The sequence below is a fragment of the Accipiter gentilis genome, chromosome 24, assembly GCF_929443795.1.
Source record: "Accipiter gentilis chromosome 24, bAccGen1.1, whole genome shotgun sequence".
Classification (NCBI taxonomy): Eukaryota; Metazoa; Chordata; class Aves; order Accipitriformes; family Accipitridae; genus Astur; species Astur gentilis.
This window is the reverse complement of record NC_064903.1, coordinates 5506379-5578467: the sequence shown is the minus strand read 5'-3', so window position 1 is coordinate 5578467 and position 72089 is coordinate 5506379. Positions and strand designations below refer to the sequence as shown.

The 72089-nt window shown below is 39.9% G+C and overlaps 1 protein-coding gene across 6 annotated transcripts; it reads right to left on the bottom strand.

Moving 5' to 3' along the window:
* Nucleotides 1–34050: 34050 nt before the first annotated feature.
* Nucleotides 34051–70806, bottom strand: SMARCA1 (SWI/SNF related, matrix associated, actin dependent regulator of chromatin, subfamily a, member 1). 6 transcript variants are annotated; one of them, XM_049827318.1, is made up of 24 exons: nt 70663–70804; nt 66333–66419; nt 63542–63708; nt 62486–62586; nt 62264–62364; nt 61796–61975; nt 59400–59555; nt 59014–59145; nt 58151–58219; nt 57285–57394; nt 56366–56592; nt 55688–55809; nt 55139–55291; nt 53560–53692; nt 52378–52526; nt 51635–51754; nt 50324–50434; nt 50003–50116; nt 47458–47580; nt 45765–45897; nt 44667–44785; nt 44261–44473; nt 38964–39074; nt 34051–38223 (listed from the first exon to the last, which is right to left on the bottom strand). In XM_049827318.1, exons 1-24 carry the CDS (start codon nt 70750–70752, stop codon nt 38152–38154), a joined length of 3093 nt encoding a protein of 1030 aa, XP_049683275.1. In that variant the 5' UTR covers nt 70753–70804; the 3' UTR covers nt 34051–38151. The 6 variants fall into 6 exon arrangements, with proteins under 6 accessions (XP_049683275.1, XP_049683276.1, XP_049683281.1 ...); XM_049827319.1 differs by lacking the exon at nt 70663–70804 and adding an exon at nt 69599–70323; XM_049827324.1 differs by lacking the exon at nt 70663–70804 and adding an exon at nt 67038–69571.
* Nucleotides 70807–72089: the final 1283 nt, after the last annotated feature.

Sequence of the window (72089 nt, the reverse complement as noted above, 5' to 3'; positions counted from 1 at the left end):
AATCAAGTTAAGGTAGAGTTTGCTATTAGGAACTATTGCTTTCAAGTTGCTTCTGTTGGTGTATTTATTAATTTGGGGCTTTTAAAACATTTTCTGTACAAAACAAGAGATTGATTTTAGACTTTTGGACTATACTCTGTCCTACTTGACTCACTATTTCCACTGAGCTGCACGAGGCTAAACTTGAGAGAGCTCCAGATTGAAGCAGTCTGTTCAAAATGCCAAGCATGCTTTTGACAATCAATACCAACAATAATGCACAAACAAGGACTCTGCATTTGTAACTAAAAGCCATTATGTACTTCTAACTTGCATCCTCCTGCCCAGGACCCCAAGGGAACAGCCCTGCCACCAGTAACACCACAACGCAGAGCAGCCCTGTCCATACCCCTTTCCCTAAGGCTCACTCTCTGTATCAGAGACAGGTAAATATTGTCCCCTCACACCACTGAGTGAAAATTCCCAAAAGAGGAGCCCCTGAATTATCAACCAGGCATTTGTATGGCTGAAATACCAAGAAGCCAAAACCAGGGTCATGAACCAACCATTCCACCTTCTTCCTCATTATAAATTGGTTGCAAGCATTTCTACTTGCTCTAATAGTATGAAGTTGGAACTCATGAGTGAGCAGAGCAATTCCCGCTGCAGCTGGATAAACCCTCCCTTCCCAATCTGTTACAGCTGTAACAAGATATACGTGGAGAAATAATGTTGATCAAGGTGGAATAATATTTAGAGCAGAATGTCAGGTTCAGCCACAAATAGATTTGCTTGTGGAAGCAGCTGCTCCATCCATTAGAATTTTCTAATAAACTGTTATGAAGATTGACACCTTGGAAGTAATTAAGTATTAGGTATTTTTAGGTAATTACTGCAGCAATAACATAAGACGTGCTCATTTTCAGAATGAGGAATTATCTGTAGCTCCCGTTGCTGTGCTCCTTTTAATAATTCATAATAGTTTTGACACCAGTGATTATTTTTGATTACTCCAGCTTTGCAACTTTCCAAACAAACTAACAGGAGTAAAAGAAACTGTTTAAAGTTGGGGGGAAATCCCATCAGTTTAAATTTAGCAGGCTATATGGACTTCTTGGGGAAAGAACACAGAAGGCAGGATGACAATGCACTGATGAACAGCAAGAGATCCATACGGAGAGCAAATACCTGTAAGACAAGATCCTGTGTAGAAGGGCAGGAAAAACATTACAGCAACAAAAGCAGCCATCAGAAAATGATTTCTTGTTAACGGGCGTGCTCCCACATTTGTTAGGGTACTCAGACGTTGACTCTAATGAGGAAGGCATATTTTCACACAGTTAGCGCTAACAGCTCTTGAACCACGGCCCAAACAAAGCTCCCCACCTCCTCCCTTCCACTGACGCCTCAACTCGGAGCTCGGCCTTGTTCCCCAAGTCTCTTGAAGGGCACAAAGTTCATCCTGGACGTCCCCTCACCAGGCTGCATCTGCAGAGTGAGCCATTAGGCAAACCAGCCTCGACCCACGCTTATTCGCACGGACAGTCGTCAGCAGCGGTCTCGTTTGGAGCCGCATGATTAACAACTGCACGCAGAGCCACGCTCGGGCTCACGCTGCTTCCAAACAGCATTTTATCTGGGAATTGCAAAAAAAATACAAACGCAAAACTTCACACAGATACGCTTGTGTTGTGGGTTTGTGTGGTGCAGGGGTTTTTTTGGTAGCTGGGGAGGGGGCCGCAGGGCCGGCTCCTGTGAGAAGCTGCTCGAAGCTCCCCCGGCTCGAGGCCGGCCCCGCCGCTGGCCCAGGCCGAGCCCCTCAGCAATGGCGGTAGCGCCTCTGGGAGAAGAGATTTCCGAAGGGGAACGCCCCGTGAGGGAGTCAGGGGAGTGGGACGTGAGAGGAACCCCTCTGCAGGTACCGAGGTCAGTGAGGAGGAGGGGATGGCCCCACAGCTCGCAGTGAGGCGGCAGACTGTCCCCCCCAGCCCATGGAGGGGAGCGGAGGCTGCCCAAAATGGCCGGGACTCCGTGGGTGAGGCAGTCTGTGAGGGAAGGACTGCACCCTGTCTGTGGAAGGGAGCCACGCTGGAGGAGTCTGTGAGGAACTGCGGCCCGCGGGAAGGACCCACGCTGGAGAACTGAGGAGGAGGAGTCCTCCTCCCCCTGAGGAGGAAGGAGCAGCAGAGCCAAGGTGCGAGGAAGCGACCCCGGATCCCGTCCCCCAGCGACAACGGAGGGAGTTGGTGGAGAGAAGCAGGAGCGGAGCTGAGGCGGGAAGGCAGGAGTGCTTCCCGGGGGGAAGCTGTTCTCAGGTTGGGTTTTACTTCCTAATAGCCTTGTTCCGAGTTGGTTGGCAGTCAATTAAATTGATTTTGTTTCTTCCCCAAGTACAGCCTGTCTCTTGCCCATGACAATAAGTGGGAAGTGATCCCTCCCAGTCCTTATCTCGACCCACGAGCATTTCTTTGTATTTTCTCCTCATCCCACTGTCGCCGCAGGGGGGAGGGAGGGAGGGAGCGAGCAGCTGCATGGTGTTTGTTAGCAGCTAGGCTTCAACCACGACAGAAGTTTTGAGAATTAAAAAGTAAATAAAGATCAACACTCATCCATTAGACAAGAAGTCCAAAGTCTAAAAAAATGCTACTGAATGAAAAAAAAAAATCTAAGGAAAAAAAAAAGAAGTGGTCTTATTGAATAAATTTGCTTCAGTAGTTTTTAAACTACCTTTGAGTGGCTTTGGCCTTATTTTCAGTAAAATCTGGAGGTTTGCTTTGTATTATACCTTAAATGTAAAGTTATAAATGCACTTCCAGTTCAAGCGCATTTAAGAAAAACTTTTCAAAAATGGGAAATTCACTGAAACTAACCATTTTCCCATAAACAGGCTTGGCTTTGACAGGAAAATGTCAGCATAAAACATATCCATCAGCTCCATTCTGAACTGTGGGGCTCTCTAATGACAGGGTATTCCTAATTTGGCTTTCTCCAAACATTTCCGTAGTGCCTGGCCACCCAGGGACGCCCAGACATCCTTTTTCAGCAGCACGGTCAGTTCATCGGTGTTGCTCACAGTCAGGATTTACAGCCACTGCCCCACTCTGCCCCCCTGGCAGGGCTGCTCATCAGGAAAGCTCAGACTCCTTCTCTGCAAAGAGGGGAGTATTTGTGCTTGGGATAGGCAGATAGAGTTAGATTAATTCCCACTTTGTCTTCATTTGCTCCCATCACACCACAGACAGAAATATCTAGCCTGTACACAGCCTCTGCCCAAGCCCATTAACATTTGGTTACAATAGGCACCAAAGGAGAGAATAACAGCTCCTCATTTACTTTAAAGTGTTTCCTGGTTTGTTTTTAAAATGCACCATCTGTGCTTCCACCATGATGTGTTAATGAAACACAGCTCTTGTTTTTTTTAAGGCACAAAAGTGATTTTAAATGCACACGTAGCTGGGAAGCTGAACTCGGCAGTCGCAGCTGCGAGTGTACGTACGCTCGTGGGAAGCTGGAGTAGTGCAAGGTGATGGTGTATCCGACTGCCACTCTTCCGCTGGGAACAGCTCATCGCCACGGCTGCCAGAAGCTTTCTGGAGAAGGCTGTGCAAAACACACCAGCAACATCCAGCCTCTCGTACAATTAAGATGTAACGAGGCCGAGGAGATTTTAGTATCCATAGATTTCAAGTAATGGTTGGATTCAAACAGCTGGAATTGAGACACACTCTTACAGATGGTTCTTATGTTTGTTTTAACCAACAGACTTTGGGATAAACGTTTCTTGAGGATCCCGAGGCTCTAATAAAGTTGCATTTCCCCTCAACTCTATTTTTATTTGCATTTCTACATGAGAGACATTGGCATCTGCAAGACAAGACAGAAAGGCTTACAAAGTGGATCAAAGTGTAGGATTAGGGCACAAGTTGACTCTTCAGATAAACATACAAAACCTGCAACTAAACTGTGCTTTGGAGAGGAATTTGAAATTTTATTAAATCTCTGTTTGGTGCTCTCTGCCAGTGTGTACTCTAGACAGAAACCCAAGATGTTTACCCTGCTTAAGCGAGCAGTAGAAGTACTTAAATTCCAGACAAATTCCCTCAGACCAAAGCCTCGCAAATGCATCTCCACAGGACATAACCCAGATTATGCTAACAAAGCGGTAGATTAACTTCTTTTTCCTCAAACGGTAATGCTGTTAAGAATAACAGTATTTAAAAATACAAAGCCAAATGACACTGTCTTGGCTAGCAAAAGCCCATCAGTGTTGTGCAAAGATTACTCTTATTAAATAGTAATATCTCCATCTGCTCAGAAATTCCTTTCTTCTGGGGGAGCCAAAGAAGGAAGGAAAGGAGGAAGAAGAGACAGTGGGGCACAGGCTTTAACATTTGCCTTTAAAGGCATCGTTCTTTCTGGCTTAAGTGACATAGGTGTGTCTCTTAAGAGATGAAAATCTGAACCTTATGTCAGCAGTCTGCCCTCTCCCAAGGAACAGTGCCATGAATTCCAATGGGTTTTACCCATAAGGTGAAGTGGTACCAGTTATCATGGCACAAAGGTAAATAATATTGTTTCGTGTCCAGATGAAAAACTAAATAAACTGAAAAAACAAAATGTGGGATGCTGCCCACAAAGTTTTATTCCACATTAAACATGAAACAAACCTACTATAAATGGGGAAGAAAGAAAAAAAGCTTGAATTATGCCTCAAGAGGCTTTGGCCATATGTGGTGCAGTATTCAGAAATTTCTTATTAGGCTGCTATGGCACTGTTCCATTTGTTAAATTATTTTATGTTAGTGAGAATGATTACGTTTCTTGTGCAGTTATTGGGACCCGAAAGGCACCTTTATTTACCTCATTTATCATATACAGCAGCATTCAGCTGAAGTGTAGAGGTAAACAATTTTAAATAGCAATACTCTTGCTAGAACGCAGTCATCTTGACCACAGGAGCTTTGGAAAAATGCAGATTTAAACTGTTCACATTACTGTTTTATCTGCATTTAAGTCTGAATTACTAACTTATCACTAGCTCAGCAATAAAGAAACATGGAGAGAAGATATTAAATATTTATGCCTACAGTACCTTACAAGTTTTCATCAAAATATTAATTGTAAAACAAAAGCACAACTGTTCCAGCTACCAGGAGTGGGAAAGGCAATACTTAAAGCCAACCTGACAGTGCCATGGCCAATTTAGTTTGGAGTGCTTAAAGAATTGTTAGCTCAAATTAAATTTGGGGAAGAAAATACTTGTCAGTCGCTCTGAAATCAGAATCCGCTAGAACTGTTAAATTTTTTGCAAGTTACAGGATAAAAATATGTCCCAGGTTTATCTCCCTCCCTTGACTCCCCAGTGTTATGTTGAATTACGATCACAGGTTGCCTCAAAATTCACCCCCAGTGATATCCACTTGGTGCAGGCTGCACTCACAGGACTGGGTGTACATCAAACGTCTAGGTGCACAAAATCCAGGTCGAAGCACCCGGCACAGTCTCCAGCTGTGTCCCAGGCAGGACGAGGGGCATCCAGCACGGACCTCCGCTCACTCTCCTGGTAGATGCTGCTGGAGGCGGCGGTGCGGTCCGTGGGGCTGACATGCCTGCGGAGCTGGGCAGCAGCACAGCCAGCGGCCCGTGCTGATTGATAGTCATCCCTATGGATGAATTAACAATCCATAAAAATGACAAGAACCCAACCTCTCCTTGCATTTCATCTCTCTAACCGTCACAGTTACCCTTTACACTATGCTGGGGCAAATTACCACTTTTCTTGTCCTTCCCGTCCTGCTGGTCTATGTGGCATCTCCTGTTTACTTCCCAGGCCACGTCTGGCTCCCATCCTTTCTGTTTTCTGCACCTTTTGATGTCTTGGGCCCGAACTAGAGAATTACTGCAGAACTGCTCACTCCTGTGCTGAGACTGACTAAAAGCACACTTAGGATAAAGGGCCTGGGAAGGGGGAATGTTCTAGCACCACTTCTAGAAACATCAGTTCTGAAGGTCTACAACCCCTGTAAATCCATGGTGTTACAGCTTACGTCTCTCATACCTTCCCTTGCTGGTACCCTGCGATACTCCGCTGGTGTTACTGCATTTACCTTCAGTTTATCCAGTGGAGTAAAACCTCAGTTTACTCAGGCACCAAGGGACCTGACTCACCAGAGGTCACTGGGACACCTGAGCACCAAGTCTGTCACCCCAAACTCCGACCCATGCTCACAGCAGCTACTCCCCCTTCACAGTGCCCAGCTCAAAGCCCCAGGCTGCAATCACCCTCTAATTTTGGAAAAAAACAGCTCATCGCCCAGCCTTACGGCTCTCTGGCAACTTCCGAGTCACCACAGCTGAAACGAGGCACCCGTGCAGCTTCTAAACTGTGTATCGTCTACGGAGAAAGTGCTTCCCCATGGATGCACCAACAGACTCACACCAACAGTCTGGGGAAAGGTTGAGGGGGTCACCCTCACTGTGCCAAGGACTCTACTGAGTCAGCCCTGTTATTCAGTCAGAGGCATCACAACCTGTTGTCCATATGAGATACATCCAGCCAGAACTTTCCCCCAAGTATAAAAATGACTGGCTCTGAAGAGAAACTCCAGGGGAATCACAAATCTTCCAGGAGACCTCTTTTTCCCATGCTGCTGCAGCAAGCTCGGCTAAAGGACACGCGACAAGCCATCAGCAAAACATCACTCAGACCCTTTTAAATGTCAGCAAAACTCAGCATTGAAAATAGATTTCTTGGTTACTAACAAGTAAACATTACAGAAAATGCTAAAAAAGTTAAATAACCTTTAGCATTATATTAGTTTGGAAATAAATATACTAAACCATGTTTGGGGCATATATTAGAGAGGTTATTCTGTGACAAGGAACGTTTATTAACTCCGGGGTAACGGGTCATTCTTTGGAAATTATGTACGGATTTAGGCATCTGAAACAATGGTAACGCCCCAGAGAGAAACCAAAAAAGTCACACGCAAAGCCCACGTAGTTTGAGAGATTTTTGTTAGCTACTGCTTTATAATGACTTTTGTGCCCAAGAAAGAGAGGCAGCAGAGACCAGGGTAGTGGGGAGAAAGCACAAGGAAACCTGAATGCATCCTGGATGAACACCAACAGCTACTTAGAGGCTTTTTCAGATTTGCTAAAAAGGACTTAAAAAATGCAAAGGCGAGCGAGAAAATGTCTGTCTCCCACTGTTCAGCTCCTGCCATGCTTAATAAAATGGAACTTTATGCATTCTTTTTAAATAAAAAAGTGCATCAAAAATAAATGAGTCCTTTCATCAAATCCTACTAATGGAAACAACCCACACGACTCCGTATTTGACCAACTGCTCACATCAGAAGGGGTAGCAGTTGACTGCCAGGCAGTACACTCTGTGTTATTCTCTACTTCTGGCCCCTGAATTTTACAAATCTTTGTCAGCTGTGAAATCTTCAAACTTCACCCCAGTTTCGCACACGGAACAGCAGAGACCCAAAGGCCGTGGGTGCAATTTTGGAGTCATCACCCATCAGGCAGCTTGTCTCTCCTGCTGTAAGATCTTGAAAGGGTAAGAAAGCAGGGTTGTACTTGTAATAAGGACATTTTCATAAACCCCATCCTCCACTGACAAAACAAGATGCAGTGGAAATCCAGAGAAAGGACTACCTAAAACCAGTGATCCATTATCTATGATTGCTCCTATTAAAGAACGTGTGCAGAAGGGAGGAAGCCATTTTCTTTCTAGATGCACTCCTCCAGTACTTTGGAATGAGATTTCCTTACAATTACTTTATAATCATGTGAATATTCTGAACAATTAGTCCCATTTAATCATTCTGTACGTCTTTCTGTTCATCCTCCACTAACAATTCTGACCCCCATTGTCCAGTTTCACTCAAATAACACAAAGGGTTTGAACGCAAGTGGCTGTGAAGAGACAGACCCTGACAGCTTCATCAAGGGAAAGGGGGGTACCATGGACTTTGTCTTTCAGGCACCAGAAAATTCATACAAGGGAGACATTAGCGATATCCAAACTGCAGGAAAAAGTCTTCAAGATTACACATACACAGGGGAAATTCAAGCATAAAATACAAATTCACAGAAAACATGGCTTTGTGAATACTGCTCTTTATGGAAAATACTAGTTACAGCAGTGAAAGCCCCATTTTAGACCCAGTTAAGAAATCCCCGAGTGCTTTGCTGATTTGGTTTATCTTGGTTCGGGGCAGATCTGGACAAGCCCAACTTTGCTCAGCGTAAAGACATGAGATTGGTGTACTGCAACAGGTCAGCACACACGGGGATACAGGCAAGTACCTTCTAGTGTCAGCCAGGTCCAAGGCTTTGTGGCAGACTTGAAAGCAAGGAGCAGAAGCAAACAGCAAATTAATTCACTGTGACTCTGCAGCTTCACACGCGTTCACAGACGTACTGACACATGAGCCCAAGTCTCCGCAGCCTGGCCTGGGAGTGATGATTATAGCAAAGCAGGTACCACTTCATACCAGCCACAGCAGGGACTGCAGCTCTTCATCATGCCATTTTCTTAAAGGTAGCCTGTTCAATCAGAGAATGTCTTTTACAGTAAGTCTCAATTATTTTTTACAAGAAATAAAGGCTTAGCGCAATCTGAAAGAAATAAAGCTGGTCTTTGCTGAAAGAGCTTATTATAAAGGCGACCTGTGTGGGTGAGGAGGGCAGAAAGGGAGAGATCCCAGCCAAAATGGGCTGAAGAGAAAAATCAAAGAATAGTTGGGATAAATGAAGTGCAACCTCTACTTCACAGAGATTAAATTATTAATTATTCCTGAAGAAAGCCTTATGTTTACCTCACATATGTTCAATGCCTTAACAACAGCCACCATCAGTGCTGTATTATAGCAGCACAGCACACACTTGGCTGGAGCTCAGGCTTATTGCATTACAGTGGATTTTAAATACTGTTGCTCCTCAAAGGCAATGATATGGGGTCAAGAACGTAATACCTGTTGCAGAGAAATCTAATTCCAAAGCTGGTAAAGTCTCTTCCCACCCCAAAATGGCTTTAGGTATTGAAATGAATCCCATATTACAGCTCAGCTTTAGTCAAAGTAGAAATTCTGACAGATTTATTACTACCTTATCAGGTGACTTCATGGTTTCAAAAAATTACATATATTCTTCTAAAATCCATTTATCCCGACAGAATTCAATAGTTACATGAAGTATGCTTATTTAATTGAAATTTGCTCCTAGCATGTGACTCTAGGGCTCTCTCCATCTGCAGCACCCCACTGACGCGTGCATCCTTTCATTCCTGCCGCCTATCTTCCACATTCACAGGCCCACTTAAAATCATGTTCAGGCACTTTCCTTTATGCCTTTACATTCTCAGAAAATTGCTTTTTAACTTGGGTCAGCTTCAATTTTAACTTTATTTTTTAGGAGATGTTTTTAATCTGCAGCAGCCCAGCATTTATATACCTCATTTTGCAGTGCTACTCTTGAAGAAATGAAGGAAGTGACCACGGCCTCATCACCCCAAAGCAGCCAGCTACCTTCATCGAACATGCTGTGAGGCTCCGGGGGAGACAAGGCAAATAGGCTGTAATTTCAGCTCCGGCCCTCCTCAGCTGCCAGCAAGAGACAAGAAAAACTGCTTGGTAACACTGGATTTTAGGACGTGCCCTCCAGCACGCACACATCCATAGGCCCATTGGACCAGTTACAATCTCAAAGCATTTTACTTCTACGAACTTGCTGATTAATGAAGAAAGCTAAAAGCCCTTCCAAGAGCTAAGGACAGCCCTGGAGAAGGGTAAGCAGAAATCATCACTCAGCTAAAAGCTTTCAGTTGCACTAGTACATATCTGAAATACCTTGTTCAATTCAGGTCACCTCGAAACAAGCTGACGAGATGCCACGGGAGTCTCGGCTGGGCGGGGAGTCCGCAAGGCAGCCTTCCTTACGCCATCCCCCTCCAGCTGCAGGCGAGGTGACATCGGGGCTCTGGGAGCACCCACAGACAGCACGGGGGGGGAAGAGAAGGGTCTGGCAGAAAGGAGACCAGAAAGGAAAACTTAAGAGATCTGGACGGAAGTTTCAAGCCACTGTAACTACTGCCTTGTCACCCCATTATCTTACTTGAAAGGTTTGCCGTAAGATGCATCGGTATTTACAGTACACTTCTTGGCAAGGGGTATAGCAGGACCATTACAGAAAGAATAACGCTCGATTTGGAATAGCTACCTGCCGTCCCCACTCCTCTTAGCACAATACACCAGCAGAGAGCACGTCCACCTTTTAGCAGAATATATTTAACATGGCTTGCTCTGTGCTAGAGACAGAGAAGAACGGAGTCTAGAAGTGGGAACAGGAGAGCAGCTGCGGTTCCCAATCACCTACTCCAACTATAATATACTTCCAATAAACATTTCATATCAGGATCCAACAGCCAGTGCTCCTCTTTGTTTCAGATTCATAACAAGCCGGTATTTATTGCAAAGAAATAACACAGAATAAGCAGGGATACTAAGAAACCAGTGTAGCATACAAATGAAGGAAGACTCCAAACATAAAACAAAGCTTTGACTAAAAGCACATTACAAAAGAAAATCCTGACAGTTGTACAAATGATTGAACATAAGCGATTCAAGGATGTAGGCTACAGACTGAACTTCTAAAAGTTAACTGGGAAGCTTTTTAAATACATGTTGTACTGTTTTCGGTTCCCAGAATATATTACTAATGTAGAGGAGCTGATGCTTCATATTTCTCTTTGTCCACTTCCAATCACAGTGCCAAGTACACTTATCTGAAGGACATTATTTTAATGAAGTCATTTATGCCCTTAAAAATTAATATGTCAGAGCAGTTAAAGTCTAGTGACTGTAACCAAACCAAATAATGTATAATGGAGAAATGTAATGAGGAAAAAAATACAGCCTGAAGTCAAGGTTAAGTAGCTAACCTTAGGAAAAAAGTGAGAGGGAAAAGAAAAGCCAACACCAATTATACGTCCCCTTGACGTGCCATAAAGGATACCGTTACATTGTCATCACCCCACTGTATACAGTCGTGAATTGAGACTTTTAACTATCACTGTACTGTACACTGGAGGCACCAGGAGTTTTATCTTCATCTGAGGAGACAAAAATGATGCTCTTGTGGTCTAGTAACACTTGACTTAAGAGAAGCCCCTTCAGCAGCACAGTACTGGAGCTTCTCAGAGAGCCATGAATAAAACTGTCCTTTTTGTAGTAAAGAGTTTCATGCAAGCTCAATACACTGGAAAAATATGATGAAACATTCACTTTTCCTGTTCTTTAAGCTAAGTCATACAGAAACTGTGCTTTAATTCCATCAGCACATGAAAATATTTCATTCGTCGTTTGCATAAAGCCATAACAGACTGTTATTGCAGCAGCTCCTTAAATTAGAACAGCTCCAAGACAGGGCTTCCTGTCTTTAAGTAATTCAGCTTTTCCCACATTCAGGTAAAACTGAACCAGGAATATCCCGCCAGCCCTAAAATGCCAACAACACGAGCAGCAAGAATACAAAGTGCACATGTTGATATGCTGCTACTTCATCTCCTTTCTTGCCATTAAATTTTCTACATCCAATGCCATCATTTGAATAATTATTAACAGAAGTAGAGTTAGTCCCCTGTGATATGAATGGAGGTTCCTCCTTGCAAGCCCCAGCAGATGCACCGCCTATTAATTCACTGCCCTCCTTAGGTAGTGGAAGAGGATTTCTAACTAAACATGTAGGAAGTCTAAATACATGAAGAGTTGGAAATCTGGATATCTGTCCAGATTTCCTGATATCCAACATCCCCCATCCCACTCTCAACAAACTGACAATACTTTTCTCTCCTGAAGAAAAAGACCATGTGCACTGAAACCCGAGCATCCGTCAGAAACCTAATAGCACAGCAGTTCGCTTAAGCTACTGCTCACATAGGGGTTGATTTCTTCATTATTAGCTGCAAATGTTTTCGGACAAGAAAAGCATAGTCACATTCGCAGAACCCATCACAGATATTTACGTGTTCTTCCTCTTGGCCCATGGAATTTACTGGTTTGATCAACTTCCTTCCCCTTTCAAAGCAGCTTAGCAGTCTCAGAGGTGCATCTCCAAACCGGGTTAATGTACCTCCAGAACATTCATAAGGTAAAGAAATGTAATTTAATTTGTGATTGCATAAACGAGTCGCAGAAGCCTCCCAAGAAGCCTGAGTTTTCATTTCTTTCATAGTAGACATTTAATTATACGATAATTACTTACAGCTTGCAGCTCAGCTTCTACTTTTATGAAATATAAATTGCACTTCACTCAAAAGTGCAGGATGAGCATTTAAAAGGCTTCATTAAGTAGGTTTTAAGATTTTCCTGATGACTTTCTTTAAGCCGTGGAATGAAAAGCAGATGTACCTGTAAACTGAAACTTGCTTCACAGAAGAACAAAGTAGAATTGCTAATGTAATACCAGGATGGATGAGCCTTTACAAGAAAAAAATATTAACTTTTAACAAATACATTTTTTTAAATAACAAACAAAATATTTCTGTCAAGCTGCATGATAAAAGGGAGCAGGAGGGAAGAAGCAGTATTCCCAGCTCTCAGATATGAACAACAAGGCTCTCTATTCCAAATTTCCAGTGCACGGAAACCTGAGGTTGTGTCAGACCCACACTGTCATTAAAGCAGATTGACCAAAAAATTCACCTCATTTGTAGCTTCCTAATAGCCTAGAAAACAGGAATTACAAAAGCAGAAAGATGAAGACAAGAAAAATAACTTCACCTGAATTTACGCATTGTAAGTCTGTGACTGGTTTGACCTCTGTCTTGATTTCGGACCATTAGGAGATGACGACCCTGGTACTTCTGCTCTGTCCCAACTTCACAGTACTGCAAGCTCAGACCTAGAAGAAAGTCATGAGGACACAAAAATCACCAGAGGCAGAGGTCCTGGCTGCTACAAAACCCCGTGCAGGTGTTACCTGGTGGCCATACCAATGCCACACAGTGATGGCAGAAAGCTGCCGTTTGCTGTAAATCCTGAAGGAAACCATTCCTCAGGCAGGCCAGCAGTCTGCTGCTGCAGGGCTGCGGTTCCTTCCATCCCAGGCAGGAGTGGTGAGCTGAGAGAGGTGCTAAGATGTGAACTCTACCTTTTGAACCTCCAACAGGTAAGGTTTTCTTATTTTAGTTTAACAGTTAGGTAAGCCCATACTATTAACTACATCTGGATTCATTAAACAGGAATATACCAAATGAGATAATAAAACTAACATACACAACCTGCCTGTAAATTCCGAGAAGAATTTGTTCCTGGAGAAAAGAGAGTGCATAGAACTGCACAAGTCCTCTCTGCAATTGCATCAGGGTGCCATAGGAAAAGCAATCGAGTACAGTTGTTAGAATTTGTCTGTTATTTCCAAAGATTGTAAATAAAAAAATAAAATAAAATAAAAAAGGATTAAAAAAAAAAAAAACAGAAGTCTAAGCCACCTTTTGAAGGAAAGGCAATAAAACATTTGCTAGGAACATAAGTTATTCCAAAGTGAACACGGAAGAATTTGTAAAATTCACTAGCAAAGCCCTACCCACCAACAGCTGAATTTTAGTCTTCTGCGGTACCATGACCAACAGATGACCTGCACTCACAGCAGCACACTGCCAGTCCGAACCTGGTCCGTACCTTCTCCTGGCTCAGTACAAACACAACAGAGTGAGAAATCCCTTCTAGCACTTTACAGTTGTTTCCACCAGCTAGAAAAATAAATCCCAAATGAATGTGGACATAGACAGAACTTCTTAACTGAAATGAATCACATTCTGGCATCAAATGTCACTAGTAGCTGTTAATGGCATTAGGCACAGGGACAGAAATTTGCATAGGAATTATTATATGGTGCATCCCCCTCCCTACAATAATGATGATCTCCCAATGACTTTTGCAGGAGCTTTTAATTGATCTGTTTGAAAGGAGATCTAGATAGCACAACTGTTCAACTGAGATGCCAGAGTGAAAACAGAGTGTTGGCTTCAGCTGACTTGGGAGATCTATAAATATGTACACTATTTCATAGCAGCTAAGTGTGTTAAGTAGTTCTGATATGTTAAACTTAATATTTAATACCCTGTCAAAGCAGTTCTGCACTTTTGTGTATTCTATATTTAAGACTGAACAATTGCTTAAAACATGTTGTCCAGCATCTTACTCTCCCCAGCAAACCTAAAAGCGGAGCTCGAGTGACAGTCTACTGCAGAGAAGTATGGCGCAGCTATTGTCTGCCACCCTCCAAGGCAGTGCCACAGTGGAGGAGATAAAAGTCTCTTTGAAACAGAGGAACACAAAACTAGGGACTTGCTTAGACCTGGGCATGCTTAAGAAAGCTAATCAGGTCTAAAACCACAAATTCAAAGGCTTGGTTAAACTGCATTAAGTCCTTGTGTGGACGCTCTCCCTCAGAACTAAAGTACCCTTAAATTCAATTGAGGTTTATTAATTTCCAAGGGAAAACTAAGCTTACCGAAATTTTAGTCACTTAAATTCTGAAGAAAAAAGTCTACCCAGAATTTGATCATTTGATTTAAAAGCTACTTTGGAATGATTTTCTTAAGGGCTTCCATCTACAGCACCATTTGCAGACTGCAGCATCTTTACAGAGACTGCAGCACTGAGCACTCACATTACCTCAGAGTCACCTCTGTGCAGTAAGTGAATTCAGTTTATTATGTTTGTCCTTCCTCCGGAGAGGATAAACCCCAAAAAGAGACTTTTAAAGGTGACTGTGGGCAAGCAGCCCCACAGCTGCTGACCTCTACACACAGGCTGGGAAAAGCACTCCTAATCACTGCCGTCTGGAGTCAGCCATGTTCCAGTGGAAAATACGAGAGCCAACACCCCACAGCAAGGTGTGCCTTGTCTGGAACAAGCAGAGAAGTTCATCTTTATTTTATATAGTTTACAAAAGGGCATAAAATGCCACGCCATTTCATTCTGAACAGCTTCTTCCATTATCTACTGCAGCACGTAGCACTTAGCTGCTAAATAACAGCAAAGGAAGGAAATTAAGAAGTATAGAGGAGAGAAAGGAGTTGTATTTCCAGCTGAGACATGAAGTGAATCAAGAGACAGCGAAAGGCTGCTTTATGTAGGATTGAACATCTCTTCTGTACCCTTAATCATACCAACGCAGTCTGCTGGGGTCAGGCTCTCGTATACCCTCATATTGATCAGTAACGTCTCAACCTGTGGAAATCAGCTTAACGCTGAAACAAAAGCTACCTGCTGGGCTGCAGCATAGAAAAATTTAGAAATACTTTGTGAGCACATAAGCTGCGCTGAAGAGCGGTGGCCCTCTGGGCTGCCCGGCAGCCTGGAAGGGCCTTTCCCACAGGGAAAGGGCCACCAAGAGCTATTGTGGGACCTGACACGTTGTCGGCCGCACACATGGCCTTGAAAGGGCACAAAGACTTGGAAGGGTGCTGGCGTGGAGCCCCGCATCTCTGCAAACTCCCTGGGCACGGCAGCAAGGCCAAGCACTGGTGCCCGAGGAGGGACCCCACAGCCGCAGGCACCCCAGGGCCAGAGCTAAAGCCTAAGAAAACAAACACGTCATGGGCAAGGGCCTCTCCAAAACCACATCTTGCTCCTCTGGCGAAGCAAACGCCCATACGAGTACTTTGTCCTCTAGACAACATCGTCCTCCACCCAGTCTCACATCCCCCCTCGCTTGTGTCTTCCACAGCTGCTTTTCTGGAACTTGTCTCACGTCCAGAGGGAAGAGGTGGGTCCGGGGACAGCGGGACATCACTGCCTTCTCTGTCCTGGCCGCTCTGCGCTACTCCTGTTTCCATCACAGCCCATGAGTATACAATAAACCTGATCCTTCACCAGAAAGATCATTCAATGAAACACTTGAAGACAGTGGGGAGGTTAAGGAGAAGGTCTGATCACGCAGCCCCATAAGAATAAAAGGTTTCTCTTGATCTCAGCTGCTGCAGTTCCATTAAATCTGGCTGAAATCTTGCATCTGCAACAACTGCACAATTAAGACTATAGGAGATAAAGTTGTAATTTAAATCTATAATTAAAACAAAACTTCTAAAGAGCAATCTTTTATTCTTCCCAATCTGTACTTCTAACTTTGTATGAGTTCGAGGCATTTTTAAAGCCCATTGCAAGGCGTAACGCCACCCCGTTCCCAGGAAGTTAAGCGGCAGGGCCTCAGACAACATCTGCGATCAGCCAGGTGCACTTTGTGCTTCACTGAAGAATGTCCCATTTTTCATAGTTGGATACTGCTGGGGAACCTCATTAGAAACCAAATTACTACCTGCATCAGGTTTACACTAATGTATTGACATCTACAGCACTTGTTAAATGAACCGTAAATCCAATACACTAAAGTCATTTTCAACTGAATCAAATCAGGTTTCAGTCAAAAGAATTACAATTGTTATATACTTAATGCTTGGCACTTTCCTGGTGTCTCCAGCTAGATCATTTCAGACACAGAGAGAAAATTGTAAACCTATGAAACAGTGCAAGCTAAATTGGACACACTCCAAGCATACTAAACATGGTGCTAGGAGTTTAAGGATGATAATTGGCTCTAATTGACTAGTTGGTAAAGCTATCCAGGCATCCACAGGCACGCTCCTTACTAATCTGTTTTCAACATGCTATTTTCTTCTCCTTACTTAATTTATACTTTCTTATTATAAACCACATTGTTTGCCTTTCCTAGAATCTTTGCTTTTTCAATCTTTAACTCTTTGTTCCCTTCAGAAGTAATGGCTTTATCAGAACACGGGCCCAGCTGCGATACATAAGGAAAAGGCAGAGCAGCAGCACTGTGCACAGCCTTCCTCGGAGCGCTTCGGTCTCGACAGAAATCAAAATGCCTTCCAGACCTGGCGATGCAAATTCACACTCATGTGTTGTCTCTTCCCCTCACAGCCAGACTGGTCTTCTTTTAATACTGATTTAGAAAACCTTGACTCATGTGTGAGGACAGCATTAACCCCTTATTCCCTTTTCACTCCAAGGACAGAAGATTTCTCAGGAAATCCAGCACTACCATCCAGTGCCTGGTTGTGGCCACATGCACAGTACCAAAGGGGACACCAGCAGAGGGGACAAAGCCACCTTCCCTCTGCCCCGCTCCTCCAGCCTACCCCCACAGCTTGTTTAAACAAAGACATTTGAAAGACTCAATTCAAATTCAGCACGGCTATGAATGTGAACTAGCAGATTTGTCCGGCTAGATTTTCCTCCAGCCTCATACAGACACTTTCCCTAAGTGGCCTTAGTCCTGCTTAATTCGTTTCCCAGAAATAGAAAAAACAGCAAAATGGAAATTAAAAAGGAACTATGTATGAGCCAGCTCCTCTATCAGCATAAATCCATCCTGGTACCAGTGAATTACACAGACACTTGGTGTCTGAGGAACCAGCTCCCGATCAAGAGTTTATAGAGACTAAATTAATTTACTAGGCCAGACTCTAAAATAACCTTCTCTGGTCCCTTGCTATCTAAATCCCAGGCAGGTTATCTATGCATGTATTCCTCCTCCCCTTTGCTTGGAGGAGTGTGGTCTCTACGGTATTCTCCAGCAATAAAGAGGTGCCCCTTGGAAGAAGTAGCCACACAGAAGAATAAAAGGCCACATTAAATTTATGCGGCCTGGAAGCAGTTCTGCTGATCAGCCAGAAATCAACTGGTGACCTTCCATTATGTGAAGAAATAACCTCACTAGAAAGGGTGGAAACTACTTGCTTCCATTCATGCACAGAGCTGGATTCTCTGGAGAGCTGAGGCTGTCCAGTTGGATAGTGCTCTTATGCCTCTGGCAACTTTCCATCCCCGTTTACCATTTTCCACAGTGCCTGTGTCGGTTTTGGCAGCCCACTGTGCTGTTCCCGGAGGACTCTAGCAGAAAGTCATCCCGCCAGTGTATTCAAGGACGCTTTTTCAATACACTGTTACTCATCTGACATGTTTGTAGGCTGATGGTGAAAATGTGGATCACCCACACAGTGCATCCCATTTCTCTGTTGTTGCTCGAATGCTGGATCTGTCCCTAGAGTGGGGCTCCTGAACCTCCCAGGTCCCCTGAACTGACCAAAACCGGAGCACAGGGGCTGGCCTTCAACCAGGGAAAGCTGATACAGCTCAGCAGAAGGCACTGGGCCATTTGCTTACTACGTTTGCTATCAAGCGCAGGGTCAGCAACTCATTGTGGAAAAATATGGAAAATGCTGGTAAATTCAGGTAAACCACAGCCCCAAGCAAAGTGAAGATGGTTAGAGTGCAAGATCACACTCACCTTGGAACAGATTCGTTTTCAACTGTTGCTTCCTTCCGATTCTCAAATTCCTTTTTGTCCCCCTCAGTTTTCCAGCATATTATTAGTGCCTTCCTCCCCTGCAAACACACATCACGCACACAAATTTTACACAGGTGTGACTCCTTTATGTTGCTTCCCCAGACTGCTCACAGTTTGCAGCAGTGTCCGTCAGGAGGCGGATGGGAATGACATGCCGCTGCGCAAGCGGCATCAATTCACTGCAGCCATCTCATCAGGGAGGTGGTACGTGCGAAGGCTGCGCCTTCCTCACCGCATCGGAGCTCCTGATAAACAAAGGGCATCAGTCCACAGTCAACCCTCCTACACTTTATCTATGGTGATTTTACCCCCACCCCAAAAATAAGAGAGCAGACACTGATTTGCCAGCTGTAAGGTTGCTTGGCACCCTACAGAGCCAGCGACAGTGGTGCACCTAACCAGATATTTAACAAAACATTAGTGGGATAACCAGCACTGTGGCTAACGCGGAAGTTATGAACTGGAGATCTCTGTTATAAATACATAAGCTGCTGTAGCACGAGAAAGGATAAAGTCTGGGATTTCACTGTGGCCGTCATCTGTGAACCTGGACCTGTCTCACACGTTCTCCAGGGAATTAGGGGACTACATGACTACATGGGGCCCCACTTTACAGTGGGGACAAACAAGCTGCAGGGCAAGTGGGGAACAGAGTTCAAAGAAAGCCTCATCCATCGGGTAAGGGGAAAGGGTTCCAAACCACGTACCATTCTGATCCAGTTACAAAAGCTCAGAACAGAGCACAGCTATATAAGACTTTAAAAACTAGCAGCAGATCCAAAAACCAAAGCCAATTTTAAAACGAGTTGTAAAGGAAACACATGAAATCCCTAACATAGTGACAAGTCAGAAAGGTTGTTTCAGTGCAGAGCTCTCCAAATATAACACAACACACAAGCTGGTTAATGCTGTCCTGGAACAGTCAGGATAGTCTTCTTGTAGCACAGTGCCTGTGCCCAACCGTGGTGCAAACCAGCCAGAGCCAACCCATCAAGTCACATAATCAGTGCAGAAGGATCAAAACACCTTCTTCAAACTTCTTTGATGGAGGCTTCTGCCTGTTAAATTAGCTGCTGTGCTTCAATTTATTATTTTTGATGACAGTCTTTTGTCTTCATCGAAACTAATTATGCCTAAATCAATGGTAATGGTAGATTTGGCATTGATTATCCCTGTAGATGCTCTCAACTTAAATTGTCCTTTTGCATACAGGTAATTCCCTTGGCTATCTTCTGCCAGAGCATCGACACCTGAGTATTTAACTAATGACTTTTATGCACATGTCATCACTGGCATTTGATAGAAACTACAGGAATACAAACAGCTTCTCTATCCTGTGTTGCCCAGAGACATCAGAAGATGGGCTCCCTTAGCTGTGAGCCGCTGTCTAATATTCCACTCAGACAAGTGCATTGAAACTGGGCAGTGTTCACAAGATCAGGTTCCTCAGCCACAGACCCTGTATCAGACTAGGTGTCCAAGCAGATCACTTGTGGAGTCTTACCAGTATAAGACCAAATCTACTGATGTAATAAACTGATGTATCTACATTTACCTTACTGGAGTGCCAGCAGTTCAAAAAAGCTGGAAAATGTCAGGCTTTTTGGCATAATAAATAGACTTTTGCAGTTTTGCAGCTGCCTCTTCTTGTTCCACCTCTCCAGTCTTCCCTGGCCCGACCTGAAAGGGGATACTAGATTCTGAAGCAGCAGCAAAGCCCACAGTGATTGGAATAACTGTTGGGTCCACCTGCTGGCATAACTACCAGAAGCTTCAAAAATGTAAAGAGGTGTGTGGCATTTATGGGCATAACTGTTTTCTGTCTGCTCCACCTCTAAATTAGAACAAAAAAAAAGAAAAGGTTGCCTATTGGAAGCTAAAGGTTCTTACATTATCAGAGGGAATTACTGTTGTCCACGTTTTTACTTATATAACATTCATCTAGGTGAAATGTACTCACTTGACTTTTCATAGAGAAAAGCATAACCAAATAGATGCAAAAAAAATTTTTCTGACATTTGAAACTCAGAATGTAAAAATAGTCTCAAATAGTCACACTACCTTTGAAAATTGTGTTTACTTCTGGAGACAAACAGGATTAGTCTCAGCGATAGATTAATTTGCTTTTTGATACAGAAAAAGTGCTCTGCAGGAAGAACACAAACACTCTGCAGGCTCCAGAGGATTGCAGCAGTGCATTTCACCTCCAGGTCACTGGTTCAAATTCCGTCTGGGGGTAAGGACTGAAATTTTTTTAATGTCTAATGGTTGTTCAATGGTCCATGTGAAGTGAGTTTTGTGGTTGTGCCTTCACACCAAGTAACACCACTGAGTGTCTTTGTGGTGGGGCCAAGGACCGGGCAAGTATAGTGAGCCACAAACCCTAACGCTTCCTGAGAGTTTCCTTTCCATAAAGGAAAGTCGGCTCTTGAGCTGGCTGTAATACAGTTGGTCAGAAACAAAACAGAGGATTTCATGGCATCAGGGCTTATCAGCTCATTGCTTGTCACCAGAACTAGATTTGTTCTAAGTCAATGTTCAAGGCAGCATTTATAACCCAACAGCACGTTAAAAACTAAGATCTGATTCCATGGCGAATAGGCCATTTCCCTCTAAAAGTTTCTCCTTTTTGACTATTTGCAGATATTTGGCTATCTCCAAAGAAATATGTACAGTCCCAAAGCCTAAGAGACTGCAGTTTTGGAGCATTTCCAGATGCACCAAACGAAACACATTGCACCTGGAAAGGTCAGCTGTGGGCAGATGGAAATAAGCGATATGCCATTTTTCCTTTATGTAGTCCCACACCACCAGTAACACTGCCCAGAGGCCTCATTCTGTACCTGATACGCATATTAAGTTACTCTTACTCCTGTGAGATAACACACTTACTGTATTTTAAAGGCAGCAGGCTACTTGAGATTTTCCAAGTTGGAAAACTGTTTTTAAGGCCAGGACTTGAGACACTTTGTCTTAAGAAGAAGACTACTGCTCTCACGAAGGCTGCTCTGAGGATTTTAGCAAAATCACAGCACTAATAAAAGTACTGCAGCCAGATACCGAGAACAGCCGTGCTGAATGCGGTGCTCTGCAGGGAAGGGAAGACTCTGGAGAGGGAGTCCGGAGAGGCTGCTGCATGCTCCCAGCTTCGGGGCCTCCTAAACCTAAGCTGCAGATACCAATGTCATCCTCAAAGAGCCAAGAGCCGCTCCACAAAATGCTCTCCTACAAAATGCATCCTCTCAGGAGAGCTCCAGCCATACCTCTTCCCCCAGTCTATGCACACGACATGGGAGAGGGGAAGAGAAAGGCAACATTGCACTTTGCCTGCAACGAGCAGAGGAAGCAAAAAATGAGCTCACACGTTTGCCAGATCTTGCCATAATGCTATATAAAACAAACAGCAGATGGGGAAAAGGGTTTTGCCCCAGCTACTCATCCATAACAATTTATAGCACCTGATTTGGCAGCATTAACCTGTACACACAAAATGTATCCGTTCTTATTATTCACTGTAAACGTGTCATAAGCATGGAAATATGCTCAGCAAGGCTATTGGGGCTGGTACTGAAATTGTAAACAGCCCATTAAGTAGAAGCCATAAATACTCCAAAGCGCTGTACATCTTGGTCAGTTAAAAAGCACTGGACAGGCATTAAACCTGAAAAAATACTTGGTTCCACCTAAATCCCCTTCTTGCAATCCAACCTAACTCTGCACTGCAAGAAATTAAGAGGGAAAACCAACCAGGTAAAATCCACACAAGGGCAGCAAATACACCAGCACTTCAGTAACTACCGGCTTCTAGAGCAAACACCAACAGTCAGCATGAAAAACAGGCTCCAGTAAAAGAGACGGATGAAACACAAGCAGGGGGTACCTATGAGCACATATCCTCGTTCACAACAAAGGTGTATCCAAGTCAGTTCAGGGAGTAGAAATACTAAACAGAAGACTCCACTGGTGGTAACTGGTGATTTTGCATTGGAACACAGAACTATGTAGGAGGCAGAAACAAAGACAAGCCAGCAAGAGAGGGGGAAAAGAGGAAGAAAGCCCAACATATATAGAAATATCACCAGATGATCCTGAGCAAGGAGCTAAAAAGAGAGCAAGAGCTTTTGGAGAGCTTCTGGGCTGCCAGGAGGCTCAGCGCAGCACTCCAAAACCCTGCATTCCTTGTCCCACTTGACATTTGAATGGCTATAAACCCATAAAACCTCAACTTCCTTGGCTGTCAAAAGGTGCAAGAACATAGCTCATATCTCAGAGGTATTGTGCTCAGGATAGGTGCGAAAGAGAACTGCAAACCTGCTATGAATGTGAACGGCGCAGCTGATCCCTCCCGTACGCATCCGCAGCACTAACGAGGACACCTGACTGCCAGCTCCGCATTTCTGGGAACTGATGGACCTCCAAACAGCCATAGCGGCCACACAAAGCCCCATAAAAAACAGAGACAGGAATCTTCAACGAGGTCACGTCCGTGCCCCGCGTTATGCCAAGTGCTTCAGACCTACGTCCAGCTTTAAGCGACTCCCTTTAAGGGCAGATACACTGGGGCCTTTCCGTCTTCATTAACTGCATGTATTTTCCAGTCACAGAAAAGCTACGTTGCCTAACAATTTCTTTCTTTAAAGTAATCCTTTTACTATCACAGAAGTAATAGCGAAGAGAGTCCAGAAGTCTTGATAGCACATCAAATCAAGCCTAGTAGATCAGGAAAACACCTGTGCTGGGGATGTTCAGAGTGGGCTAATCTTCATCCCTGGGCAGCCTCTTCTGCATCAGCGCACAGCTGGCACGGCCACGGTGGTCCTGGGGCACTGATGCTGGTGCAAGTACCACTGTTGCCACACCAAAACCAACTCTTCTCATCAATCCCAGATTCATAATAGGGACGCTACAGAATCTAAGACTTTATAGAGATATGCACTGCTTTTAACTCCTGCATAACCAGTGAAAAGTTAGTTTACCTGGATTTGAAGTTGAGTAATAGGCTTAAGTTTCAGCCTATCAGACTGACCTCAAGCTGAGTAACCGAGATACAACACTCTCCGGGCAATTTTAGCCTGACTTAAGCACATCTTTGGTTTTGTGAGGTTGAGATGTATGGTGAATCTGCCACATGGAACTGAGAAGTAAATTTTTCATTTCAAGGCTCCCCATCTGATAATAAATAGCTTCTCTAAGGATTTGGTATCTCGTTCATAAGAATATTTTTGCTAACAAGAAGGCACAAGCATGAAATGCAGCTGCCCCTGTGTAGCCCAGTCCATGGACCAGTGCAGACACTGGGACAGGATGGCGATCCGTGCCTTACCACCCCAGAGGAAATGCCTGAACTGATTTTTGTAGGGCTGAAACTCAGCTGTGCTCCATGGTAATTCACACTGCTATCAAGGATAGAAACCACATGCTTCTTTCTTTACCAAAGACCACAAAACCTCATTTACTCCCCTGATTGCATTAGCCAATATGAAACAAAGTAATTTTTAATAAAGTGTGCCATGGCAGAGAAAAATTGATACAATCACAGAGCCGGTATAATAGGATTTAATTCTGCTTCAGATGTGCTAGTTTTAATAAAAAAGGATTGAGCAAATCTAAAACAAATTACACTGAAAGGTCAGGCTTATTGCTTGTACAGTTATGTTAACTCTTCCACAGACATTTTTACAGACTGTATTTATGAGACCTTTTGATTTTCAGAAGAGGTATAAAATACATCTGCAATTTTCCCATTATTTGCAGCAGTGTTTCTTCTACAAGTGTCATTTCTCAGCACTTCAATACAGATTTCTTTAACTGACATTTATAAAAAAATGACGAGTTATTTATGGGGCAGTTTTGTTAAATTAGTGAAACTGTAATTCCCAATGGAAAGTTAAACCCAACTAGAAAAAAAATTTAAGGGAACGATGATTCCCATTTGTGTGCCAGTGACGCTCGTGATTTCTTATTCATTAATCATTCCACTGGCATGTCATTTATTCAATGGGAAGCAAATCAATTACTTATTTTTATATGTAGCTAAGGCCCCGATACTGTGAACTACTCAGAACAGACATGAATTGGAAAGAACTGTAAACACTGAATCTTATTACATGGTTCTTATTAATATTACAGCAGCACCTAGAGACCCTGGCCAAGATCGTAGCCCACTTCGCTTAGTACTACTGTAACACAGAGGTAAGTATCCATCCTAACCCTAAAGGAAATACGCAGCATAAACAGACCTTAGCGGAGGAGAGAAAGAGCAGAGAGTCTGCAAAGGAAGGAGCTTGTTGTGGTCACGGAGGAGAGCTAGAAACGCATGGCAGCGTCCCAGTGCGCAGTCCTCCGCTGCCGTCCAGAGGACTGAGCTGCTGCTCGCCAGCCTTGCCTGGGCACAAAGACCGTACAAATCCTGCAGGCACAACCAGGGACCTTGCAAGCACTCCAGCAAGTTGCAATTACACTGATTCCAGTCTTACCAAGTTTCTTGCCATTGCCATGACCGCACAAAGTCTATTGCATGTGAACACAGGTGTTCTCTGTTGTTTCTGTGTTTTTTCACCCAACTCGGGTGTATGTGAGACCTCACACTTGGAAAAGAAACTATCAGTTCTACATCAGTCTTGAGATAGTATCGAGACACAACAAGCTCAATTCTCTACAGCCATCACCAGAGAAATTCTGCTGATCAAAGAAATTCCTTTGATCAAAGGAACTATTGGAAAGAACAAAGTCCAATCTACTCTTGGTATCTGTCTGTATCCACACTTTCAGGGAAAACAGGTACAAGTCCATCAGCAGTGAGCACAGGCAAATTCGGCTGGGCTGTGTCATATTTAAAAGTAAAATTAAATCTTGGATTCACTGTCAAGTTCTGCTCAATACTCTCGAGTCAGTCAGAAGTAGCTCCAGTGGCAGGAGACTGCATGAAACCACCACCGGCAGCTGTAGGATAATAAAGACTTGCCACAGTGGCCAAGGACTTCCCCAGGGGTTCTGGGGTTTTAAGAATCACTTTAATTCCAAAACACTGATTTTTACTTCATTCTGATAAAATCAACAAGAAATGATTGCCAGCCATTACTATTGAAGAGCAGAAGTGGCACCTGCTTTTTTGCACAGCACAGACAATTCAACCAGAAATCTGACTGCCTGTCCTGGTTTCGGCTGGGATAGAGTTAATTTTCTTTCTAGTAGCTGGTACAGTGCTATGTTTTGGGTTCAGTATGAGAAGAATGTTGATAGCACTGATGGTTTCAGTTGTTGCTAAGTAGTGTTCAGACTATAGTCAAGGATTTTTCAGCTTCTCGTGCCCAGCCAGCAAGAAGGCTGGAGGGGCACAAGAAGTTGGGAGGGGACACAGCCAGGACACCTGACCCAAACTGGCCAAGGGGGTATTCCATATCACGTGACGTCATGCCCAGTATATAAACTGGGGGACTTGGCCAGGGGAGGGGGGTAGCAGATCACTGCTCGGGAACTAACTGGGCATTGGTCAGCAAGTGGTGAACAACTGCATTGCGCATCACTTGGTTTGTATATTCCAATTATTTTATTATTATTACTGTCATTTTATTATTATTATCATTCTTATTTTCTTCCTTTCTGTTCTATTAAACTGTCTTTATCTCAACCACAAGTTTTACCTTTTTTTTCCCCCGATTCTCTCCCCCATCCCACTAGTGGGGGGGGGGGGGGGGACGGACCGGGGGAGTGAGCGGCTGCGTGGTACTTTGTTGCTGGCTGGGGTTAAACCACAACACTGCCCCATGGCAGCTATTGTTTGAAATTAGAAAGACACAGCTTTGTGCTGTGGGCTACAATAATTCAGTTTCTATGGGTCGGCAGTGGAGATTCTGCAAAACACACATATCAGAGCTACAGAGGCATAAACATTAGCTTCTTTGCATAGTGTGAGTTATATGAATATGCAAAAGAAAGGCATCCTGGGAACACCTATGAAGCCCCTTGACAAACTCTGCTTAATTTTAATCAGCATTTCTGCTTTTGACAGCAAAAAAAAAAAATGTTGAGGTAGAGCGGTACCCAGAGTACAAAGCTCTGTGTTCAAATACAGATGACGGACAGAACACATGTGCTAAAAGAGCAGTGCTTGCCATACAGAAGAATTGTTTAGCTCTTGGGGCTTTCTGAAATAGGGTCAAGGAACCAGTCCACATCCTGGCCAAGGGCAGTAGACACTGCACAGAAGGAACAAAAGACAGTCCCAGCCACAAAAACAGCACAGTGAAGGAGATGAAAGAGGTCAAGTAGTACCGAAAGCCTCCTAGAGAAGGCCAACAGTCCCTTTGGAAAGAACACCAAATGGCTCTGAGTGAACAGATAAATGTCATAGTTTCACTGCAGTCAAACTGCAGAAAAAACCAATAACATACAAGAAAAGTTAAGAGTGGTCTTTTTCTTTTGACGACTGTTGGGTGACTAGTAAACTGGAAGAGGATGTTGTTTTTATTTTTCCATTTGGAAAATATAGCAAACCTTAGAGATACCTGCTCAACTTTGCTTCAACAGGTAGAACATCTACCAAGCTTTTATAGATCAATTCACATACACTTTTTCTTCTGATACCACTGACTCTTTGACAAGATACCTGTTTCTATTTCTGTCTATGTTAGATAGAGACACAAACGACAGTCTTTGCACAGGCCCTACTACATACAACCTGCAGTTATGGCTGCTGTGATTGATGTGAATCCTCTGCTCTCCAATAGGAACGTGGTCCCCACCTGACAAAACTGACTGTCTTATTTTGTCTTTTATTTTAATAGGTTTCCTGCCAGCTGGGCTCTGCCTCCATTTGATCAAGTGTACTATGTCCTCAATCAACTCTTCTCCTTGGTTTGTTTGGGGTTTTTTTTCCCCCCTATATTTTTAAAAGCAGCAGCCCAAATCCATGAAAGCAGTAAAAATACTGTATTTTCTCAAGTTTTATTACTATAGCTAATTCCCAATGAGAACAATAATTTCTATAGCAACCCTCAAATGAAGGTCTCAAAGCTCTTTAAATCAAAAAAAAATTATATATGTAGACAAGCTGGCAATGCGCTGATCTCCGCTTGTAGGCACCTTTCTTCATGCAAAAACAACACAGAAAAAACAGGTACATAATCCACTAACACAGTCCTAGCAAAGCTGTACTTCAAAACAAACTCATCCTGCTGCACTAATTACAAAGCAGCCTCTCCTCAGCTCTCCTGCACCTTGGTACACACAGGCAGGCTCTGAATGACAGATCTCTCACATGGCTTCGTCTAGTCCAGACCACAAACACCTAGTTTTGAGCAAGGAATACCACACCCACTCAAAACTCTTGGAATAACTTAAGAGTGCAATGGTTTAACTGCAATCCAGGAAAAAGATAGGACTAATTTCTATGTGGTGTGTTAATAGGTGTCATTAGCTCTGTATTACTTTTACTTTCCTCTGCTGCTGATGACTTTCTGACTATGTCAAGACAGGCTACATTCAACAGTGAATTGAGCCCTTTGTGCAGAGAAGATGCTGATTTCTGAAAAGCGATGCAGTCAGTCTACAGATAATATTAAAAGACAGATACACAGAGCGAGCTAAAGGTAAATATTAAGTAGATCAGGTGGACTTTAAGCCACTTGAATACCACGGTACATAATTTTCCAAAGAGTTTTCTATCTCAGAAAACAGCCATGCAGAAGATGCTATTTACCAATTCATTTTTTTTCCACCTACTGTAACTCAGTAGCATTGTGCTCCTGTTTACAGTGAATTATTGCCCATAATCCCCGTTTTCTGCCTCTGCACCTAAGATTAAGGTAAGCCTCAAACACTCCTTACCTTGCACACGAAGTACACAAATGCTCATGGGGCTCTGCAAACAGTAAAAATGAAATGGTGGGCAACATGCAGCAAAGCATCTGATGCAGAACTATGGGGATCAGTAGAAAATAGTCAGCAACACCCTGCTTTAGGTAACGTCTGACTCTAGAGAGTCCTTAGTAGACACCTTGAGCACACGTATTATCAGAGAATTAGAATCAACATTGTTAAACACCACGGCAATTAGTCAATACATAAAGACCATTAGGGTTGGAGGTAGCTCTGCAGTAGGAAAATAATTATCAATGCACCGAATGCCATAAACCACCTTACAGCAATCAAATCGATGTCTGTGTTCTACCTCCTGCCAGAGATTCGGTCTCCTCATAAAACCATTATACCTGCCTTTCCAATTCAAATCAGCTCTATTATTTAAATGAAACACTATCAAAAGAGAACAAGCTCTGCCACAGTGGACAGGACTTGGTGCTTTTAATATCAGAAAAAATAATTATGCAACCGTGTTCTGTTTTCCAGTTGGTTTTGGCTGATTTCTTACTCAACCATCAAGCCACTATTTGTAAGGATCCATGGAAAGAAATAGCAATGCTCACCTGTTGGCATATGAGGGTCATTCCCTCCACCTGGTAGGGGCTCCAGGTGATGGCAAGGATACCCTCATACTTCTGATGGGCAGTTGGCTGCTCTCCAACACCATCAGAAGAAAGGCATCTGCACTTCAGAGTGAGGTCACTAGCTTACCTTAAACAGTCTCCACCACTACTCGACTTTCCCAGTCTCACAGCTATGGCATTTATAGGGATTGTGGAAAGAGTGATCTCCTTCAGCCAACATCAAGTCGAGATATCATTGTCCATAAGGTGAGCGAGAGCCTGAAATCGGCTCTGAACTACTGAATCAGCACAGCATGGTCATGGCTCTACCAGCACCTGTAATTGAGCAAATTTACACAAAAGGCACAAAACCACAATTAAAAGGAATGTACGCAAGGTAACTTCCCACTTCTCAACCAGTCCCACAGAAGATGGAATGGGCATCAGGACCTGTGATCAGACAGCAAACCCTTACACCCCAGCTTTCTAAATAAACTTCTAAAATTACCTGTCAGTCAGCATTTTAAGAAAAATCTATCAGCATCCAAGAAATAAATAGACTAACATTATTCTTGTGTTTCTGATTCTGCCTCAGGTTCACTACAAAGTAACTTGCAGCTCAATAAACTTTGACATGTTTTCATGTTATAAAAACAAAGACAAAAAACTTATTTATTCACTTTTTACCTCATACATCCCAAATCAATAGTTGCACCTATTGATCGATGACATAAATTCAAAACATTAATTTACATTGAGTACCGGAACCTAATAAGAAGGCAACAACTGAATTTGTTGAAATCGATTTCCCTTTTGTTTCCAACAGAAAAATCTTCAGGCCTGTAGAATAGTAAGATGCAGTGCACAGAGCAGTTAATTATCAATGAGTATCACAAAAAGCTAAAATTAAATTTCTTTTTGAATATGGAAAGAAAATGTTGATTCTCCAGGGCTGACGTTTAAGCAAAAGAAATTTCTTGTACCTCTTCCACATGTGCATTCTAGCAAATGAGTCACGGAAAGGTGAATTTCAGCACATACTAAAATCACATTGTAACATAAATAAGTAAAATTATTTCAGAGATATGTTCCTACAGAAGCTATAAGGTAATGCTGAAATTTTGTTCTGAAAGGGTAGTATTTATTTATTTAAAACTCCAGCAACATTCACCGAAGCAAAATCCTGTGGCACAAAGCGATGCCACTTTTTGTCGTGCAGAGGCACCTGCCTTCAAGCAGCAATTGAATACACGCGAATCACAGCGCAGGTCTTGCAGACTGGCTCTGAGCTGCTCTGAGTATTGCACCGAGTGCCACGTCAGCCAATAACTTAGTTTAAACTTTGAGAGAGACCTTTTAAGTCGAACACAACGCAATTTTTGGACAGCAAGGCCTAGTCAAATCCCCTCTCGTGTGGTAACTAGCCAGCCAGCCAGCCAAGCGCTTTGCGGGTAGTTTGGTAAGGACTGGCAGACTCTTGAGGAGACAGCTGGATTACAGCCCCGTCGAGACAAAAATCTATGCAATTGCGGAGAGCACCCCAGCGCTGCCACACCACCAGCCTTGTCCACTCTTGAAGGCAGCAGCTCCATCCTCAGGTTTCCTCCTTTCAGATCCACCGACAACAGCTGGGGTCTGAATGGGTAAAAGGCACGAGAGCCCTGTAAAGGCGGAAAGCCGGAGAGCAGAAGAGCCGAACGCTGCCTTCACAAGCTACGCTCTGTCCTGAGGCACACGCACAGCTCCAGTGCCTTCAGTGGTAACTCCACTCACTCGGCAGCAAATTACAGTGGCTTTACTTTAAATTTCAGTTTACTGCCAATAAAAATAGATAGATTTAGCCATCAGCCTCCAGTTAATCACACACAGAGTTTCCCAGCCCACCTCTCACCCCAACCTGGCACGGGCAACTATTTCCAAGATTCAACCTTTTCCCTCTGCGTTTCAAGTGTCAGAAGAAGAGCCTGCTGCGAGAGCAGCGTTTGCACAATAACAGGGAATTGTGCCAAGACACCCAATCTGTTAATTTGGACAGGTTTCTAAGGAGCCTCCTCATGAAAATATCCATGATGTCAACTGACCCAGCAGGATTTGAAATAAGGCCTGGAAGCAAAGACTTCCTCTCAACCAAGAGCCACATTTTTAAGGAGCGCATCGCACATTACCTGTGCATCTTCCTGCTCCTCGCAGGGACCTGAGCACCCTTCTAACCAAATACCAACCAATATTTAAAGCAGGTTACAGTCACAACTTGCAACTTCTTGTCTCTTCTCTGTCTTCCAGCCTCGTAAGCCCAGTTCAGCATGCAGCGGCACAGCTCGGTACCAAGCTCCAAGGCCTGGCCCAGCGCGGTGCCCAGAGCTCAGGCAGACTCCGCAGAGGAGAGCGATGCATCCCTCCGAGGAGGATTTACGGCCCCCAGCCGGAGACCTGCGTAACCCATGGTGGCCTCACATGGGCTGCGGGGCGGGAGGGAAGACCAGACGAGCGATAGCCTCCTTTGTGCTGGGGTACAATGTACTGAATGAAAATACTAATCCACATATTTGAAATCCTACAGTGCACTACCACGGTTTCCAAACCTGTGAATGGCCTCGTTTAGCTCCAGGACCAGGCACGAGGATCACCTCAAGACAGAGGAGGCAGTCACCAGCCCAGAGGACTTCTCCTGCCACCCAGAGCAGGAACTAGGCAGGCACAAGCCACATCAGCTTGAGCTTCTTTGAGAGGAGCTGACTGGAAGAGATGGGAGATGGTGCAGAGTAGGCAGGGGAACGCAGGCACGTTCATACCGACAGGCAGGCTAAAGTGTCGGGGCTCTTGAAGCAGACATCATCCCGCACCTTCATCCAGGTTACACCATGCTCAGCTGAAACAGCCTTCGAAGTCAAACACAAACACCCAGAAAACATCGTTGGAAATACCCAACTGTTCAGTGGCATCACCTAAATCGGGTAACGTGTGCTCTAGTTGAATCAAAGATATTAATACATGTACCAATGCGTTGAGTTAGGCCCCCAATTACTTGATAGTAAAGTACTCAACTAGGAAAGTCTCGGTATGCAAAAGGCGTCTCAATCTCTAACAAGCAGCTATTCTTTTCACAAGAGGACAAAAGCACTTAACTCACAGTATGTATTCAGATATTTTGACTAAATAAAAGCTAAGACACTATCAGTGAAGAGCTGAAAATTAACTATTTTATGATGCTGTTATCATGCCTATTACTATGGAAAATGAGTTCATTTAACAAAGCATTAGTCAATGAAAATATATTTCGGGCAGAAAAAAAAAGAGCAATTAGCAAAGTTGTCAACATTTTATCCATACATACATAAAGGAAACAATTATTGACACATATAAATATGAAAAGAAAGTTTATGGTTTACCAATATGACTATTTACTATATTGCTAACTTTACTATAAGATAATATTTTATAGACAGTTCCTCAAGGTGAATGATGATTAAAATTTGTAACAGCCAATTTCTTCAAGAACCCTAAACTGTCATGAGTTACTACTTGAAAAAATTCCTATATTATATCTATTTAGAAGTGAGGACTGACTGCTAACAGTATGGATTTATCCTTGGACATTTGTAAGAGTTGCACGAAATTCATAAACCACCAGTGTGCAACACTGTTTGCGCTGTCTTCACAAAATCGCAACTACGAATTTATAAGTCTAAGGACTATCATCCTCAAGATTATTTTAATAATTTGAAATACTCAGCAGTAATTTGAAATACTCAGCAGTACTGAGTTATACTCAGTGTAGCACTTTTTTTTTTCCTTTTCCTGAGCAAAAATGACAAAATAAAAGGCGAAAACAAACAAACAAAAAACCCAAAAAAAAAAAAAAAAACCACAAAAAACCTGAAGGAATAAAGACATGAGAATCAAGGTATCTAGAAATTCAGAAGGCCATCTTAAGAAAACGTGAAAGCAATAGTTCTAAGGAAAGACAAAGAGCAGAAGCCTTGTTGGACTCTAAACCCTCACTGTGAAGTGGTCTCTTGAGGAGTATCTACCTGTTAAGCTAGAGAAAGAAGACACATAATGAATGCCATTTACCAAACTGCTGAGTGGAATTTAAGATTTTGTGGCCTTCAGCAGTGTCCACCTAATTAATAAATAAGAAGATAAATGGAGATGACTTTTCAGCCTGTTTCCTTATGGCAAGAAACTGCCATGTAGAAATAAAAAGGTCCGTTCCCTGAAAAAGGTGTCTATAGCCTGACCTTCCCAAAACCACTAAGTGCATACAGCGAGAACGATCATTACATGACAATACCACACTCTGCTGCAAACTCCACAGCTACCGAGTAGCTCTGCAGAGAGGATCACTGTTCCCATTAAAAGTCCTGAAGTTTGAACAGAGCATCTTCTCCAGAAGAGTTCACGGGTGCTGCTTCCAGGAAAATCTTGAAAACAGTAGATTTTAGTGCTGGTAGACTGCCACGGAAAATAAATAAGAAGTAGAAACTAGCTCTGGGCTCATGCTCGGCCTGGCACCAAGCAAAGCTACCTGGAAGAACTCCAGTTCTTGTAGCAAACCCAACAATTGTTTTGGCATGCTGCTGAGGACAACATAAGGCAATCCACATCTCTAACCCCAGCTCCTTCTTCCTGGTCTAGATGCCTCACCTGAAAAAGAGTGAGGTCTATCAAAAGTCACTGTGAAGCAGACAGAATTGCTGCCAGCCAATGCCAGGATAAACTGGTCTTCCAGAGCTCCTTACTGTCTCTCCTGTTTTTTCTACGGGGTCATCCTGAGAAAAAAGTGGAAAATCAACCATTCATTTAGAGCACGCACCTGTCCAAGCAGAATATCTAATATGTCTACTAGTGATCAACAGCTGCAATGACAAAAATCCTGGTCCCTACCATTCTATGTCTCCTAGACTTAAGCTCCAAAGTATTTCATTTCAGTAACACACCAGAGGTATGGAGTAACAGAAAAACAGTAATATACTTTAATACAGGATCAACATACATTGTATCATACTCTACTAAGAGACAACACAGGCAAGGCTGTCACAAAAATACAAGCACTACTATTATTTTATTTGAGGTTACAGGAAAGTAGAAAGTTTGAAAGCAGATGTGGAACAGCCACACACACCCCCCTTACATTCAGCTACCAATAGCCTGAAGGTTATGAGAGGTACAAGAGGAACAAAACCAAATCAAACTACTTTGAACAGTATCCAAGTGCATGGGGCCATCTGTACCAAAAGCATAATTACCAGAAGAATCAGGTTCATATTAATTTTTATTTTCATATATGTACAACTTAAGAAACGAATCTCAATTTGAAAAAGTTCAGAAGTTATCTTTCAACAACACAATGTAGACATATCTTTGAGGCAGCAAATATTACTCCTATTAAGGCTCTTATGAAAGGATGGATATCATGCAAATGCAATTAAAGAGTACATTACATTTCAAAATATGCAAACCAAGTTCAACTTTAACTCTTTCAGAAAAAGAACATATCAAACATTATAACTGACTCACCAAAGCATTTACATACATGCTTGAAGCTAGGTACACAGACTAGATAAACTTAAGTAAAACGTAACAGCTGTCAAGCTATCTTAACCAGATCAGAACTATGGTCAGTGATCAATCCCTTCCAACATCAGAAGTGCCAGTGCCTGCACCAACCGTGTCATTTTACATTTCACATAAGCCGCTGCTGACTGCAAAATTCCATATGCTTTTTCAACCTATAAGGCCCACATTTTTTAGCTTTGGCATTAATTTGTGATCACTGAAAGTACTTAGTCCCTCCACTGAACCTGGGGAAGAGGCATGCACAGAGCGCCTGTATCACAGCAGTGCACAGCAAGAACTGCAGGCACTGCAGGAGCTGCATAACGGCAGTTACTTCCATCAGGCATTTAGAAAGATTCTGAATAATTTCTATATACTGTACCACTTGCTTATGATCTCAAAGAGCAAAAGCTGGATTTTTGGTTTTAAACCATAACCAGCATTAGCACTAAATCAAACAAGCAATGCTAATCTACAAGAAAAAATTCTTACAAAGTATTTTAATATAGTAATGCTACTTGTGCAAACAGTATCTAAAGATGGTCTAATACTACCAGCAGGGAGAAAGCTTCATTCCTTCTCTATGTCATTATAATACATTGAAATTAAATACAATGAAGATGGTCAGCTGTGTGACTTTTTATTGTCATCACTAACATAACTAAAAAAACAAAAGGACTGATAATTTGAAAGCAATGAATATGTGAAAAAGAACACAACAACTGTTGTGACCTCTCCCACGGTGTTACATGCACTGCCTAATGTATAAAAGGAGCTAGATGACTACTTTTTCTTTCATCAAGCCTAATGCTAACACAATCAAATTTTAGTTGCCTACTCAAAAGGAAACAATAAATTATTTTCAAAATTTTATATCTTCTAATTTTTTTGGCGACTATCAAGTTGCCTAAAGGCCCAGATTTTTCAGAAGTTTTGTATCACATTACATTCAGTGCTTATAAATTTCTTACAAACAGTATTCCTCACCTAAGAAAACAGTAGTTAAAAGTAGGAAGATTGCTTTATTTCAGTCCATCTAATTTTGAGTCACAGCAGCATATCATTTAGATACTGCTAGGCACATACTGTGTGTATATCTGCAACTAGAAGAATGAAAAAGGAAAAGAAAGATCCATTTTACTTTAATCCTGACCAGCAGCTGTTAGCAATTTTCTTTAGTTATCACTGTGGGACGTGATGGATGGGAAGACTCAATATGCTGAGGAACTAGTATATAAGTGTACAAGTGCTCTCAAGGACTGTTGTTCAACAGCACATTCAGTTTAACTAGGAACTACAGACTGTAAGAGGCAACAGATAGTTCCTGGGAGCATCTATCATTCTTCAGAGAAGCTGTCTGATCAAGAGGATAATATCTGGAAGAACAATTGCATGATCTTTTGCTATACAGCTAGTATATCATATCATTGAAGGAGGAGAAAAGTGAACATTAACTCAAACTAAGAAATCTGCATGAAAGAACAAGTTGCGATATTACCATTTTAAGACTTTCCATACACTTTGCAACACAGAGAAACTGGATACACAAAAACATGCGAGTCAAACAAAGCTAATCTACAATAAACAAAACCAGAATACATGTATTTCAAGACTTAAAACATTAAAATATTCACCCGATGCCAAATAGGAGCAATGGAATAAGATCTAGGCCTAGGCATGTAATTCAATAAAAATTCAATTGGCTCTTTCAGCCTTTATTTCCCTCCTCTTTTTACTTGTTTTTATAATTTCAGGCCATAAACTTAGTGAGTGACACAGGAGCCAAGAAGCAAATGTAAATAAGGCATCTTCCTCTCTCTATTAATAGCAATGCTCCAGGGATTTGTGACTATATATGTATGTAGCCACTCAGACTTTTTCCAGCCCATAATTACACAGGATGTCCTTCTCCCAAGGATAAAGCAGGATGTCAACTACTCTAATACCAAAAATACTATTTGAAAAGACATCCTTCTTTTCTGAGCAGACCTATCCCATCTGGGTTGCATGCTCACTTAAAAGCATGCATTGTCACCCATCACTAACCTTCTGTCTGAAAGTAGTGCCCCATCATTATTAGATGTAGCTCTCAACTCAGATGAATCTCAACAGATGAATATCCTTTTTTTACACAACAAGTCTTACAAATAAAAGCCCAGTGAAATAATTAATAACTTGGTCCCCAAATAAAAGCTCCATTCCAAAATAAGAAATCAAATTATTAGTCTATCAAAATGCTCAACCCAGTCATCACACCCATTTTGCCCCAAACCTTAAACACAGACTATCAAGAAAGGCTAGAAATTACTCATCAAGCTTACAGAGATTAATCCCAGAAAACTTCAAATACATTCCAATATATTTTAAATGACATAAATGAATATGGGAAGAACTCTGTCCTAAGACTCAAGAACTTTTTATAAAGTCCTGAATTTTACAAATACAGAAGGTAGCCAATGCAAAGCATGAAATACAAAGAGTTCAGAGTTTTTTTCTTCTTAAAACACCTCAAACCACAGAAGGAAGCAAACTGCACTAGAAGAAATTTACAAGTAGTCTTCAAGGGAAGTACCATGTAAAGCACACTGCATTAATCTAGACTTGACATTATGAGGGCATGTCTCACTGTAGCAAGGTCCATACTAAACACCAGATCAGAGAGAGAAGATTAAAGTAAAACATTAGATGTCACAGTCACTGTTCTACTGATCTGGGAAAGGCAGAGACTCCAAGGTGAGCAGAAACTATGAACCTGCTTAATAAAGGCCATTCTTGCAAAGTGAAAAAAAGTCATACATCCAATACTTTCATCCCTTCATTAAAATAGAAATACTAAAAAGGAGCACTCCATAACATATCCCCATTGCTTCTGACTGACATGTGGATTCAAAGGTAAAAGCAGAAAGTTAGCAGAGATAATGAGAGCAACAAAGATCTTTTAGCACAAGGCAGCACAGCTGAGCAGTCTACCAACAAGAAGCTGAACTATTTTGTTTGTTACTTAAAAAAAGAAGCTGTTAGTTGACTACTTCAGTTTATTAGGCATAGAAAAGTTTTCATCTAGAGGTCATTCTGAAAAACACCTCACCCTGTGTTTAAGCATGTATGAAGCCCAGCAGAAACCAGTGACAAAGAAAAAAAAAAAAGTATACATATTTGCTGGCTTTCCTTCTGAACATTTCAGAGAAAAATGTCAATTTAATGCTGACAGCAAAAAAGTATGTCAGTCTAATTAGATTTTTTTTTTGTTCTGTCATGCTCCTGATCCTATCTAAGTACTCCTCTGAAAAAAAATCTGATCAATGATGAAGGCACAATTATACAAACCTTAACATTCACTCTAAACGTAGCTATGCAAAAAAGGGAAAGGGTAGGGAAAACAAAGGTGAAGTATATTTCTCTTCAAATAATTAGGTCAGTTTATTTTCCAACAGCCATATAAATTTAAAATAGGAAACAACAATAATACAGCTATAGAATCTAGGTTTTCTTTCAAAGCAGCAGCATATAAAACATATAAAAGCTAAAACCTCAGCACAAGCTTCAAAAAAACAAGGACTGAGTGAATTTTGCCAAAGACATGAAACTCACAAAATACAGTACACAAAAATACTGGAATGCATAAGATATAAAGCTACACATTTTAGGTAAAGAAAGACATTGTAAAGTATACAAAATTTGCAAAATTAAACCATTGGATTTGGGGGAGAGTACCATGAGTACAAAGAAGTTGGCAATTAATACTCGTAGATGGAGAGAAGAAAGTGGCAGTTTTACATTTAGCATTCAGTTTTCAGGTTCACGACTTCACCTTCTTAGCATCTTTTTTTCCAGAGTTCTCAGTAGCCACATCTGCTTTTCTCTTCTGTGACTAAAAAGGGGGGGAAAAAAGTTATAAATTCAATGAAATGGTACCGTTATACCAAAAAAAAAAAACACCAAAAAAACCACCACCCAAAAAAACAACCACAAAAAACAACACATAATTGAAGTACATGACTATTCAAAGAGAAGATAAGTGACCCTAATGTATTATATATTTCAATTCCACTTTGTAGGATGTAATGGAAGGGCAAACAAAAATCCCAGATTGAAACACTTAATTCTGCTACCCTTTTTATCTTCTTGAAATCATTACATGGTCTCAATGGTACAGGTGCCACACATACCATGAATTGGATGAAAAGATCAGGACCTTGATTTATACACAATCCTGTTCTAAAGATGACAACTTTTCAAAATAAAAGCAGCACTTATTTCTTCTTCCAGGAACTACTATGTAGGGGAGGAATAGCAATCTGAGATTAAAGGAAACATATGATGTGAATATGTAGATAGAAAGAGGGCAGTGCTACGTTTTCTTAAGAAGAGTCTTCCTCTGCTACTTAAACTAAAGACTCTTCTCAAAAAAAAAAAGCCCCAAGATACTATGAATTTGGAATACCTACATAAAATCTAGGAGAGCTGTGAAAAGACAAATATTTCAGTTTAATCTTTCAGCTAATGGTTTATAATTGTAGCCACTGGTTGTTCTAATATCTTTTTCATTTTGTAACAAGATATAATTGAATTCTGCCCCATTAGAAGTAAAGTAAGTGCTGCTAAACATACTGCTGTAACTTTTGCTCCTCTTTTCTTCTTTTCAGCTCTTTCTTTTTCCTCAATTTCCATATTTTCTTTTTCTATTAATGATATGAGAGTATTGCAGCGTCTCTGAAATTCCTAAGGAAACAGAAAACATCAAATTCTCTAAATAAATTACACAAATTCTCTCATTTACATAAATATGTTCAAAATTCTTGAATTCCAAAGTACTTAAGTTTTCCAAAAACATTCAATATTCACGTACTAATTAGATTAGCTTAGTTATTTTTCATCTGTCTTTACCTTAGTGTAACCTTCTTTATAAACAGAGAAAGATTTACTGAAATACTCAACTTCCTGACAAGGAGTTTTCAGGATTGTCTGTATCTTCTAAACCGAAACCCCTAAAGAGTGATCTGATCTTTCATCTTGTCTAGATGAAGCAAACTATAGCCTGCCAGCATACTACACCAGAATTTAGAAAAACAGGTCTTCAAGTATATGTGTAAAGCAGAGAGAAAAGGAATCAAAGCTACCTTAAGCAATACTATTCTGTGGCACAAAGACTTATTTTTTTGTGATAAGACACTGTAGAGCTCCAAACTGGAAAAAAATCTATCCAGTCTTAAACCATGAACTCACTGTTGTATTTTTAGTCAAACAGCACCCAAAAGGTAGTAGGCCCTAAATGCTTTTAGCATCAAGACTTCCAAGCCATCTGAAAATGATCAAGTTTAAATACCGTAAGGTCATTTATACATTAAAAAATACTTCCAATACAACTCTAAAAGTACCTGCATTGCAGTTAACAGCTGGTTTGGTTAACAGAACTTGGTTGACTGGGACAGTTTCTTGTATCTCATATTGAAAAAAAAGATCTCTTACCAAATACGTAATAGTACTCTTTTTTATTGTAATTATTCAGTATGTTCTATGTATATTGAGAACAGTGGGCTTTTCTTTCCAACTCAAAGCAGGAAACTTTCTTCTGCAGAAAAAAAAGCTGGAAAAATATGTCTTGTCTCTATTAAATTCAAGGAAGCAATTGTTGAACCACAAGCTATCCTAGAATTACCTAGTAGCATAAATCTTAACCTACAACTGGTCTATTTGCAATGAAGTGAACAGGTGACCTTTTTGCCCAGGAATTAGTCTCTATTTTCTCAGCATCTGTAACCTGTATATTGCCTCAGCCATCATGTTATATGATGGAAAACAATGCAGCCTGCACGCTTTCTTGATCCTGAACGTTCTGAAACAGTAAAGCATATGACTCATCTTTGAGACGTTAATACCCTCAAGCTTAACCACATTCCTTAAGTTCCATAGTTTCCATGAAAGGTGCTCCATGGCCTTGGGTAAAAGCTGTGTAATTCAGAATGGATGCAGAGAATCCTGCCACCACATGATTATTTTTTTTTAACACCAAAAAGAAAAAAAATTTTCTTCTTTCAACTCTCTGCTGGAAACATTCCAGTCTCATCCATGTAGTTTTGCAAACAGAGTATAGTAAGAGTCATTTCTACCACATCTATGTAAAGGTAAGCCTACATCCCAGCACAGGTTCAACCACTGGAATGTGACAGTCCTGCTGGAGCTAAAATACTCACTTCAACAAATAAAAACCCAGGAATTCTACCCACACAACAGTTTTTAAAACTAGAGTGTAAGCCATCCCAACATACATTGCATCCCCAAACATAGAACCAAAGAGAGGCTCTATCCCCAAAACCTACACTCTACAGACGAATAGAGATGATAAAAGACTTAAATAGAAGGATGATTGTCAATGTCAGAAGCATTGTACATCATTTAAATTTGGGTACATTGCACTCAGACTTAGGAGCTGTAGGTAAAGACTGATGGCAAGCTGTCAACTGTCAGCTAGATCTTTTCTAGTATATGAGAAACTAGTTTGTGTTAAATTCAAAACGAGCAATTAATCAGAAAGGACTAAGAAATAACCTTGATCCATTTGCCTAAGGCACTAAGAAAAGTCCTCCTCTTTCCTGGGGAAAAATGCTTGTATAAATACATACATTTATTAAAGTGTGCAGGTCCATGGTTAGACTATCCAGATGGACTACTACTCCAGAACGACATGCTATGGACAGAGCATGGACTCAAAAAAATTTTCTCTGGAGAATCACAGAAACAGTTGACAATAAGATGTGACATGCACGCAGGTTTCTTCTACGCCTACCATCAGAAAGAATCTGCATGATTAATCCTACATTGAGCTACTGAAATCTCAATATGGACTGATCCATTCCATTTTATTACTATAAAAATACACTTTAGAGTTTAAAATGCCTTGCACCTTTGGAGATGAGATTTTATTCAGTGTGGCCTGATACTTTTCTCTTTAGGATGGAAAGAGAGAATATGTACTTTGCTCACCCCTTCACAGCTATAAAGACTAGTATTGCAATAAATGAGATGGGAGCACTGAACCATCACCTTCTGCATGACTGAAGCCAGAGATGCTGACTTGGGAGTGAAAGTAGTCCTAAGCTCTGTCAATAGGCCCGTATATTCCTGTATTTACAAAGGAGTTATTTGTCTTATACTGGGTAGGGTTTGCAAAAAGGTAAAAGAGAATATGCATAATTTATGACTTTAGAAAACAAACACATGATTCACTGTGGCCATGATATTTTGCATTCTTCCTGCATGGACAGAAATAAAAGAACAATAACAACTAAACATAAATTTAAACCTCTGTACCGAGTTAAAAAAAAATAAAATAAATACAATTTTGGGCACTCTCAACCTCTTTGAAAACTTACATTTTGGGTAAACCATTTGAGTTTGGAATAAATAGATGAAGCAGAATTTTTGTTTTCCAAAGAGAAAATCTTCAGAAGAAGAAACAAATGAGAACATGGAAGAGAAATTAGCTATTTATACGGAATCCAAGAGACATCTAGTGGTTAGTACAACACAAAGTTTTCTCAAAGAGCCTGGTAAGTCCTTTTCAGAATTATGCCACCCTTTCTATCTTGTTTCCTATCAGTTTGAATGATCACATGTGAGTTTTAGTATTCTAAGAAGCTTTATTCACTTTCACTGAACTTACTATTTATGCATTTATAAAGATTTGTAATTATACTTGGTTCACTATCCTTAGTATCAATTGACTTTCCAGCACATTTCTTCATAAAAATTACTAACCTAGTGCAAAATAGGCCCATAGAAATTAATACTTCCACAAATCTCAGGATATTTGCATACATAAAATGTATCAGCGATTAGCAGTTATAAATTACTAAACTATACATATCATGACAATTTAAAACACTTAAAAATTAAACACACATTGAAAGTGAAAGATTACTTTAGCTTTGTATTGTCATACTATTCTTTTTCAAGTGTGTAATAGCAGAAAAACTAAAAATATTAATATTAAAGGATAGAATTTTAAGAGAAAACGTAAGCCAAAAGATTCACTACATTCTCAGTTTCAATTTCAGTTTCAATGCCTCAATTTCAGCATTAGATGCCACAGAACATATTTCTACACTTTAGCAAATGATTCCTATCCCCTTTAAAAAGAAAATTATACTGAACATAAGGATCTGCAAGAAGATTTAAATTGAATATTTAACTCTACCCTTGACTTAACTATACATCAACTAATATTAAATGTTGAGCTACATTTTTAATTTCTAGTACCTGTTTCTATGATTTACTTAAATGGATTCCTTCATGGACAACTTACAAGAAACTTCATACTCAACTAAATATTGGAGCTTTCTCTCTTCATGGACATAATTTTTAAATCTGGTATTTCTTCAGACATTTTAGCAAGTAAAGCTTGTAATTCTTTTTAATTAAGGGCTGACTACTGCACTATCCAGAAACACTTTAATTGCTGAAATATCAAGTACAAATTGTATTGCATAATTATAAGTAGCACTGGGAAAAGCAAATATTCCCACCTGTTCAAATATACTTTTTAAATATTTTATCTTATGTTTTATTTATTCTTAGTACAGTACCCAGAACTCTGAAAGAACATTTTATAAACAAACCCAGAGGCCAGGAAATTAAGACAGTAAACAATAATGCATAGTGGTTCTGCAATTGCTAGACTAAACTACAAAAAAACTCCAGCTTTGTATACAAAATGACATTTAAGTTACATGACTTCAGCATAGCATTCAATTAGAAAGTTGCTTACGAGACAATGGGGACAATCTATGACAGCTGTATAAGGGACAGTGTGCTCCACTCTTTTGTATCAGCCATGACCAATATGGTTTTGTATTCAATCAGAGAAAAAAAACATTCCAGCCCTCACTCATTGCAGATGAGCAAGATGAAGTTATTTTGGTATTATAAAAAAAATTTTGAAGTACATTTTTCCCATATAAATATGTTCACATGAAAATGCATGTATGTGTTTCATAAATAAGGTGCACAGACTTACAAATTTTATTCATAAGAAAAAGGAACCGAATCAGGGGAGATCTGTGCAAAAATTCCAGGGCAGAGCTAACAGCTTTTTATCATTAAGAGTCCCATATTCTAAGGTTGGTACCTACACAGCTTATTATTTGCAACCACCAAAGCTTCTGTTAGTGTTATCAGTTCCCGCTTAATGACTAAATTAAAAAAGAATTACTCTGCTCTTCAGACAGAGAAAGGAAAAAAAAAAAAAAAAAAAACCAGCTGAAATTCAGAGTACTAGCCTACTTGCTTTCAAACTTGTATTATATTCTCTAAGTATGAACAAAATCTTCAGAAAAGTATAACTAAAAAAAATTTAAGCATTTGCATGTGATATTCACAACTTATTCACAACTACAAAGGGCATTTTAAACCAATTGCTTCAATGATTAATTCTTACATGAATCACTAGATTTCCTCATGCTTTTAGAAATTAAGTACCAATGTTAGGAAAGCAGTTCTCCCAGTATATATTTCAGATGTTTTCAATTTTTAATATTGTCCAATAATTCTGAAAAGCAATCATATTTTAAGAGACATTGTTTGGTAAAACTTTTAGTTTGCAATAAAAGTAACAAGGATATTTGTAAGTATAGTCTACCTCTTGCATCAATCCCTTTGGGTAACATGGGACTTCAGCTTGGCAGGTTTTCTAATCTGTTTGTTTCAGTTGTATTGTGATGTTTGCTGTACTAAGGGAAAAGGTTATTGTATTAAAAACTATAAACGAAAATAAAAACTTAAGTTATTCTTTCAGCACTTGTCTCCTAGACTCCAATATTCTGGCACAAATCCAAATTTTATGGGATGGTGCTTTAAAAGAGGAACAAGATACTTCATATGACGACTTAGTCCATGTAACTGATACCCACCATTGCAGTTCTGGATTTGATAAACCAGTCAAATCTGAACTGAGGAGCATTGCGCACACACTGCCTTAGTTCCTCGTACACATTTTCTTTGTCAAAGCCCATCTTGTGTAACATGCATATCAAAAATCTGTCTTCCTCTTCTGTGTAATTTTTCCCTTTGTTTGTTCCATATTGAATACGCAACTGATGAAAAGGTGCTTTATACCTTGCAATCTAAATAAAATAAAAATAAGGACTATTAAACTTACAATATTACATCAAGGATTTATTACATATTAGTGTAGATTACTGTTACATGGTATACTACATATGCTATATATATAGCACTCCCACACTCAACTATTCCTTTTCTGAAGGGATTTGGAAGAAGTCAGCTACAGAAAACAAAAAAACCTATGATGATTACTTTGGCATCGAGGGCTTTCTTGATACTGATCCTCCGTTGAATTCGTGCCTCTCCTCGTTCAATTTGAGCCATAATCCTCTCAATGTCCTGTAGTTCATTACAACGTTCCCAGAAAACAGCTAAAAATGCAAAACATATTTTGTAAAATAAAATATTTTCTTCTACTCTTACTACTTTACTCAGTTGAGGCACTCCAGCAAAAAAGGCATGCAGTTTGTGGTTCCATTAAATCTAAAAGATTTGATAATACTCTCCCTTTTACTATGCTAGCCAAGAAATAAACTTGCACAGACACTTTATTCAATGTCTTTAAAAGTTAACTGTAAGCAAAGGGTAACAACTGTAGCAAAGTTAACATTCAACATAATTAACTGTAATCATGTAAAACTGAAAAAATTACTTTTGAGGATAGCTTTTTGTAACAATGGCGAAGCAGGCTAGAGCTGCTAGTCTAGCTGCGAAACATTCATATTTCAGTTTTCACTAGCTATCTCTAAGGTCAGAGACTACTTAGTCTATCTGTTATAAAAGCTAGTAACTTGTAGCTTCTCCAGTGACATCTTTTTGCTAACCCAAAATAAATGCAATGCTTTGAAGGAAACTCTGGTGGAGCTCTTCCTTTTTAAGCTATAGGAAGAACATTGCAAAGTTCAATTTTCTGAAAGGTTTTAATAGAATTAAATCCAAGGATGAAAGAGGAAGACTCCTGTACAAATTAAAGGGCATTGTATAAATACAAAAAATAAAGATACAGTGTACTAGCTAAAACAACAGATATACTCACAGCGTAAAGAATCATGTTGCCATTATAAAGGAACTTGATGATTCCACAAGACCATGTTATCAATGTATATTAACTATGCCAAGGTCTAAATTTTGACTAAGGAGGGATAAAGGCAGCTGAATGCCTATTTATATACTGCAAATTCAATCTTTTTAACAGAATTAAGTCTTCTGAGAAGAACCATCATGTACTTTTTTTAAAAAAATTATTCTTCTACACATCCAAATTGTATGTCTTGTAATTTTAAAAGAACACGTAGAAAAAACTATGGTGATACCACATGATTAAGATATACATTTCAAAATATCACAAACCTGAATACTCAATGACCTCCTCAGGTGACTTTCCTTCCACTTCACGGGCAATATTGTCTATATCGTCACGACCATATTTCTCATTAGCTTTAATAAATTGGTTAAAATCTCTTTTATTCCAGTTTGTAAAACCCTGTAAGCAGCAAGAGTTCAAGAAGGCATTACTCGGTAGAAGGGAAACATTTTGCAAAGTTTTGTCTTATGTACGTATCATCTGCTCCAACTGGCAAAGCCTCCACAATGTCACAGTTACAGTGGTTAACGGTCTTTCAGGATTTCCATAAACTTGTATTAACCAGGATTTATTATTGAATCATCAAAGTCTAAAGAGTTATTTTTGTGCATGATTCCACATGCATTAGTAAGAGCTTTTTACTTTTCTTTCTTTTTAAACTTTTAACGTGGTAGTTCTCCAAAGAAACAAGCTCAATGACAGGTTACTGGAATTTTAAGTCACACTTCAGCAGATACAAGCAACAAATGTCTTAGGAGTACAGGGTGCACCAATGCAAGTGTCATTACAAGTTCTTAGAGTAGTGCAAGTATCTAAAGCAAGAGCTCCTACTTCAGATGTTTACAAACCTTGAGCCAGACAAACAGTTGGATGAAAGCATAAGTATGTCAAGAAACAACCTCTAGTCCAAAAAAGATGCAATCAAACGGAAACTCTATAGCACTGTCAAACAAAATTTGTTATGTACCGAAGAAATTAATCCAAAACTGAACAACAGTTAAGTGAGATGCAATGCACAAAAACATCATCCAAGAATAAGACATTACAATTTAAAGACAGGGAAAGGAGAAAACATCAAGAACAAACAAACAAGAAAATCACATGCCTGAACGTGAATTTGTACTGCATTGAGTTTCTTTCATCACAGAAATACATTTACAAGGAACTCTGTCAGTTCTCCAGCTGAATAAGCTCACTCCACAATTAGATAGCATCTTTACAAGTCTAATATAGACAATACAAACATTTCTTTTTAATCATTAACAGAAGTACTGACATGCATATCAGCACCAGTTTAAATACTTCCTCTGCTATAAACAGGTGAAATTAATAGTCAAATTGTGACCTTGCAAATTTCTTCTCACGGTACACTATGCCCAATTCTTTTACAGAAAATTTTCTGAATCAAAAAATCCTGTTACTTTTGAGACACACCTTTTTCCTTAACAATTAGCTTTAAATAAGCCTACTGAGTAGGATAACAGTCCAAAAAGTCAAGAAACTAGCCAGCAAATAGGGATTCAGTCCCGGTATAAAAGGAACATGCCTAACAACCCAACTGGGACAAAATTCATGGATGTGACACGTCTTATACATTTCTGTAAATACTGTGTATGTTGATAGAGGCTTGTCCTCTCTAATTCAAACCCTTTTCGATAAAAAAAAAAAAAACATGTGAAGTAGATGCATTAACTGGATTTCTGCATGTATTGCTGGGTAGTGCATCTACTCTACAAGTCCTTGCCTCAGAAACGTTGTAGACATGCAAGGAAATAGTAGGTGACCAAGACAAACTTGCTCAAGGACAGGAAAGGTCCCTCAAGGCAAAACCAAGCAAAATCATTACATGTTGCATGCTTTCTTCTTCTTAAAACATCAGTGTATATTTATCATCATTAGTATTTATATTCCATACCAGTAAAAAAAAACGATTAAATACTTCAGCTGGTTTTATTTTACCTGTGTTAGCAGCTTTTCTTTCTCTTCAGTTTCCTCAGTATTCAGAGGCATAGACTCATCTATCTTCTTTTGTTCCTCTTTTTGTACCTGAGCTGCATTTGGGAGGTCAGGATTCCTGGGGACCTAAAATTTGGGGTATCAATAAGCAGTAGTGCGGCAATGTTATTAAAGAGACTGTATGCTTTTCTATCAACCTTGGTTTACAATTTATAAGCAATTTATAATGTTAGATCTCAAAGGACTGATACAGTCCACACCCACTAAGTATTTGTTGTCACAAAAAACCAGACCCAAACAACAACAACAAAAAAAACCAAAACCACCACCACCCCACACCTTGGCTACCCTGAAGAAGCCAAACTGGAATAAAAATATTTTTTAAAATAACTATCAGAATATTTTCATCAGTATCTGCAAAACTGAAAATATTATCCTCCAAGACAAGTTGATGTATCAAATACTGTCATTTATCTCATGCTTGTTCCTTCTTGTCTCACAAGTTCTTAACATAAAGTTTATCTTCACCTGTAACAAAAGCATCCTATTCACTTTTTCTTTAAGAAAATTCAGTGAAAAACACTGTAGAACACATTTAAATGGTAAAAGACATTTTTTCCAACTATTACATATTAAAGCACAGATCTGTACAACAGTTACCGAATGCATTTTACCTAGATTTGAATCTTATTGCTTATATGCTTCCTCTGAAAAGTAGGACTAGATTTTGTGCAATGTATGTTAAAATTTTGTTATCCCCTGTACCCACTTCTACACACAATGACTTAAGGATATTGTAAGAGGCAGAGCCTCACCTAGCGTAAGCTGTCACAGCTCACTGCTTTCAGTGGCGCACTATTCATTAGCTCTCTTAAATCCCTCAGTTTATAATGTTTTATAACTACAGTGAAACACTTCTGCACACACTGCCAAAGTAAGGACAAGACAGACAACATCATGTAAACAAGGCCTAGCAACATTTTATCTGCCCCTCTCCACACTGACACCAATTTAATGTTTGTGACCTTTAAACTGTGTATTACAATTCCATGCCACACAACAGCAAACAGGTCAGAAATCAGCATCCAGTAAAGACTTTGCAGACCTTACATATTTCTGCAGCAAAAGGCAAAGGAAGTTAAGTGCTGTTTTTAACATCTGGCCAAGAAATTTTTTTGGCTTTGGTGGTTTAAGTTAAGACTAACACATAAAGCTTCGTCTCTACCTATTTGATACCTTCTGATATTGTTTATGGCAGTCTTCAGTTTTAATAAAACTCTCTTCACGTGGAAATTTATACTTCTGTTTCAAAGCAGAACAAACGTAATCATATCTATCAGTTTCATCACCAGCAAACAATCATACAAAGTTTTTAAGATAACAAGTATCCACGTTCAACCTATCTAGTCTGACAGATTTCATTAACAGGACTGAAATATCTCTCTTTTTACATGCATATTGTCAACATTAGCAATTCTCTCATCCCTATTTGTTGGAGCATTAATTGAATAGTTTCCTTCCTGAAGCTAATTATAATTCCTTTCATTCTTATCTTAATTCTATCCTGCCATCTGCATAAAATTCTTTTTGCTATAAACTAGATTCTGAGACACCTTCTGCTTTTTCTTAAAAATATGTTTTGCCAATATTAGTTCTACTCTTTTGCAACACTGATTTCCCATCCGTTGCTTTGTATGACATGTTTATGTTCTCCAGCACATTTTATACATTTCTTCTTGCTGCAACCTGCCATGAAACATGGGGCTTTTTAAAGTAAGTTACATGTCTGGAAGTAGGGGATCCATTTGATTTATTCAGCCAATACTGGCGCAAGTAATGAAAGTCAACATCAAAACAGAATCCGTGTTTGCTGATTGTCCAGTAATGTCAGCAGGGAAGAGAGAGAAATTCAGCTAAGGCATAGTAGGGAAAAAAAGTCTGTAGTCTGGTTTTCTTTTTGTAGTAGTAATATATCCAGACTTCTCCACACCTTTAAACATTTCAACTCCCAGCAAAATGCAAGGAAAATTGATGTAACTTTACATACCTTCATATCAACACCAAGTCAACTTCAATATTACCTTAAGTTACTTTCTGCACAAGATACACAAAAGCTATAACGAAAAAAATCATACCCTGGAAGGTGATCTTATACTAGCCAAAAATTATTTTCCCACCTTAGACCACATATCACACTTTTGTTTTGAGAAGTATATGAAGCATCAGAACTGTCTTTTTTTCTACTCTATTTTATTGTTAGGAACCCACCACAAAACACAAAGCTACAGAGATATGAAATTTTTAATGAAGGAAGGAATAACAGATTGCTTTTTCTGTTCCGCAGTGGAACAGATACAGTGTAATAGAGGTTTTAAGCCATTTCCTTCACAATAAGAAAAGCACTTTTAAAAAAATAAGACCAGAATAATATATTTATTAGTTGCCATCTCATTAACTTTATTTATCTACTATCAAGGTTGCAGTAAATCTGCAGAGAGGAATACAAATACATTTCACTAATTTGAAGAGGAAAAAAAAAAAGCATTACCTTATAACCTATAGTCTTACGATAATACAGAATTTCTTTTTCCAGAAGTTCAAATAACCGTGGTGGGAAGAACTGGAAATCCTGAATATTTGGTTGTTTTGGAGGTCGTGGAGCCTTGAAAAATACACAAATACATCAACATTATATAAGCTTGATTTCTGTGCAATTAAACTGCCATAACTCAGCAGCAGTGGCAACCTATCACTTTGTAAATACGTTCATTTTATTACTAGTATAGGTGGAAAGCAGGGGATGCAACATTGGAGAGAAGAAGACCAAAAGAACAACATAAAAAGTCCTCCATGCTTGCCAAATTCTTACCTTTGGGACTTTTGGTTCGCTAACACGTAGGGCTTCTCTGAAATAAGCATCAACTGCATAATTAGCTTTGCGTTCTCGTTTTGGAGGTTCTATCCATTCCATCATGCTCAGCTACATGCAGAATAGAATAAAAAAATATTAACTGTGGTTTCCTAAAGTCACAAGAATAATGATTAATGTGACACTGCAAAACAGGAACGTATTTTCGCACAGCAAGTCTAACTGTTGTGCTCAACAATTTGGATACTACAACAGAGCTCAAAAATAAGCCAGAAATTATAGCCTATTTTAACACATAAAAGATAATACACAAGGCAGTGTGGTGGCATGGATAGATCCTTTTACAGTATTCTACTTAGTTCAGACACCTGAGTAAGGTTATGATTCTTTCTACCAAAACATAATGGAAGGACTGGGGACCTGGGCTCTGAATTCTAATATCTTGTGATATGAATGAATTGCTTCTCCTCTAAATATCAGAATGAATAACCTCTACAGAGGCTACAACATTGGCAAAAAAATTAAAATCCATTAGCAGCAAATTAATCTTAAGTGAATTACTTGAATGAAAGTTACTACAGCATATTTCAAGACTATGCTGTATTTAGCTGGCTTCTTGTAATGAAATTATCAACAGAAGAAAGAATCTTATGTATATACACACACATACCCCTCTATCCTCATTAAATATTTTATTTTTCTAAATTTTTCTTCACAATTGGTAAGAAACCTGGGTTAGAAGGGCATCCAATAGTTAACAAATAACAGCTCACATATCCGATTCCAGATAAGGCCTTAAGGATATCTTCACTATACATCCCATACAAAACAGACATAGAGGTAACATTGTGGGACACTGTGCAATACCTCTTTGTTTGGATGATCCTTCTATAACTAGGTAAATCATTGTACAAACAGTTTGCATTGATGCTTGTGACTAAAACCTTCACTACAAAAAAGACTTAAGTCCCAGTTCCACATATAAAATCATTATCAGGCCTGGTTTTTTCACCCTCAGTTATGTGGCAGTAAAATAATACTGACTGCAGCAGTATAGTAGGATGCAACATAGTATTTTTGCTGCAGAAAGGATAAAATTTGAGCAATATTATCAGATTTTACCATGAAGAAAAACAGTGGGGCTGAAAGCTAATTTAACATAAAATCAGAGTATTGATGCTTCTGCAGAGCTAAGTGAATTTTTCAGTAGCTCCTTACTTCTCTAAAATAACCTTTATAGCTGTAGCATTTCTAGTATGGCCTTTATGCTTGCACCTCTAAACTAAAGTCTTAAGACTGAAAAAAAATTACCTTTTGTTTTTCTCTATAATCTTCACCTTCAAAGTTGTATAAGCTCATCTCTGTGTCCATAGTGAAATTTCGTAAGGAGCTCTCCCCCATTTTCTGCAATCGTTCATTCATTTCAGCTGTCTAAAAAAACAGGAAGACACTTTTAGGCTTACTCAAGTTGTTTTATCTTTTCTGAAAATAACAGCTTTCATCATTATTAAAACATTCTCAATGTCTTCTTCTGCTTTAAACTTTTACTTCCATTTTTCTTGTAAGGAGAGACACCCATAGTGCTTTTCAATTTTGAACAATCTGACTCCCAGACTTTCCATTAAACTAAATTTATTATGTTGGGATGTAGCCCTACAACTGTATGATTTAACTTTTAAATTTAAATGAAATTTATGCCCAGCTCTTTGGAGCTGAAATGGTAGTTCATTTTTCCACAGAGCTACCTATTCCCCACTAAAGCTCCGTAAAGGTTTTGTATCTATTAGAATTGTTGGCATAAAATTTACATCTTTCTAAAAGCCCAAAACATAAGCAGTGCTTAGGATATGGTGCACACAGTCTGAACTTTGAAAATAGTTATAACTCACTAACTCTACTCCTTCAAAACTTTCATAAGCTTTAAAATACTTACTAATAGTAAAGTAATAACTGGGCATTAAAATACATTTACATAATCAGATTTCATTTCTATTTTGTGCATATATATTTAATGTTTGACACATTTCAAATTCCATCCAAAACTGTTCTCTAACCTTCTTTTCACCTCTTTCTAAAATAGTTGTTATATCTTCTTCTGTCAGCTCACTATCTTTGGAAGCAAAAACATGCGTGGCTCCATGCCGGATCATCTGCAGCATTTCATCTTTTGCCAGTTTGTTAGACTGTTGATCTATGAGCCTTCCTAAAATTAGAAGAAACATGTTGAAAGTTATAATACAAGAGTTCCAGAAGGACCAATCCACCAATCCAGTGGATTTTTTTTTAGTTCACTGGCAGAACAAGACAGGAAAAACCACACAGAAAAAATTACATTTCACTTGAGCTGAAAATACAAACAAATTGGGAACTTCAGGGGAAAATTAAAAAAAAAAACACAAAAAAACCAAACAAAAAAAAAAAACCAAACAAAAAAAACCACACACACACACAACTTTGGACCAAGCCATAACAAAGAATGTTTCACATTCAGATAACTCAAATTTTATGTTTAAGATCTTACTCTTACAAAGTTAGCTGAACTTTTAAGATCAACATCTTATTTCAAGATGAAAAATGACAAAGTATTCTGTAGTAACCATTAAAAAATACTTAACATTTTTAAACACTCACTTCACTGACTTCAACCCAAATCTCTGAATATTTTTCCCCAAATACTAATCTCAGTCCCAAAATTTCACTTATCTCATCTCTTTACAGACCATCAAAATTTTGACCATCATTCTTTCAGTAGCCCACCCTTTTGGAAATAAAAACAACATTAAAAACTTAGCTTGAGAACCTTAGTTTTTGACAAACTATTCTTCCAAGAGCTTCTAAACAAAGACACACAAAGGAGTTTTACTGTTCAGTAAATTCATATGTGGTAAGAAGCACACCGATGTAATTATTTTTATCTGTCATGGAACGTACCTTTTTTCTTTTTTTCCTTTTTAACACATCCCGAAAATCAAGTAACACCTATTCAGGTGTAGTTTGCTTTCCTCATTTAGAGTCTTAGTATAAGTCTATGTCCACATTATTTAGGAAAACAGATTTTTTCAAAAATTTCAGCTGAACAAGTAACTTATACATTATAGTTTCTTAGGATGATTTAGTGTACTGCTATTATACACAAGGCCTGCTTTCTCTCATACTGTACATTTGTACAGTAAATAACCCATACTTAAAGGGACTGAACAATTCTGTTGCAGACAAACATATATAGCAGTTGATACCTTGTTGTATAACTATAGAGTCCAGTCTCAGTTTTATTTCAGCTCTTTCTACAATCCTCTCTTCAACAGTATTATCAGTGATTAGTCGAAACACCCGTACTGGTTTCTTTTGACCAATACGATGCGCACGATCCTAACAAACATAAATCAATGAGTGTTCAGCAACAAAAACTCACAAGCAATAGACAGTTAGCTTGCACAAACAGCAGACTGAAACTAGCATGTTATTTCTTGGTTCCTTGCTTATTCAAGAGTATACAAAAACATAAAACCAGTATAATAATATTTACTTATATCTGGCTATTACACCTTTTAAGTTTGGGTCATTCTATAGTAATGAACGCATCTACCTCATTGTAAATGAAGATAACTGAATGTCTGTCTAGACTGCAGTTGCGAAGTGGAGATACAACAGTATATACATACACACATCTGCACTGCTTTCTAACTAATTCAGTCACTTCGCATAAGTATTGAAGCTTTGGCATCCCTGGCTTGAGCATATTAATTCCACGGGCAAAGTCCATGCAGCCACAGCTTCAATACTGTAGCTGTCCCAAGCTAGCTACATTAAAGCATCAATATGCAGCTCACATAGTACAGGTACAATACACAGCAAATAAGTATAGTATGTTAGTCGTCATATAACCTCATTTGTAACAAAACTTGTTTATTCTCTCTGGAAAACACAAATAAAAATATTATTTTGTCCTCTTACATAAAAAAAAGTTAAACTAGCCTTCAAACATGCTGGTACCAGGATTTTCTGACTGTCCTTTAAACATGAGTTGTTAAATCTTTTACTCTCCTGCATAATATTAATTTCTTTCCGAAAATCCTACTAAAGCTCACAAATCACACTCATCAGTTTCCAGGAAGTCAGTCTACTATTGGTAGTCAGCATGCATATCAAAAGGATAAGTTATTCACAGTAAATATTTGATGTGTCTAAATGCATTTAAAAAAAAAAAAAAACCCACACAGAACAAATAACCCACCCCCCAATCACGCAAGAAGGATCATGAGATTTTCATTCCACATGAAACAAATTGACTTTATTATTTATTTTTTTTTATATTCAGCACTCAGAAAGAGAAGATTTTAGTATGTTTAACCCAAAGATAAGTGGTTCTTCTCCCTGGCATCACCACCGAATGATTTTACACTTATGCAGAAACATGGTGGGTTGCAAAAGCATAAGCTTCCCAAAAGGGAGGAATAGAAAGCTGCATGCTTTTAATTCTTTGCTATTATTTTGGAAACAGTCCTCTGTTATTCATTTACTGTTGTCTTCTGGAAAGTCAGAATTAAGAATAATTGGATAAACAATATTGATACACCATTTTGACACAAGTAATCTTATTCAATTATGAAAATAATTAAGACAGATATTTACAAAGAAAAATCTACAGTTTCTTCCACAATTCTGTTCATGACCTTTTTAATCAATTCCTTAGTTTCCTGGTATTAAATACAAAAAGTAAAGAAAAATAACAAAAACGCAAGTTCTGGAAACACTTATACAAAATAGAACAATGACAACTTTAACAAATGATTGTGTATTAGGGAGTTAACTCACCATGGCTTGCAGATCTACTTGAGGGTTCCAATCTGAATCATAGAGAATAACCACATCAGCAGTTGCCAAATTAATTCCAAGACCTCCAGCTCTGGTACTTAGCATGAAAATGAATTTACTGCTGTTGGGAGCATTAAATGTGTCTATTGCTTCCTAAAAGAAAAAAAAAAAGTGTCATTAAAGTATCAGAGTGTTCAAACAAGCTTCCAATATGCTGGTGGCTTTTCAACGACATTTCTCTGAAATTTACAGAATATTCACACCAAAACCAAATTTTTACAGAAGGAAGAAACTGGAGGTTTGCACAGGTGGAAAAATCCATTCTGACTCCACAAAATATTACATTTTTCATTTAGTTGAGGAACAAATGAAACCTACTTACTGTGGACTTTGGTTAGGAAAAACATATAACCTTAAAAGCCTTTTTAAACTGTAGCATTTTTGCTTTAAACAATGATGTAGCTACTTATATATACATGTAAATAATAAAGTCTTCATCATCTAATATGTAAAACAAAGATACTTCTTGCTTATATACAGCTTTCTCACCTCTCTTTCTTCATGTGGTGTCTGTCCATCAAGTCGGCAGTACTCATACCCACGCCACATGCAATAGTCTTCCAAAATATCCAGTAAGCGAGTCATCTGACTAAAAAGTAGAACTCTGGAACCTGACAGAACAACACAGAAGGTTTTATCATTGGGTTTATGGTTTCACATGAATCTTACCACAGAGCCTACTACAGAGCATAAGAATACATGTGAAATATTCTGTACTATGCCTAATTTAAGTAAGTCTTTCTTCTGAAGTTACTTTTCTGGTATTGATTCAACTTCTCCTCAAGACAGGTTATTTGATAATTTATACAGAAGAAATACACAGCTGAAGAAACAGAACACTTAAAACCATGGTAAGATAATTAGCTGACAGCTGATGTGCACAAACAAATCCTCTCATCAGAAATTTTCTTAAAGACAGCAGAAGGGAGGCTCTGCTCTTCCTTTCCTTCTCCATCTCCATATTACTAGTCTTCCTCACCATTCCTGTAAGACTTACTTCCTGCCATATGTTAAGATCTACAGAAAAATTATTTTCAACAAAAACCTCACTGGAAGTAATGAATGCATTCACTGGAGGAAAGACAAGAATGAACCTATGCAATTTTTGAAAAGTAGTTTTACTTACAACAAGCATTCAGATCACTACTGTTCATAAACAGTACCCACCTTGCTCTCTGAGTTTTGCTAGCAGTTTATCCAGAACTAACATTTTACCACTGTTAGTGATGAGATGCGTGTCAGTGGTGTAAGGAGGGCCCGGCTCAGCGCCATCAAACAGGTAAGGATGGTTACAGCATTTCCGCAGCTGCATCAGAATATTCAGCAGACGCATCTTATCCATTTTCCCAGCAGAATTCAGGATATCAATATCTTTCATCAGGATCCTTGTATACCTGAAGTTTTACAGGCAATTTTGAACAGCTCTCAGTTTTTATTTGATATTTAAAACATGAACGAAACCCTGCAATATCCCAATTACTTATTCTGGATGTGGGAGTTTGCTTTGTTTATACAAAAATGAGCTATATTATGAAACTTGGCAAAAATGTCTGACTGATAATAAGGATTTATAAATCCATACCTAAACATGAAAGGCAATTTCTCTGCGAGTGACAATGATCTGTCATTTACTGGGTTATCTTACACTTCCATTTTAGGACTACAAAGTGGATTAAAGATATCATTTATTTGACTGAAGCTGCTACACTGACCCGTCTCCTTTTCTCACATCTCTATGTGGCTCCTCAAGGTTTTATTTTAATTTCAGCTCAGAGTTTTACTGGCACATACATACTTGGATCAAAGGAGAAGACTTAGTAGGCATACATTCTTTCAAATAAAATTAAGGAAGGAAGAGAAGTTTCTGCTTTCTTCCTCCCAACCCTTTTCATTACCCTTCCTGAGCACTTTGTAATTTCTGCTTCTTTAAAAAAAGCCCCAAAGACAGCTATAAATAGGCTTTTCCATCTGACTGTTTTAACATGCAACTACAAGAAAAGAAAAGATAAAAAAAAAAAAAAATCAGTGTGAAGAACTGTAGTGTTATTTATCAGAAAAGAATCTTACTGCAATGTAAATAACTCACCATTCCCTCTGCATTTTGCTGAGCCCAAGATAAATTTTTACTTCCTTCTTTGGAGGCAAACTCTTTTCTACTTCAGCTTTTATGCGACGTAATAAAAATGGCTTCAGAACCTACACAAATTAAGAGTTTTTCCACAGAGAAATTTGTAAAATTATTGCCTCAAATAAAAAATCAACAGTTTCAATTATCTGATATTTATTCAGAATTAGTCAATATCTACTGCCGTCAACGTGACTCCTTCAGAAAAATTCTGCTAAAATCTGCAAAATAAAGTTGTCCACTAATAGGCTAAGTTCACACATAAATATGTAACACTACATAAAGGCTGCCATAGCCATCCCAATTGTTATCCTAAGCAAGGGCCAAACCCATAAGCTTATAAAATCTATTTATTACCTTTTAACATGAGCTCCGTTTCATTGCCACTAGCAGCATATACAAAATGCACCAACAGTTCAAACATAAGCAATGTATGTTGTACTTCCTTCTGGTTTGTTACTGTATCATGAAAAATGTCTTATCTCATGCACAGTAAAACAAAGGTAGAGGCATACCTTTATGCAGACTAGCATGACATGTATCAGTATACTAATCACAATAATAAATGGTTTCAAAAATCTCAAAATTCTTCATTTTCACACTTGGTATATCGATTTTGTCTGCTTCAAACAGTAATGTTACAAAAAGCGGTATCTATCATAGTAAGTCCCAATATTTAATTTGTGAAAATTCTGCTGGACATTTTTGTAACTAAATACCTTCATGTTCATCTTCTCAACTTCAAGATGAAGGAGGAAATAATCTGGTTTTCTTTTTTACACTGCATATGCTAATGATGACATGTGATTACAGCTTTAATTACTTACAGCATGAAGTCTTTCTACAAGTTTCTGATCACCAAGACAATTTTTAGTGTCGAACCATGAGTCAAAATCCTGTGGTGAGAAACAGCACAATTGGTATGAACAGTTTATCATCTCTAGTTTTAACAGACACATATTGACTCTAACTCCAGCTGAGAGTGGCATAAATCTTGAGACAAATGACTTCTACGAGCGAAAGAAAAATCAGTCTGCAATTCTATGCCAGCTCCCCAGCATGTTATAACATTCAAGTCAACTGAGTAACTCCACAGACAAAATACTATTACTCTGCTTAATTTACAATGGTTTTCCATGCTCATCACTGCAGTGTCCAAGTTCTTCCCCTTTGTGCTTGAATAATGATGGGGCAAGAAAGTAAAAGAAGAAAAAGAAACCAGAATCCTCAAGTAAATGATACAGACAACAAAGCAAAAACAATGGAAGCAAGCAATACAAGTACAAGGAAATATCAACAGTAGGAGAAAGATGACTCAAATTCTAAATGAAAAAAAAAAAAAAAAAAAAAAAAAAAAAAAAAAAAAGGCTTACGCCTGTTTAGATGCTTCATATTCTTCATTCTCCATTGCTTTCCCATTTTGTTCCACTTTGCATAATTCCTGAACTATTGAAAGTATTACATTTGCTATTACTGGCCTGAGGCCTTATCTACACTAACAGAATGCACTGTTTTAACTAGGCAGAGCAAAAAAAGTAATCTACAGTTAGGTAAGCCACAGAGCTTCTACTGAATCCAAGTCTTCCACATCATGTGTCTCTTACAAGGCTGGTCATTCTTCTCTCCTGCAGATCGCAGCCTGGGAATCAAAATAACAAGAACAAGACTGTACTTCCAAACCTCAACTTACATCTGCAGAATTGAAGACATCAGGTAAAAGAAAATTGAGTAATGCCCACAGCTCGTGGAGGTTATTCTGTAAAGGAGTTCCTGTAAGCAGCAATCGATTTGTTGTCTTGAACTCACGTACAATCTCCGACAGCTAGAAATACAACCAAAAGTTACCATCATCACAGACATTTAAGCGTAATGAATTTTCATCAGCTTCTGAGACCTGAAACAATGTCAACTAAATTTAAAGACAGTGAGCTACCTATGAAATTCATATTTACCACCCAACAGCTTACAGCTTATGTTTTCAAAAAAACACCACACCTAACACTTAAAATCTGCTAAAATCAAATGGAATCTTTTGTGTCAAACTATCTTCAAAGTATCAAATAATTTTGAGTTTACCTTAGACTTCTCATTCTTTATTCTGTGGGCTTCATCAATTACCAGGTACCTCCAGTTAAATTTTTTGAAGACTGATTTCTCTTTAATTACCATTTCATATGATGTAACACAAACATCCCATTCACCAGGCATCATAACATCACGGATAAAAGCAGCCTAAAGCAGAACAATTGAATTAATAAACATTTATAAATATGAACAATTTATATGGAATTCAGTGAATCCTACGTCCGCCAACATTACTGATGTGCCAAGCTAGCACACAAAAGACGACCCTGAAACACCTTTTCAGTAACTGGAAGTTACTCCCAACAAAAGCCTTCAATTCTTTGTACTTTAGGCACAGACAGATCATCAGCTGGGTTAAGCAAAACATGAATTTTTCTCCTATTCAGAATTAAATATTTACTCTTCAGCACAATCCTTCTGCAATTTAGATACAGTTCATACTACCAATAGGGAAAAGACCCTCTAAGCTAATTAGTCCAAAGACACAATCCACAAAAAAGCATTTCAAAACAACTCACGTAGCCCATTCCCATCTTCTCACTTTCCTAAAGATCTCCCTCTTCTGTACCATCTCTATTTTGTAAGGGGTACATATGTAGGCACATAAATCCTTTCACATGAAAGAATATCACCCTACAGAAAAGTCACACATGCAGGTCTCCAAGAACTTACTTAGCAGAGTACACAGATCACCTCAGCTAGTAGGACTGACAGAACCGTTCAAGTCCATGGCCTTGAAGAGCTACCTAATAAAGGAATGCTCTGTACAATACTAAGTACTGACTTACAAATGCAAATGTAAGCTCAGAGGTGCTTTAGCTACCACAGAAAAGAGAGATTAAGTAGAAAACAAGGAAATGAAAAGTTATGCCAATACAAACATAAAAGTCTCAAAGCAAAGAAAGTACAAAGTGAAGGTGCACGCTTCTCTTCCACACAACCTTAATTTCATTCCACAGAACAAGCAATAAACACACTGTGGTACAAATATTATCAGACTTCAAATTAAAACAATCTGCAAAGAGCAGTACAGTCAAACCCAAGACTATAGCACTGGAAGGAACTGTCCAACTCACTGGCAGAACCAGCAGTTCCTCTACCGGAATCATTTATGTAGGAAAAGACCCTTAAGATCATCGAGTCCAACCATTAATGTAACACTACCAAGTCCACCACTAAACCATGCCCCTAAGCATTGCATCTACACATCTTTTAAATACCTCCAAGGATGATGACTCAACTACTTCCCTGTGCAGCCTGTTCCAGTGCTTGATAACCCTTCTGGTGAAGGCATTTTTCCTAATATCCAATTTAACACTCCCCTAGCACAACTTGAGGCCCTTTCCTCCCGTCTTATCACTTATGAAAACAACCCCAGTTCCCTCAGCCACTCTTCATAAGTCTCGTTCTCAGACCCTTCACCAGCTTTGTTGCTTTTCTTTGAACACACTCCAGCACCTCAATGTCTGTTTTGTAGTGAGGGGCCCAAAACTGAACACAGTGTTCAAGGTGCAGCCTCACCAGTGCAAGTACAGTGGGACGATCACTGCCCTAGTCCTGCTGGCCACACGATTTCTGATACAAGCCAGGATACCGTTGGCCTTCTTGGCCACCTGGGCACACTGCTGGCTCATATTCAGCTGGCTGTCAACCAACACCCCCAGGTCCTTTTCTGCTGGGCAGCTTTCCAGCCACTCTTCTCCAAGCCTGTAGTGTTGCATGGGGTTGTTGTGACCCCAACACAGGACCTGACACTGAGCCTTGTTGAACTTCACACAATTGGCCTTGGGCCATCGATTCAGCCTGTCCAGATCCCTCTGTAGAGCCTTCCTACCCTCAAGCAGTAACAGGCAGCCATGCAATCCATATGAGGAGCCACAAAATTCACAGGAACATCCAGCTTGTTGATCCCCTTCAAGTTAGAAAACCACCCTACATCTATTTTAAAGTCTTTACTATGAAAGATGAAGAGCTCTACAAAAGAATCCTAGTTTCAAGGCATGGACATAGGACACAAGTGAAGAGTGGGAGAAGTCACCTAAAAAAAGGTGAAGAAACAGGTAACAAAGTGAGGGCAATAAAGGAAAATGTATAAACACAGTCACAATGCAAACACAGAAAAGGTAAAACAAAATAGGAAGAGGAAGACAACAGAAAAAGAGGTCAGACAGCTGTACTTTGATCCCAGTCTATTATTTCACCTACTGATTTGCATTTTTTCATCATAGTTACAAGCATAACATTTTGCATTTTCAGTGCTACACAGTAACAGTTAAAGGTTACTAAAAAATACTGTAAATAAGGAATTAGCTTAGGGACAATTCCACACACCCAAGTGCTAGTTTTTGACAAACAATACATGCATCTTTGAAACGTAGAGCACTTACTCTGGCGTCTTTATCTCCAATCAGGCAAACAGCACGTAATGATGGAACCCAGCGTTTGAATTCATTCATCCAATTGTGCAGAGTTGATTTTGGAACCAGGACCATATGTGGCCCAGGAATGTTTCGGTAATGCTTCAGATAGCCTAATAATGCTATGGTTTGCAGAGTCTTACCAAGACCCTGCATCGACAAAGAGGGAGGGGGAAAGAAACCTGCTGAATTGAAATACCGTACAGAAATTGTTTGAAACAATTCTCCTACTATAGAATTCTGCCACTTAAGTTGTTTGAAGCAAACTACACAGCAAATGTTTGCAATACAATTTCTTTTATTGCATTACAATTCCAGTTGTGAAAAATCTGTTGTAGCATGATGCGTAATACTGCATATACATTAAATACTACAGGCACTTTAACGTTGAATTTTGCTCAGTAATTACCACAAAAATTCCAAAAGATTACTGCTTACCATTTCATCTGCCAGAATGCCATTAACACCATTTTCATACAATGAGATCATCCAGTTCAAACCTCTAACCTGATAATCTCTTAGTGTTCCTCCTTTCACATCTGTAAATGTAAGATTCCTCTAAGTAGAAAAATAGTAATTCTAAGTAGAAAATTTTAATTGCGATCTGCTCAGATTTTAATTATATCAAAGCAATCAGAAAAGCGTCAACAGAACACTTACATGAAGGAGACTCCTCAAATCGAATACACACATTAGAGGTTTTTCGACTCTCTGACAACAGCTCTTCATCTTCTTCTTGTTCTGTGCGCCTGTGACGATAACTAAAGAAAGAATCCAAGATTCACGTTTATATGAAATAACTTCAAAACATTGACTATAAAATCAAGAGACACAAGTTGTAACAGAAACAATCATTGATCTACAATGTGTGTGTTCCAGTACACTGACCAAAATCATATCCTGTTAATAAGTTATTCCCTATGGTTCATTCCAGCTTTAATTAGAAAGGCTGATATAAAGCCCTCTCCTCCAGAGCCAAAACTATACTCTGACAACAAGTATCATGAGTTCTCCAAGGTATTTTTAATGAGCAACACAGAAATACAAGACACACATCAGTGATGGCCTTAGAATCAATCAGTTGATAACTATACCATTCAGAAAAATCACATATTCAATTAGAAAAAAATTTTTTAAGAAATTATAAAATAGAAAATGGCATTTTGTAAACGTTCCAAAAACTAGACACTTCCTATTACAAGACCCCTCAGAAACACTACGTGCAGGCTACACCTGCATTACTGACTAATATAGACACACTGCTGAAGTGAGACAATTGGTGCTGAGGATCCAACATCCACACTACATGCATGCTGTCCTGTTTTAACTTGGTCTAGCTCCACTCTGGTCCCACTGACATGTCCACTAGCAGCTCGAGTACATCAGGTGCATTTCTGGAGTGCACCTTCTAGTTCAGTGTCATGCAAAAGAAATGCAATTCATGTGCTCCAAAATCCCTCCAAAATATGTACCAAAGCATGGTAAGTGGCAAGAATCAGGGAAATTACTTTAAAAGTGCATTCCTGATCCAAGGTCATACTAACGTTGATGTATCAGCATGCACACACCAACCAGCTTTTAAAGAAAATTATGAGACACCATTAATAGGAAAAGTTCTGGACTTACTTAACGCACAATCTCTATGCTACTAACTAAAAAGACATGTTAAAATGCGTAATTTGTTTGAAAGTGTAAGAAGTCAGAAATAAAACATACTCCCCAGCTGAAATCAAACTCTGTTTTTCATCTTTCTTTATCCGTGGCCGTCCCAGCTTGACTTTCAATGGAGATGTTGGCGATTTTTGTGCTGCAGGCTGAATAAAATGTGCAAAAAGTTCTGTCTGCTTCAGGAGGAATTCAAACCTTTTTGCCCGATCTGCTTTCTAGTTTCCAAAGCAAGGAGAGAATTGAAAGAAAAATCACTAACTTTTCTTCATAAAAAAGTATTAAGAAACAGAATTCAGACACTCATGAGAACAACTTATATGAGGGAAGACTGACAAGACCATCTGCCTACTGTTAGCCAACTCAGTGGGCTACAAGCATCATGAAATGGCTCTTGAGCTGTTTCAGCTTACAGCCAAGCATGAATTGCTTTAGAGCACCAAACTGTAACATGTGGTAGTTCAAATGACCCCTCTTGAATACCAGAGCAATCTGGAAGACACGCCAGGACTTGATAATCTTATCCCAGCAACTCATCCCCATTCAAAACTCAAAGATTAGTAAGCCAACCCCAAACCAGTTTATTTGTATATGTTGCTTAAGTCCGCATAGCGCACCAGCAACTGTGAAGGGATGCTTTAGAGGACTGTCTATAAAAGATAATGAAAAAACTAAGGTTCTGACTTACAGTAAGGGATGAAATCCTAACCTTGCTCAAGTGAGTGGCAAAACTTCCATCAGCTTCAAGGCCACCAGGATCTGATCCAAGACAACAATGTGGTAGCTCTGCTTTTAGAAGTATGACTAAAGTAGCGGATGCACCAGCTCAATACTGCTTTCACTGCAGTTTGTGAATTTTGCTGTCAGATTTCAAATTCCAATCATTTCAGTTTTGCCACATCAATGAGGCCTATGCACTTCACTATATAAACAGCAAAATGTACGTCCTTCTCTATATTTAAAATACATTCTTCTCTATATTTAAAATATATTTTAAATATGTTACATGATTTTTTTAAAAGTATCATAAAATGCAAATGTTATCTGACAGAATGCAATTGTTACTACTTTCTCTATGCCATTTCTCAGCATCACGTAACACTGTACGACTTAAAGCAATTTTCATATGATCCCATTCATATATCTTGATATAAACTACAGAAGTGAAATTGTAGTTCTGTACCATAACCTTTCTAAGAAACATACAAACAACAGAAAGCTTTTCCGCAGATAACTTACACCCAAGTAAAAGTGCTATTAAGAGCAATAACACAAACCAAAGGGCACCAAAAATGAACCTGACATGCAGTGCACGATCTTGCCACACGAGGGCAATGCATTTCTTTTAATAATGCACCACTTACCAGCAAATAAACATCTTCACAAAGATCTCCTGGAAAAAAACTACTATTATTTTTCCCTTGCATTCATTATTGGGCCATTTGTGTAAATAACTTGAAAATCGAATAAACTGTAAATACTAAGGAAAACTTTTAGGAAAAAAAAAATTTTTAAAAGGGGGACTAAAGACGTGGATGTTTATGATCGTACAGGGTAAGAACAAATCCAGAGGATTTACATTAAACCAATAATACATGATGGTTTTGGCAAGCTAACCATAACTGGTAAGGTTCTATATTGAATGCCACAATATACTTTTTTGCCTGCAAGATTATTGGTTGGGTGTAAGCAGCATGCCTTGATAAACAGTAAACATCTAGCTCACGACTTCACAATTGATGAAAGGTAGCTTTTGAGACCTATTCCCTTTGCCTCTTTAGAAGAGCTGAACTAACGTTCTAATTTAGGAAAGTTGTAAATTCACCATGCATTACTGTGAAACCAAGTTTAGTTATTTACTGAACTCATTCTCCATGAACAGATTTACTTGTGTGTCTTCTCTTTGGCTAAAAATTAGGTATTCATAGAAGTAGGTATCAATTTTTCTATATTTAACAGTGATACTCTTCCCTGGCTTCTACGGTACCCAATCCTTTCAGACTCTACTGTAATAATTAGGCATCCATTTAACGTTAAAGCTTTTAAGAAAAATGCAGCAAGATGCATATACCAGCTTCAACCAAGAACTTACTACATGTGTCATTCAAGAACAAGTCTTGTAATGTCCTCCTGGTTTCTGCCTCTTTGTAAGAAAGAAGCTACCCTGTTATCTCTCCTCTCCAGCACTACAAGCTCCCTTCATTTGTGTCATGGACAGATCCCCTTTTGCATTGTTATGGCACATATATTATGGGGCATATCAACATTTAAACCCTTTATGTTTTTATATGATGAGAAACTGGCAGCTCCAATACTTCTCTCATTTAAGAAGTAGCTTAACGATGCCTCTGACATGACTCAAGGGGTCATCAAATAAAACTAGCAGAGACAGATTCAAAACCAAAAGGGGAGTTCTAAATATAAAACATGAATAGAAACTACTTACTACAGGAGGGTGTGGATAACTAAACCTACATAAGGGGATAAAAAGCAAGCAGACAAATCCATGGAGAAAAAAAAAAATCCACTGACAACTACTGAGTATAAAAACCACAGCCTCCAGCTCCAGAAATCATGCAGACAGAAATACACGGAAGAGTGGGGCAGGCAGTATTTAACATAACTCTCACTGTCTGCTTCCTCTGTTCTCACATTCTTCACTAAATACCTACTGTTAGACACTGAGAAATACCACACTGGACCAAACATTTAAATGAATCTTCATTTGTTTTTCTTTTCTGACACATCCAGTCTGCAATAACTCCTTGTAACTGTGTTGAACTAGTTCAAGCAAACAAACATCATAAAAAGCTGCAGCATGTTTTGTTGTGAAAACACTTACCATCTTCTCTTCATATTCTGGGTCAACTTCTTTTTCAGGTCTAGCTGCCTTTGGAGGAAGTTTGAGTTGAAACGGGGGATCATTTTTCTGCAATTCAAATTTTAAACACTTTATAAATATCATCTTCTTTATTTATTAAAGCAAAAAGATATCAAACTGAACAAACCTACACACTACAAGATAATCATGTTACTTTTTAAAAATAATTATATCAAAATGAAGTGACTGTATTAATCATATTATTTCACCCAAAGCAGAACCTGATATTCATGATGAAACTGAAGAGGAGATATGACCAGATAAAATGTAAGTTGAAGATCTGTCTCATCCTCATGTTTATCTCTACAAATAGGATCCAAGTTGAAAGCATTGAAATAAAGTACTGAAAGAGGATGAAGTTTAATCTGTCACAGAGATCTTGCTTTAAATGCATAATTAAATTTAGTATCTTGTAAAGATATTTTTAAAAAATTAAGTGCGATTTCTAAATGTAAACCTCCTAACTGTAAATTTCTGGCACTTGCAACTTGGTTGGGTTTTGTTTGTTTGTTTTCACTTCTAGATGAATAGTCACAAATTCATTTGGAAATACAGGTTTAACTACACTTAGCCATATACCTAGGAGGAGAGACAAATTAAACAACCAAATCAATCCATGCAGCAACCACTGCATGGTATGCTGTTAGACAGTTAAGAAAGAACTACCTTATTTACTATAAGTTAAATAAATTTAAGAAACTGTGACCAAAATGGCTGACTTTCGTAGTTTGAGATTCATCTCTGTCTTCAATTGGGAAGCTCAAAGCAGGTTTCCACAACTTCAACTGCTACATTGTTATACAAGAAAAAAAAAGTTGGCAAAACCCATGATATTGGCAAAGTATCTTTTTTAAAAAGAATCATGAGAGAAATGTTTGGTGGATTTTTTTTCCCCCTAATTGAGTCTTTGAAGCTTGCCTTTTTACGTACCTCCTGCAAATAAAAAAAAATATTTTTTTGAGATGCATTAAATTATAAAAATGTTTTTGAAAAGCACAGAGTAATCTGAAAGGAACTTTCAAAGTGCGTGTCTATAAAATGTAACAGAGCAGAGTCTTAATCTAACAAGCACTTTCAGTATCAGCCTACTAGAAATACATTAAAATGAAATAATAATTAACCTAAACTATTCAGGGTCAAGTAGCAAAACCAGACCAAAATGGAACTAAATATGTAAAAGTCTGTCAAGCAACATTACACTTAAATTTCAGAACTGTTACTGATAAATATATATGCCAACTTACTCTTTAACTTTAAGCACAATCAAGCAAACAGGAGGAATATTTTCTGAAGTCAGAGATTACCTTTTCAAGTTTGGGCCCAAAGGCATACTTCTCTGCAAAGGTGAATGGTACTAAGTGTATAATGAAGTTGTTTGACAATTTAATGATTTTATAAATGCATGAGTTCAGCTTTGCAAGGCCAAATGATTATGTTGCAAATAGGTAGCATCAGAAATGTTCTATTCACTTACAGCTTCTTCAATGATATAGGTAATCAGCTCACCTCGAAAGCAATGTTAGGAGAGGACTGTTACATGCTAAAGAGCAGGTCATATATATGTATACATTCTCACCTCCATTATATTACTATATAACTCACGCTCTAGTAAGAGAGACTGACAGTGCTAATATCAGGCTGAATCTTTGTTATTAAAGTGACAAGACACTCCTCCTCAGAGGAAAACAAAATTGACACAGATGTCTCCCTTAATTCCCCTAGAAATAAATTACATAGATACACGCTACTGGAAAAAAGTTGTCTGTCTACCTCAGCTAAGTAAGAAGTTTCTCCTGGACAAAGCAGAACAACTCAGTATCATGAGAATCCCCTTTAACTGCAAGTCTTCCAAGAAAAATGTAATGCAGTATTATCTTTCTAAGCCCCAAGGCAGATGGCTCTAATGCCAGTTCTGTTGTTACAGATTTCCCCATAAGAAGAAAACTTACAGTGGCATACAAACCAAATTTATTCAGGTATAAGTATTTGTGAATAACACACTTTGAGTTAAAGAAGTAAATGAACTGACATGTAAAGTTACTGGAGCCACAGCACTGTAAAATCACATCCTACACCTTATCATTCAAGGCAAAACACAGTTTCCCAGTTTCCCTGCCCTCCCCCCCCCCCCCCCCCCCCCCGCAGTGTTTCTGTCGAACATTGAATGCCCCAAAACATTAGAAATAACGAACAGGAGACTGTCAAAAGCTGAGGAAAGAGACAAACAACTTAAGACACATGCATCCCAATACCCTTTCTCTTCCTCACAACTTACAAGGGAAAAGAATATGGTGTAGTTTCACTAAAATACTATTCCATGATGGTGGAGCTAGATGGTTAGTAGGGACAAGCGTCATATCCAAACTTGCTTCTGTGTAATGTTCAGAGTTATAAAAATCTAGACCTTGTCAATTATTAAACTTTGATATGAGTAAGAATAGTTCTCTCTTACTACCAACTGGATCACATACCTAATACGACACAGAACCACAAAATATTTCATCAAGTCTGGGAGAGTTCTACCCTAGAAACTTGACACAATGCATCTTCATCAATTAGAGAGCTGACTTAACAGGAAACAGGAGGATCAGCAGGAGCCTTAGTGCAAACAATTAATTAACTAGCAAAAAAAGTACTTTTGTTTTTAACCCAGGCAGCTAGCTGGTAACAATCTGCCTCTACCCTAGAAAAGGTTTCCATTAAAGATTAAACCCATGATAAGAGAGTCCCCTGAAAACCAGTGTCATCTAAACACCCTACAAGAAACATGACCATGCAGCAGTTTCAAAAATAACAGACCCTGAATATTCCAAGGATCCAAAATACTTCCCCTTGAAATCTCTACTAACTAGCCTAAACAGCACTACTCTAACCTCAGGCTGAGAGAAATTTCTATCTAGTAAGTGCAATAGTTAGTCCTAAATTGGGTAGGTCACACTAACTGGGAATAAGAACTACTGCTGCTTTAGTTGACTTGACTCTTGTAATCTGTGGTGAGAACTTTGAGCAGATGCATGAGGAATAATTAGAAGAATCCCTTTTAACCCACATATACAAAAGTGGAAATGCATTCCAAATTAGCCATTAAGACACTGGGTTGGGTACTATTACAAGAAAGACTATTTATAGTGAAGTAAAACAGCGAGAGGGGAACAGAGCACAACAGGTTGTATTATTTGCCATTATTAGGCAGATAGTATAACTAACTGTATAGCTATGTAACGGACCTGTGGCCCAACACAAAGTGGAAATCCATTCACTGCTTTCAAATGATTTCTCCAGGCAGGCATTCTCTAAACATTTAGAACCAACTTTTTATCAGTTGATGAAACTCATGCATAAAATTCTGCAGAGTAAGTTGTATCCAATACAGAAAGAGCCCTTAAACTTTTTCCCCTGAACAATCAGGTGATGTTCAGAATTACACTGTACTGCACCTCATAGCTGTTTGTATACATAAGTAATGAAATGAAGAATCAAGCATTCTTTTCAGGCAAAAATGGACTTTCATCACTTGGAATTACAATTCCGATTGCGCCAATACCAATATTTCCGCAATTTTCTCCAATACCGTAAGACACACAGCCATCATCCTCACTAAGTTTTTATAAGATTCATCCTTCAGGTTAAATCTTGTTCAGTTTCCAAGGATACACAAATACGTCACTTTTTACATTCCTTGTGCCTTAGCCTGTACGTAGTCTTGTTTTCCAAAAAACTAAAGGGAGGGGGCTGGCAGCCATACGTGCTCTTCCGAGGGGTTTATTCCTCACCACGGCTGCGTTTTAGCAGGGCAGAGGGAAGGCCGGAGCCCCGAGGGCTGGCACACACCGCTTCACCCGCCACCCCCGCCCAGGGCCCGACCCCCCGGTTCCCGCCGAGCCCCACCGTCCCCATCCCGCTCCGGGACAGCTCTACCTGGGGACAGGGGACGGGACACAACGGGGACGGGACGGAAGGACGGACCGGGGGGGCCGACCTGCATGACGGGACCGGGGGTTGAGGTTGGAGGTTGGACGGGGGGCGGGGGGGTGTCCGGGCCGGGGCCGGCCTGCAGGGCCACCGCGCAGGCCGGGCCGCGGCTCTTGGCCCGGCCGGGCCCTCCCGGTCTGAGGCAGAGGGGTCGGCGCGTTGCCAGCTGCCCGGGCGGCCTCAGGGCCGGGGCGGGGGGGGGGGGGGGGGACGGCGAGGCCATGCACGCTCGTCCCCGGAGGCTCCACCGCCCGCAGAGACGACGACGACGACCCCCCTTCCCTCCCCTCCCCTCCCCTCCCCGCCCCCGCAGCGGTACCTCCTCAGCGCCGGGCTCCTGCGCAGAGGCCGCCGCGGCGGAGGTGGAAGGCACCTCTCCGTCCGCACGGACGGCGGTGCCGGTGTCCATTTTGTGCGCGGCGGGTGCCTCAGCCACCGGGGGGGGGCGGGAGGGGAGCGGGGGGGTGGGGGGGGAGAGAGTGGGGATGGGAGGGGGAGGGGGGGCGGGGGGCGGCCCCACCGCCCCAAACACCGCGCGGCCCCGCCCCTCCCGCCGGCCCCGCCCCGCGCGGATCTCGCGATACTTCCACGCGGGGGTGGAGGGGGGAGTGTTTCCCGCCGAGCGGCGGCGGTGCGCGTGCTGCCGCTTGGGGCGAGGCGGTCTGTCATGGCGGCGTCTGCGCCACGGGCGGGGGAGGGAAGCGAGGCCTCCTGTTGTGGGGTCAGCGGGGTCTCTGGGGAGGCTCCCCGGACCGATTCACGGCCGTTCCCCTCTGGGTGCTGCACAAGGGGCTGCCTGCGGCCCACGGAGGCCTCCCTGCTGCCTCTCCTCTCCTGTGACGCCTCAGCTCGCAGAAGAGAAAGCGGTCAGGGCCGCTACGTACCTCAGCGATAGCTCTGAACGTGCCCCAGGGCAGCGTTAGGATGTGCTGCCCTGTCTCGGGGCCTCCCAGGCATCGGCTGTGTTTCGGAACCAACGCTGGCTTGGAGGGACGTGAAGTGGTGCAGCCGTTGCTGAGGTCCTTCCCCTGTCCCGCCTGCGCTCTCCTTCCCATTTTTTCCCAGACAGGAATCCCTGTGGCCCTGGCACATGGACTCCGGACCTGTTGTGGAAGAAGGAAGCGTGGGCGCAGACACGGAGAACTGACAAAAGGATAAGGTGCTGCAGGAGCCAGGCAGTAAAACAGAATGGTGCGGTGCAGAAGACTTTCTACTTGCAGTTTATTTTCCTGGGCTCCAAACCCTGTTGCAAATAGCAAGTGTGTTTTCCTGAACGCCCCAGGATTTGAGAGAGAAAATCATCTCTTAACATCTGCAGCGCTACAAGGTATCAGTGGAGCTCCCAAAGCAAGAGTAACTTATGGGAAAAAGTTTTCTTTTTCTTAAGCTATTTCAAATTCAGCAGTGTTTGTATATTTCACATTGAAAATTGTGCTAATGAAGCCACGCAATGTAGTTACTGTCAATGCACACATCTCTGACTGACCATGCAAGACGTTCAGATTCTCAGCTGCTAAGCTGTAACTCTGCTCATACTGCTCAAGAATTCCAAACAACCTGTGAGATGGCGGACTTCTTAAAAAATTGACACAGCTATTTTACCTGGCGATTACTTCCAAAGGCAATATTGTGAGCATTTTGTCCAGAGAAATAGATGAAACCCTAGCCCAGTAGGCAGAATGAGCAATAAAAGCTTTTTCATTCCAGTAAAAACCTCAGGAGCTGTTATCAAGATCTTTTTGCATA

Bases quoted from the DNA above. Each gene is read 5' to 3' on its own strand.
- SMARCA1 (XM_049827318.1), bottom strand. From the start codon at position 70,752: ATGGACACCGGCACCGCCGTCCGTGCGGACGGAGAGGTGCCTTCCACC. The intron at 55,810-56,365 runs GTGGGTACTGTT...TTGTTCTGTCAG, and splicing joins AGCAAAACTCAGAGAGCAAG to GTTCCAGAGTTCTACTTTTT. The intron at 47,581-50,002 runs GTAATGCTTTTT...CCCAAATTTTAG, and splicing joins GTAAGACTATAGGTTATAAG to GTCCCCAGGAATCCTGACCT.